Source organism: Carex rostrata, chromosome 9 (assembly GCF_964058835.1).
Source record: "Carex rostrata chromosome 9, lpCarRost1.2, whole genome shotgun sequence".
Classification (NCBI taxonomy): Eukaryota; Viridiplantae; Streptophyta; class Magnoliopsida; order Poales; family Cyperaceae; genus Carex; species Carex rostrata.
In genome coordinates, this window is record NC_135926.1 from 10,058,144 (window position 1) to 10,130,232 (window position 72,089).

The 72,089-nt window shown below is 34.1% G+C and overlaps 2 protein-coding genes across 2 annotated transcripts; both read left to right on the forward strand.

The window, feature by feature from the left end:
- The first annotated feature begins 847 nt into the window (after positions 1-847).
- On the forward strand, positions 848-1,412 carry LOC144559206 (uncharacterized). The gene has a single exon (XM_078308199.1). The coding sequence runs from the start codon at positions 898-900 to the stop codon at positions 1,240-1,242; it is 345 nt and encodes a 114-aa protein (XP_078164325.1). The 5' UTR covers positions 848-897; the 3' UTR covers positions 1,243-1,412.
- Positions 1,413-26,249: 24,837 nt separating this feature from the next.
- On the forward strand, positions 26,250-31,050 carry LOC144559126 (microtubule-associated protein 70-4-like). Its single transcript, XM_078308080.1, has 10 exons — positions 26,250-26,550; positions 27,229-27,314; positions 27,433-27,498; positions 27,718-27,888; positions 28,080-28,250; positions 29,172-29,327; positions 29,722-29,868; positions 30,152-30,223; positions 30,310-30,589; positions 30,813-31,050. The coding sequence occupies exons 1-9, from the start codon at positions 26,454-26,456 to the stop codon at positions 30,547-30,549; spliced, it is 1,206 nt and encodes a 401-aa protein (XP_078164206.1). The 5' UTR covers positions 26,250-26,453; the 3' UTR covers positions 30,550-30,589; positions 30,813-31,050.
- Positions 31,051-72,089: the final 41,039 nt, after the last annotated feature.

A 72,089-nucleotide genomic window follows, 5' to 3' on the forward strand; every position in this document is an offset into this window, starting at 1 on the left:
GAGTCAGATATTGTTTGAAAGACAAAAGATTAAAAAAAAATCCCACTCTGAAATTTTTTTTATTAGCTTTTTTTATTCTTTATACTCTGCAGTCATCGAATTAAATTTGAATACCAAACCTATCTGAATTATTGAACTATCGTGACATTTGTATGGACTCAACTAGAGTAATTAATTAATTGTATGATTATGTTGGTTGAAAATACTTGATTTTGATATTATTCATTTTGGACCATCAGTTGATAAATGATTAGTAAATCGATATTAATGCACCAATTATGTGGCTACCTTAGTAAATACAAGTCCTTTTCTCTCATCAAAGATTGTTATGTCATAACACTTTAGAACCATGTTCGGCACGCAACTGTTTTCGTGTGAAAAAAAATCACTCAAAGTGAATTTTTTTTTTCCCGCGTGCAATATATTTCGGCCATTCAAATTGATTCCGAACTCAAATTCATTTTCGTTTCCGCCTGATAGCTGAACAGGCCTTTATGATATTTCAATATACTAGAAGGTTCTATATGGAAAAAAAAATCTAACTTTCCATCCCAGCCCAGTGATTGCTAAGAGCGGAACCTTCTAGTTTTGCTAGTTGGGTCATTTGAGTGAATTTTTTTTTTCCACGTGCACAATATTTCGGCCATTTAAATTGAATCCAAACTCCAATTCATTTCTGTTCCTGCCTGGCAGCTGAACAGACCCTTATGATATTTCAATATACTAGAAGGTTCTATAAGGAAAAAAAAAAATCTAACTTTCCATCCCAGCCCATTGATTGCTAGAAGCGGAACCTTCTAGTTTTGCTAGTTGGGTCATGCTTCTTTCCCTCGTACCGTTCCTATAAAACCCTCTGTTCTCATTTCTCAACCTCAGCACAGAAACAGAGAGCCTAAAATGGCATTGGGATGGTTCCTTCAAGCAATCCTCAGCCAAATAGTCGATACAATAAGTGACAACACTTCCAAAGATGAAAAACCAAGAAATTTTAATCAAGATGCAAATTGTTCCAAAACAGAGCGCGCCAATTTCGTTGTCATCCCTAAGAAAAGCTTGAATTCATCCTATGAGGGGTTTCAGATGCCGCTTCATTACCCGCGGTACAAAAAGGGGGATTATGAAAAGATGGAAGAATGGAGAATCGATCAGCTGCTAAGAGAGTACAGTCTAGTTGTTAACGGTTCGCTCGAGGAGAAGAGAGACTTTGCCATGGGTGCCTTCTTGTGGCCTGACCAAATGTAGGAGTACTGACATTGGTTTGGAATTTTGATTTCAGTAATTTATGTATTAGAAATTAATTGTTGGGTTAACTTTTATTAAAGAATAAATGCTACAGAGACAGTAATAGTTTTAGTATAATAGTTAGCGCATAGTAAGATTTATAGTTTGTTTGTGGCGTATTTTTTGTTTTTTTTCCTGTTGGTATTTTTACCTATCTTTAATTATTTATAAGTTTAGAAAATTGGAAAGGGAGCTCTATCACCTGGTTGCTGTTAACAAAAGCAAAATTTACAGACATTTACAAGCAAAACCAAAATAAACCATTAAAACCGACCTTAGCATTAAGCAACTGTGGTAATCTAAAATCAACTGACCATCTAAGATTTCATTGAATGATCTCAGCCAAGTGCTCATTAGGGGCCGAGAATAAGATCAAACAGGCAATTTAAGTATCATCATCTTGTATTATTCCATCTGAAATTTCTACAAAAAGGGTCTACCAACAAAATTATTTTGTGCTTGGATTTCGTCAACTTTAGATGGACAGCATTTAATTACAAGAAAAATAGAAAGAAATTTACAATTTAAAGAACTTCTGGCGATCCAACTTGGTCCATATTTCCAAATCTAAACCTGACCCACAATCAGTCCGGCCTGGATGTTGTCATTTGCTATTTTGATTGCTAATCTTAAAATGGGCCTGGGCTCAACATAGCAATTTGATTTAACTATGACAATCCGCCTTAATTCAGAGAGATTATTTGAATGAAATATGGATACACGAGTAGAACTAGGGTGTTCTTAAGTTCACCAAGGGGGCTTGGTGAACTCAAGTCTAAAATCTGTCAAATTGGCTTCAAATGATAAATCCGAATCATTGATACCTGTCTATCTTACGAGTGATGCGTTTATATGTGAAAATTTCAAACATTTGAATTAATTTAGTATGAAGTCAAGCGGTCAAAAAACGTTCAAAACATGAATGCATTAAAATTAATTTATTAATCTTATAATTTTGACCGATTGACTTTATACTAAATTAATTCAAATATTTAAAATTTTTCATGTAGACGCATCACTCGTAAGGTAGGCGGATTTCAACGGTTCAAATTCGTCATTTGAAACCGATTTGATGGGTTTTAGACTTGAATTCATCAAGAAGCTTAATGAACTTAAGAACACCCTAGTTCTCCTCATGGATACACTTCATTTTCTTCATTTCACCAACCTCATGATATTGATCTCTGTTCCACAAAAGAGGTCAATATCAGGTCATATCATATACCCACTTATGCATAATTTAGCTTTGTAAATTCTGATTCCATATAAGATTATTCTTCCACTCACCCTTCATTGTATTCTTGTTCCATACTCTGTTTTAGTGTGCCTGTCTCCATAACAAATTTTGAGTATTATAGCCACTTTTTATTATGTTTTCACTTTAACTTTCTATATGATTGTAATGTTTTGAGAAATTAACCGTCAAAACAAAACAAAAAAGTGTTTCGAGCAATTATTCTTGATTATATGATAAATGAATTGAACAATCTTCTAACAATTCATCAAGAGTTGTTATTATTTCTAAACCAAGATCAACACTATTTTCATTTCATGTAGTGTCATACATGTATCATGCATCTAGAAGACATCCACAGTTTTAGGTCTCACATTTAGAATTTGCATGGTATGTACAGAAATGTAAAAATTATTAAAAATACTGATACAAAAAAAATCCAACTATTTAAAATTGGTAAACCAACATGCTTTACACAATGATCGGAATTCGGAAAGCAAATCTTGCAATATTTCACTTCAATTCACTGGCACAAAGCAGTGTTGTAAATAACAGTATGAGTTTGTCAGACGAACATGATACCGCCAAGTGATTACTTGAGAATAATCGGCCATAATCGGAAAAAATCAGCCGATTGATCAAGAATTCCTTAACAGTTTGATCACCGCCAACGACTAATCGGACGATTAAACAAACTTTTTTACAACACTGACACAGTTTTTATGATGATCTTAAGCACTCTAGTTTCTTGTAAAACAATGCTTAATCTGTGGTTATGTTAATGCTTACCTCGTAATGATATCACATTTTCTACTAGTGTTATCATTAGAAGTTTAGAATTTAGTTAAAGAAACAAATACCAAGTGGAATCTCCACTTCATTAGATTGTCAAAGAAACCACTTACTAAGCTCTTATCTCTAATCATATCAAAATATTCGAAAAGTGGTACTTTCTGTATGATTCCAATATTGTTGAAGGCTCAACAAATCCACCAAAATAAAACAATTTCATAAGGAAAAATAATTTGTTCCTTAAAGTACTCTCAAACTGCTGCCATTATGCTTTAGTTGATTTAATTATTTACTTTTATTTTTTTAAGAGGCGACAGTTACCTATTTTGTTTCTATGGTTGATTTATTGAACCAATTTAATTCAGTATATTAATTCCAGAGAACAAGTAGGGAACTGTGGCCATGACAACAGGTAGGGGTGTTTATTGGGTCCGGTTTAGTCGGTTTTGAACCAAATCAAATTAGTTTGGATCAAACGGTTTGATTTTTTTCGGTTTAGTGGTTCGGTTCAGTTTGTTTTTTAAAACTAAATTATAACTTCGGTTTGGCTCGGTTTGAAATTTTTTAAGACCGAAATAACCTAACTTTTATATATTATGAAATTGGTCCGGATTGCCCCGGTTTATTTCTTAATACCCCAATTTATTTCTTAATCAATATTTTAAATACTTCGATTTATTTCTTAATATCCTGGTTTATTTCTTAATTCTCTGGTTTATTTCTTAACACTCTGGTTTATTTCTTAATATATTTCGGTTTATTATAAATCAATTGTCTTAAATAAAAAAAATTAATATATTTCGGTTTGAACCGAACAAACCGAAATAAAACTTCGATTCGGTTCGGTTCTACTTTTGAAACCGAATTATAACTTTGGTTTGCACCGAACCGAACCGATGAGCATCCCAAACCAGCAGGGACTAATTATTAAGAATCGGATATTAAATGCAGTTTCAAGAAAGTTCAGGTACTTACCCGAAAAATACCTAGTTTAGGCTAAATGCGGTTATGTTATGTATCACCCAAATCCAACGCATGTTTTAATGTTTTATGGATGAGGGAGTCTTACATTTGTTGTTACGTGTGCCAGGAACAAACACAATTTAAAGCGTCTCATCAGTGTTTCTTTTTCGTATCTTATTGTTTGGATAATCACTTCTTCCACGGCACTGAAGCATTTTCTTCACCGTGGGTATCAGGATAAGTGGATAATTAACAATAAATGCTTTTAAACTTTACTTTCAATTCACTAATTTATAGTAAGAGACGCATTACTAGAGATAGGTACCACGAAGCAAGGTGGATTTCTTTCCTCCTGAGTCACCTTGTGGGTAAAATGGTTGGTAAAATGGATAACAAATTGATAACGGATGTGTAAATTTTAAGTATTAGTTTTATTTTTACCTTATTTTTACCATTGAAGTCATCGGATAATAAATTAATAACGGATCATTACCGAATAATTTATATGATAATCCGATTCCAAAATATAACATAAAATTATAATTACCAGTATGTTATTTTTCATGAATATAAATCTATCTGGTCGTCGTTCTCGTCATCGTCGTTGTCATTATCATCATCATCATCATCATCATCATCATCATAATAATAATAATAATTTATTATATAATTAAATATACGAATGTAAAATTATAATTTTTTTCTTATCCATACTCTTATCAAATAAGCTTATATAAAATTTATTTACTCATATCCACATTATCAAATATGATGCAAATAAAATAAACTGAAAAAAAAAATCATTGACACAAACAATATTTTTCCTCCATTGTACTTTTTAATGTACCCCAAAAATCCTTTAAAATAGCACATGAGATTGCATTTTGGACGAGTAATCAACAACATTAGTAAATGATCTGCATAGAAGAAAAAATCGTTAATTAAATTACAAAATACGGGAAGGCAAACTATCAACGAGAAGAAAGAAAATGGGAAATTAAGTCCGGATCTGACTGTCAAAATATTGGACTTAGAGTCAATTAAATTTCGAATTTTTTTAATTCAATTTTCCCCTATATAATTACGAGTGTCAATAGCACCCTTTTATCCGTTTATCTGATCCGTATTGTATTCGAAAATATGAGTAAGGGTAGGATTTTTTTTTCCGTTAACTTGTCAGGTACGGGGAAGAGTAACAATATTTTCCGTTATCTTACCCGTTTTTGTATAAAATAATTTTTAGAAATAAAATTATATATATAGATATATATTTGTATGAAGCTGATACATGATACAATAAAATTTTGTATTTTATTAAATTTTCATAATACAAATTAATTGTATTTATTATTTTTTTCTTGTTTTAAAAAATATTTTATCAAAAGCACAAATTGAAATGTCACTGACACTTTTTTATCTGTTTACCCAACTGGTATCTTATTTGAAAAGACAGATAATGGTAAAGATTTTTTTTCGTTATCATAACGGGTACGGATATGAAATTGTCTTCACCCGACCCGTATCGTACCCACTGCCACCCCTGTATATAATTATATATTTTTTTTCCAATCATATTTTCCTAATAAAGTAATGACGCCGGTACATGTGGTACTTACAACTTTACAAGTGATGTCATGTTTTGAATGTGGTCGAATGTTGCATTAACATGGTACTTAATTACCTATAGTTCAATGTTGGCATGGCTTCATATCATTCTCAATGATATGATGCTAATGTTGTATCAAACCATGTGGTACACCATATTAACTTGTTAAATGTTGGTTTGGTCGCCTACCTATTCAATAATTAAAAAAAAAAAACTCCTGCTAATAAATAAAGCAATGTCCAAATTTAGGAAATAAAGGAATTGTTCGAATTTTGCTATCTGTAGCTACCCTATATATTTTATTTTTATTTGAGAGATATGTAATCATTGAAGTAAAAGGAATAAAATTTGAAATTAATTTTTTTCAGGGATGAAAGTTCTCTCTCATTTTCAAATTCTATTTTTATCGACAAACAAATTATAAACTCAGCATAGTGGCTAACAGTATCATGTGGTACAACTAGATAATATGCTTGAAACTTAAAATACATAATTTTTTTTTTGTGTGTGAAAGTTTAAAATACATAATTTATAGTCACAGGAATTTGACCTCAAGTTCTCATAATAACAAAAAAAAAAGTTTCACCTACTAGATTAGATGCATATATATAGTATTTTATGAGGGGCTAAAATATATAAAAACTTTAAAAAAAAATAATTAAATTTAAATATACATGATTAAAATTTTAAAATTATGGGAATGACTTAGCATTTTTGGGCTAATACTAATATAGATCCACCCATGTTAAAAGATCTATAATGAATATTAAATAGTTGGATGGCTTAACCTCCAACCTTTACTAAAAAAAAAAAAGTTCAATACAATCATAATAACATTTTATTTTTTTAACACCTCGAATTATTTCTAAATTTGTTGAATTATGTACACAACACGCTATTTATCCAGTATAATTTTTTAATAGAATATGCCAAAAATTATTTAATTCATAAAAATATCAATATTTTGATATATTATTTTATCATAAACAACGGATTATTCCAAACTATACTTGAATAACGAACTTTAATCTTTGTCGAATTATTTTAAATTACGAATTTGTTACAATGACTACAACTAATAGGGAGAACCTCTGTAAAATTAAAATAGGGAGAATATATAATATAATTCAAAAACTTCATATTCCATTCTCTTTATATTTTAGTATTATCAAAATTAATGAAGCGTAACTTGTACTTTAATATTAATATTCATGAAATCATGCATTTCAATTGTGGAAAATATATATTACCAAAAATGGGATCGCAAGGCTTATTTCATATGATAATGAGCCTCGTCTCTATACAAAGATATACATGGCTGATTTTTGCAAGAGATATTTAATAAGAAATAGATGTTTTGGTTCACATGATATCTTTATTTTGAGAAAAAAAAGACAATTAAAATACAGTAATGAGTGGTCCGTCACAGAGTTGGGCTCAGTTTGAACTTGTTATGAGTTGGCTCGTCCGAGTTACGAGAAAGTTGATTTTAAGAATCTGAGTTAAAATTTCAACTTGACTAGATCACAAGCTGACGAATTGTCTCATAGGATTTGACTGGATCTTGTTTTAAGAAGAAAATAAATTGTACACTTTTTGGACTGAGCTTGACAGTATAAAATGTACACACATTCATACAAATTCACAAATTGATGACTAGCCGAGTCAGCTGATGAGCAAGTTAGACCCAGCATCATGTGAAATATAAGTTAACTAATTAGATTGAATAATGAGATAATACAATCAACGATTAAGAACACGGATGATATGGCATGAATAATAAGTTTGAACTCAATTCTCTTATGTATTTTTCATCAAATATTACATTTAACATCTTGTGAGTGAATGCTCTGTAAAATTATATTTGTCAATAGTAATTTCCATATAAAGACGCAGATACTCCTTTTAAACAATTTACCATCTATTTTATTGTTCTCATTAAAATTTTCCTTTATAAAAAAAGTTAAAAAAAAAAAAACAATTTGAAAGTTTTAACCCTTAGTATAACTGTGAAAAAAAGTTTGTGTGCACACAATGTTTAAAATTGAGCTCTCAGAATAGGAGCGCCTTTTTTTTTCCTTTTTCTGTAACTATACCCTTTACCCTTGGAACCGAATCGTCTGCCCCCAGAGTCACTACAGAGTGGGTTCCCATATAACTTTAAACCCAAAACCACTTTAACCCTAAACCCTTTAACAGTAACTCTGGGGGCAGAAATTTCTGCCCCCAGAGTCACTGCCGAGTGGGTCCCCACCCCGCAGTGACTCTGGGAGCAAGAATTTCCTGCACCCCAGGCGGCAGGAGATCTGGTTCCTTTACCCTTCCGTCTTTTTTCTTTTGGCGTTATTTTTTTTCCTGCATTTTATCTTTCTTCTTTTGACAAAGTTTTCTTTAACACTAATTATTTCTTACTATTTTTCGATGGTTTTTTAAATATTCCGTAACATTTATGAGATGCAATTAATTTTTTTTGACATTACATGTTTAAAGGTAAAAATATCAGTTTGCATAAGTACAAAATTGTAATCACAAATCAGTGTTTATGAACTGCTTAAGTCTCAATATCAGTTTATTTCAAGTTTAAATAAAAACAATCTAATATTAACACTTAATAAAAATAAAATCACTAAAAAAAGTTGGTCTTGTTATAAAATAAATATAAACAAGCATAAGAAGAATAAACAAAATAGAGAGGAAAAAGATGACAATCTCTTTATTCATATATTTCTCATATGTGTACAATACAATATTACAAAGCCTCTATTTATAGGCTACAAATTGTAAATGAAAAATTTCATCTAAATAAATGGAGAAATAAATTTCAATAGTAGTGGCCATCAATTCCAATTGTAGTGCATGGAGTAGTGGGGATAGTGGAGAATGAATATTGGGAGTTATGGACATCCACATTAATATTTTATTCATAACACTCCCCCTTGGATGTCCATTACATAAGAATATGCCTCATTAAAACCTTACTAGGAAAAACCATATGGGATAAAAACCTAGTGAAGGAAAAAGAGTACAATATTCTTCTAAATACGCAACTACAACCTTACCAGGAAAACCCAGTGGAAAAAACCATGGTTAAGGAAAATATAGTGCATATTAACTCCCCCTCATGACAGCATCAATCAAGATCTTTAAGTCGGCGAACTCCAATATTACGAACTAGCTTTTTGAATATTGCAATAGGGAGTGCCTTAGTGAATAAATCTGCTGGATTTTTCACTTGAACGGATTTGCTGAACATTAATAACATTATTCTTTTGGAAATCATATGTGAAAAATAATTTTGGTGAAATATGTTTTGTTATATCTCCTTTAATGTATCATTTCTTTCATTAAGCAATACATATAATATTATATTCATATATGATCTTCGGGATCATTTCTCTAAAAGACAATCTATATGTCTGACAAATGTGTTAAATCATAGATCTTAACCAAACACATACTTGACTTGCTTTTGTGTATTGCTAAATTTTCTCATAGGTAGTGAAATATATGTTTAATTATATGTCAATATCTTCGCGTGAGAGAAGAACTATATCTTGTTAATAAATTTACTATAAATAATATATCATGTATTGTATGCTCATCAAGATAAGTGCTCATATTGCACTAAGATATGGTACTTCAGGACCAAATAGTTTTTCATCATTTTCTCGAGGTCTAAATGATCTTTATTCACATCTAATGATCTTACAACCATCGGATTGCTTAATGAATGTTATTTATCCATATAAAATTATTTCAGCACTCTTGCAATATAATTTTCTTGATGCATAAAAATATCATTTTTAAATGTTCAATTTGCAATACAATGCAAAACTTTGTTCTTCCAAGATCTTTCATTTCAAATTCTTCCTTTAAATTTTATTCTTTTGGAAGCTCTTCAGGAGTTCCAATGATACTTAGATCGTCAACATAAACTGCAATTAATATAAAATTATTTCTATATCTTTTCATGAAAATACATGGACAGGTCATATCATTCTTATATCCATGTTTCAATAAATATTCACTTAAACGATTATAGCATATGCGTCCATATTGCTTTAATCGATATAAAAATTTATTCAATTTAACTGAATAATGTTCTCGAGAACCTAAATTACATGCTTCAGGCATCTTAAATCTTTCAGAGATTTTCATATAAATATCATTATCAAGCGAGCCATAGGCTGTAATAATATCCATTAGGTGCAAATTAAGTCCTTCATGGACTGCCAGACTAATTATATATCAAAAAGTTGTTGCATCCACCACATATGAGTATATCTCAAAATTTCACCTTTCTCATTTTATTTTCTCATAAATATTCATTTATATCATACTGGTTTTATACCTTGAGGTACAAAGACTACAGGTCCAAAAACTTCTCATTTTTCAAGAGAGTTTACCTCTACCTCAATTGCACCTTTCTATTTTGGCCAATCATTCTTTTGTCGACATTCTTTAATAGACTTCTAGTCATGATCCTCAATATTTATTATGTTTAGCGCTATATTATATACAAAAATATTATTGATATCAATTTCATCTCGGTTCCATTTTATTTCATTCATGATATAATTTATCAAGATCTCATTATTTTCATGAATTTTAGATACTTGAGTTTCTACTGGAAATCCAATATTACTTATAATTTTATTCTCTTCTGGAGTTTTATCTGAAATTATCATATCCTCGACTTGACCATTTTCATTCTTTGCTCCTTTTGTTTATCGAGGACTTTTATATTTTTAATCTTTGGAACCGATTGCTTTTCTACGCTTCATGCGTGTTATAATTAGTTTGTCCAACAGGGACACCGACTTTAATTGGAGCATTAGCAGCTGGTACATGTGAATTGGTCACTTTTTTTGAGTCTGTGAATGTGTCTGGCAATTGATTCACTAACTTTTTCAAATGAATTATCTTTTGAACATTTAGTTCACATTCTTTAGTACGAGGATCAAAATAAGACAATAATAATTCATACTAATATATTTTTTTTCCAGCTGATAGTTTTCTCCCCCTAAGGTTGGGAATTTTTTATTCATCTAAATCACAACCGGCAAAATTAGCCATGAATAAATCTCCCATCAATGGTTCTAGATACTATATTATATATGGAGATTCAAATTCAGTATAAATTCCCAACTTTCTTTGATATCCCATTTTAGTGCGTTGTGGTGGAGCAATTATAACATATACCGCACATTCAAAAATTCTTATATGGGAAATATTAGGTATGTGACCAAAAACTAATTATAAGGGAAAACTTTACAATAGCTAGTTGGCATGATGCGAATTAGTTTTGTTGTATGTAAAATATCATATCTTCTTTTTATATACGAACATCTACAGAATGTTTAACATTAATTTTGATATTGTCTAGACGTATTTTCATAATTAGATTATGCTCTTTAATCAAATCTATTGAGCAAGTAATTTCGCAAACGCCAGGTTGCGATTTGATAATAAACATACATGTGACCATCTTATTGATGCATCAATTAAAATCATAAAATACTCAAATGCTTCACATGTTGGATATATTGTTTTACAAATATCATATTGTATACGTTCTAGAAATAAAACCAACAAAAAAAATTCATCAGATTAAAGAATCTTCTAGTTCTTTGATGAATGTTCATAATAATTATCTATTATTTTTCGCATCACTATTGATCCGGAATGGTCCAACCGGTCATGCCAAACTATAAACATATTCTTGTATGTAAACTTCTGATTTACAATAACATGTGTTTCAATTGCACTAATATATGTGTAATACAAGTCAGAGAAAAAACATATGCAATTTATTTTCAATATGCATTGTTTTTCATATATTCAATATTTTTTTTTCATTAGTTGTCTCAATATGATATTCATTTCGGCGGATATTCTTAAAACTTAACAAATTTATTTGAGACTTACAAGAATATAATACATCATCATCAATATAAATTTATATTCCTCCATGTAACAACAAAATAACTCTTCTGGAGCTTTCAATCAATATAAACACCATTTCAATAATAATCAATAATAAAAAAAAAAAATAAGTAGTATTAAAAAAATAAACATAAATAAGCAAATTTTATCTTACATTTACATTTTTTATGCACTACAATCAATATAAATAATAAATAAGTATTAATTCATTTTTCAAAATAAAGAATGAACAACTATTCATTTTTTTTTTATCTAACAATTTTCCGTAACAACATAAAAGATAAAAAAATAAAATTCCACCTTATAATGTAATACCTCTAATGAAATAGATAAGCTTCTTTAAGGTATTGTATTAATAGAAACGAACAAACTTCTTTTAGGACATTGTATTAATAGAAAATTAAATGATTTATGAAAGTAAATCATCTTTTTTCAAATAATTTTGTATAAGTTTGATATACTATTTTTTTTTTCAAACAGTGAGGGCTCAATTTTTCATAAATGTCACCTATTTATATATCTCTTTTTCATCATTCAAATAATGTTAAATTATTTGACTAAATTGAGTTTGTCCATAATAGTTCAATATAATGTTTTGACATACTACAGGTACATTGGTGTACGACATGTACATGACTAATAATAGCATGAATTTTCTTATTTGTCATTCTCTTCACTTTCTAATTATTTGTCCACTTCTAGTGGTAATTCTTTTTGTTCATTTATTTTTCCACTTCTAGTGGAATGATGCACTTTTTCTTCATTATCACGTTCATATCTAATAGTTTGTCCATCATATTATTTTCCACTTCATGTGTAACTATTATTTTGTTCAACCAGAACAAGACATGTGGCTTCAATAATTTATTATAATTGAACTTCAGGTCAATTGATAAAATTGATGAAATAGCTTCAGGCCAATTTCATTAATATAATTTATATTCATATGGCTTCGGGCCATTTCATTAACATAATATAATGTAAAAGATAATGTATAAACTCGGAATATTTCTTGAATCTTCTTCGGGAAGAGTACATCAAAAAATTCCACATCATATAAATCTTATTGAAATCTTCTTCAAGAAGATATATTGAAATATTATCATATTAATTTTTGTGAGCCACATAAATCTTCTTCAAGAAGATTAAATTATTAAAAAGAAATATGAACATCACATTAATTTTTGCACATTATTTAATTTTTTTTCATTAAATTTCCACTTCAGGTGAAAATATGTGTTTTTGTAATAATCACCATGATAATAAACTCATTCTCGTACGTCCATGTCCACAAGTTTTTTTTTTTTCAAATTTATTATTATATATTGCTACATTTACTTCAAGAAATGAAGCAGAACAAATTGAATTATTTTGTCCAACAACTCATTATAATCTCTTCAACCATAAAGAGATAATAAATCAACTTAGAATATCTTTTAACTTCTTCAAGAAGATTAAATTATTGAAAAAAAAATATATAAACATCATGATAAATTTGCGTATCATATAATTTTTCTTTATATCTTCTTCAGGAAGATCTTCTTAATATCTTTTGAAATCTTCTTCAAGTTGATAAAATGGCTACAATGGCTTCGGGCCAATTGCTCGGTGCATTTTATAAAATTGAGAATTTTCGTAATATCTCTTGAAATCCTCTTCAAGAAGATTCAATTATTGAAGAAAAAAAATATTGACCACTATACAATATTTATACATCATATAAATCTTCTTCAAGAAGATTTTTCTTTTAAATCTTCTTCGGGAATATTAAATTAAAAAATGCACTTCATATAAAATTCTATGAATCATACTAAACATCTCAAAATAAATATAAATAAATTGATAACTTATTTCATTTAGCAATTACTAGGAAGTATTATTTATATAAATGAAATTAAAATAAAAGTTATTAAAATTACCTCGAATCTTCAACTAGTAGAGCTCTCGTGCTGATAACGTGTTATAAAATAAATATAAACAAGCATAAGAAGAATAAACAAAATAGAGAGGAAAAAGATGACAATCTCTTTATTCATATATTTCTCATATGTGTACAATACAAGATTACAAAGCCTCTATTTATAGGCTACAAATTGTAAATGAAAAATTCCATCTAAATAAATAGAGAAATAAATTTCAATAGTAGTGGCCATCAATTCCAATTGTAGTGCATGGAGTAGTGGGAGATAGTGAAGAATGAATATTGGGAGTTATGGACATCCACATTAATATTTTATTCATAACAGGTCTCAACACCTCTGTTGGGCTCGTGAGCGTAGGCGTAAGAGGCGGAAGATAATCCTCTCAGATTCCGCATGAACCTGAATTAATCCCAGCTGAGTAATATTTTTCAGTTATCTTAGATTCAAGGATAATCTTTAAGATTCGTGTCAAATTAGAATAAACAATATGAATCTCCCTCTCAGACAGACAGACTTTTTGTCCCTAGATAGACTAAAGACTATTTTTTTATAATAATTAATAAAAACAGTTAATATCACGAAAACGAGGAGCGGAAGGTGGGATACTGCCATCACTTCTGAAAAGAATAATGCAATTAAAAAAAAGGTTGACATTGATTTATCAAAAAAAAAAATATCAAATGTTTGATATTGATTTGTCAGAGAACAAAAAGGAGGTAATTTTATATTATATTTGTAATGTTCTAGCAGAATACAGAGGCTGTTAGCATTTTTTTTTTTTTTTTTACCTACCGACTTCTTATCATTTGTAATTAATTATCACCAGAGCAGAGGAAAAAAATTCAAATGAATTGTAACTTTTGGATTACTTTTTGAGACACTTGATCTGAATTTTATTGATCGAAAAAATGATGGCTCGTTTTTGTCAAAAAAAAAAAGAAGACGACCAAAATACTCTTCATGTACATGCGAGTTTGTACCAGTGTTGTAAAAAAAATCCGTTTAAGCCAATTAATTGGCCGATTAGTCGTTGGCGGTAACCAAACTGTTATGAATTTTACCGACTAGCCGGCTGATTATTTTCAATTATAACCAACTATTTCTAATTAATCACTTAATAGTACTCTGTCTGTCCAGCGACCGCATACCGTTATTTACGACACTGAGTTATACATTATGTCACTTTTCTAAGTTTACATCATGTCCAAGATATATTAAAATCTTGGAATTTGCTCAACATTCAAGCAACATTCCATGAAAATATCTCAAGCAGTTCCAAACTGGAATTACTTCAGACACTAAACCTTTTAGGTCAATTACTCGTTCACTTTTACGGGAATGATTAGGCAAAATATCTCCCCTTGCGCCTCCAGATTGGTCAAGAAGCTAACTCAAAAGCTATGAATAACAAAGTTGTCTATTTTTTTTATATATATAATTTATCAATGTCAGTTGTTGATTACAAATGACGATCTATTAAACAAAATAAGATTTTTATAATAAAGTATAAAATTGCAACCGAGAAAATTAAATTTTACAGTAAAATCTTATTAAGCATCCAATTATATTTTGCTTTGCATTTAGTATCTGTAAATTCGTAAAAACAAAAGGAATTGGATAAACATTATCATTTTTTTTTACTATTTTACAATTTTAAAATTAGAGAAAATCAAGAATTAATTTTTGATCTATTGACAAAAGATAAAGCTCTATGAGTGGAAGAGACGCAAGTTGAAAACCCGAATAAGATGTCTTTCGTGGACATTAAAATTTGAAAGACTAGATTTCCGGCCATTTTTATTAATACCCTAAAAAAGATTTTTACAAATCTACCCCCAATTTCATTTTTTTTAAAAATGTCCAAACCGCCCAGCAGAGGTCCATACTTAGAGCTGACCGCCCAGAGAAGGGGTGGTCCTCTATTTTTTTTTTATTTTTTAGAGATCTGATCTTAATATATTTATTTGTGAAGTTTTAGTTTTTAGTTTTTGGTTTATGGCGTATGCCAAAAAAAAAAAAGACATTTGATATATTTATAAGTGAGATGTCGTAACTCTTTATAATTTTGATTTGATTTGTCAGTTGGATATCACAAGTCTAAAGGTAACACTAATTAAGAATTTGGCCTTGATTCAAATATACACTAGGAAATATGGTTAGATTGCATCAATGATGTCAACTTTTTTTTTTAGAGAGCGAGAGAGAATAATTGGATTTTTTTATTATTGTCAACATATATCATTTGCTCGGAGATAGGCAAATGAACACAATAAATAGTAAATGCATTTTAAAATAATTATATGGATAATTCTTGAATAATCACTTAGGCTTTTGACTAAACAAAATACCGATCGTTGCATGTCTACCGTTGAAAGAAAACTTAAACTGAATTTTTGAGGGACTAAACGACGTTTTTTTGCAATTCTGATACTTCAAATACCCAGAGATTTTCCCCTGGGCAAAATTTGGATCCGTCTCGTCACCCCCTTTCCGAAAATTGGTCGTATGCGTAAATCCGACTTTTCATAGAACAATAAATAATATCAAATTGATTAAAAAATTATAAGATTCATATTGAAACCAATACAAAGTCCAAATTGCGACTCAAAATATCCATAGTAATACTAATATCATAAACTATCAATCTTTTTCTATTCAAAATATATTCAGCATCATGACATAATCTATCTTTTTTCTATTTAAATTTCAAAATAATCTAGACATCATGGCATAATTAACTATCTTAATATATTCAAAATATTCAAACTACTGTATAGTAAGTATCATTTTGTTACTTCAAGAAATATCTTAATATATTCAATCTAAGCCTTTATTTAAAACTCATATAAATTGAAAAGAAAGAAAGAAAAAAAAACAGCTCATGTTGCATAGCGCGTTGTAGCTTCCTTATTTTGATTTCGTTTGATGGATCTCTCATTAAATATTTAATAGTTTAATATAAAGCTTAGTACGTCAATTGCAAAAAAAATTACAGTTAAAATCCAATATGAGCCTTTATTTAAAGCTCATATAAATTGAAAAAGAAACAAATATTGCATAGTGGGCGCAATTTGCGCTACATGCTATGCGCTATAGCGGACCGTTATAGCATCTGTAGCTCAAATAGCGCGTTATTATGCCATATCTTAGTGTTTAGGGTCCAAAAATGTTATAGCGCGTTATTTAGAACACTGATATTATCAAATATCTCTATATTTTTTTCAAAAAAAAAAAAGACCGTAGCATGATATTTCAGGTATGAGAATAAATTTTAAATTAAAAAGTATAAATGGTAGTTTAATAAGAAAAAAATAAATGGTAGTTAAACCAAACCATTCTAGAAACTAATCTGAGTCTGGCAATTCTACCAAAGTATCTAACATAGAAAAATATTTAAGTAGCTGCACCTTGATAACTAAAGAGATTAAAGAATGCTACATAGAAAAATATTTAAGTATCTACCAAAGTTTCGATGAAAATATCTGGAGTTGTTGGAGCACCAAGCAAAAAAAAAAAGTTGTTGGAGCAAAAAAGTAAAAGTAAGCAATTTTCTAATTATATGTTCATGCCTAGCTAGCAAGTAGACTTGTGTCACGTTGAAGAAATAATACGTGTCTTTGAATATAATATTATGTCACTCCAAAAAGGTACGCTGTAAATAAATTGAACTTAACTCAGTTGGAGTTCAAGTTTGAACTAATTTTGAATTGAATTGATTCGAAATTAAAGTAGGGTTTCGAACTGAAAAGAAGAGTTTGAATTTAATTTGGTGTGATTCAAATCAGTTTTGAACTTAACTAGTTTGAAATTGAAGCAAAGTTTAAAACTAAAAGAAAGTGTTTCCAATCAAGCCACATTCAATTCGAACCAATTTTGAGCCAAATTGGATTTGATTCGTTTTGAACCAAATTTTTTTCCAAATCGAATTACTAGCCACGAAATTTTTGTGCACCCCTAAGTCTGTTATTAGGAAGTGGGTACTTCGATTTAAAACAATTGAGAATGATGCTGATAATATATATACTTTGGGTAATATAATATGTAATTTTTTTTATCTGAGTATGAAATAACAAATACAATTTATATGATGTTTTATATCATTTTACTTACATCTATATAAGGAAATATGAAACTATTTTATTTCTTTTTCATTGGTAAACTCTAAATGTAAAAATAGAAATTTTTTGTTGCTATGATTTTTTTTAACAATTAGAGCACCACTACATATTGAAGCAAATTAAGTCAAATGATATATTCACCTCAAAAAAAAAAAAAAAGTCAAATGATATAATATTTTGAACGCGACCATTAATAATATTATTGTAAACCACCTTTATTTGTTTCTTTTTAGGAAAAAAAAACTTTGTTTTGCTATTTGAAAATTTCAGTGTGATGAGTATTTTGAAGATAGGGAATTGTGATTATTTTTATACTCTTTAGACTTTTAAATTTATAAATCTAGATACCTAAAAAAATGTTAGTTGCAAGCGCACAATCTATCATTGTAGTACTTTGGGTGTCGAACTACAGAGAATATGGTAAATACTTAGTTTAAACTTTAATAATTAATTTCAGAAAATAAAATAAAGTAAAGTAAATAAAGTAAATGGGGGGGGGGGGGGGGGGGGGAGTTTGTTCTAATTAATCATAAGTTTGGGTTCAATATCCGAAAGAGATGAGTTTTAAATAATTAAAGTAAATAAAGGAAAGAAAGATTGGTTTGCTTTCAAGTAAAGGAGATCTAGGGGTATTCGGTTTACAATTCCTTGCTAATTATATCTATTCGGTATTTGTTCAAATTCATGTATGATTTGATGAGGTTTCTAACCTAAAGTGTTAAAAGGGTCACGGTTGTGAATTAATAACGTGCCTAGATAATTTCGGACTTCACGGTCGTTCTTCACCCTAGTTATCTAGACCCATTGAGCTCTTGTTAGCCTATATTGACTAATTATTGACACAAGTATTTTGGTAGGTTGGGTTAATCTTTCTCGAATTTTAGGTGTTGTCACCATCCTAAAGGTATTTAACAATCACATTTACACAAAATACATATCAATACTTAATCAATCTAGGTGTCCTAAGTAGGGGTTTGACTTCACGGTCGTTCTTCACCAAACCCTAACCCTTAATTTCTATAGTTCCGGTTATGGATATCAAAGTACGGTCGCTTCTAACCCAAAACCTAAGATATTTGTGTTCATAATTTGATACTCTCCTCTTATCCTAACTTCTTTGGATCATTTGCATAACAAAGAGATTCCAAAGCGAAACTATGTAATCAACACAAATTATAAATCACAGAAATTAACAATCAAATTCCATAAAACAATAATAATAAAAATAAATAACCGAATAAGATACAATTAAACAAGTTCATGTATTTACCTAAACCTCTAGAGAGAGATCTACTCCCTCATGGAGAGATCCATTACAAAAATTGGCAAAAATAAGAAGAAATGAAATAAAGAAATGATTACACCTTTTCTTGGATCAAAACCCTCAATCTTGCTGACTTTTTGCTCGAATCTCATTCTTCTCCCTCCTTGAAAAGCTTTTCTTGGCTGCAGAATTTTACGCTAAGTGTGTATTGCCTTGAATGAGAATTAACCCCCCTTTTATAGCCAAAGACTATCTCCAATCAAGAGACATAGTTGTGGGGTTAGTGAGTGTTATTTTTGGATTGTTTCCCAGGCTGTCTTGTCCAAGTTTAGCTGTAAAAATGCATCCTTGGTGTGCCAGAAATAGAGAAACTGTCAAAAACACATTTTTTTGGCTGTCTGCGGGTCCAGTGCGGATGCCCCGAGCCGCACTAGAGGTGAGTGCGTCCGCACTAGGCTCAGACTTTTTTTTTCTGTGAAGTGCTGAGATGCTGAAAATTCGTCTAAGTACTGAGTGCGTCCGCACTGGTGTGAGTGCGCCCGTACTGGATCCCAAATTTCTTTTTTTAGTTCCTCATGTTGTAGATCTTCTCGCTAGCTTTCTGAAACGTGGTCATATGCCCAAAACGGAGTTACGAGTCAAAAGTTATGGCCGTTTTAAGTTCAGGCTCCATTTTTGGCTGACTCCGCACTGGGTTCGGACTTTTCCTGTATGACCAAATTTCGGTCGCATCGAAATCTGTGTGTTCACACGGATTTTGATGCATAGCTTATTATACATTTTTAAAATTGGTGCGCGTCCAGAAATCCATGTAAGTACTTAGTGCGGCCATATTGCAAACCGTGCGTCCGCACTAAGTATTTTTCTTCGGTTTTCTTCATTTTTCTTCATTTCCTACAAGTTAAAACCAGACAAACGCAGTAACTTGATCCTATATATATTTTATTCACTTTATATTCAAAATACAAGATATTTTATGTTATTTTGTGATAAAAATTAGATCGAATATGTATATAATTTAGGTCTATCACAGTGTCTCTTTTGTATATTATATATATATTATCGGAATAACTTTGCCATAAATGTTTGAAATTAATTGTATGTCCTCTCAAACCTTATGTGGTTGCTAACTCTTAAGTACTAATTAAGAGCGTTTTGTTTTATTATTTTTATGTGTCCGCTTTAATTTTTGTGTGTACAGATTTAAAGCGGATCGGACGGTCTGCTGTCCATCAGACATACTCTGCTCAATATCATATATGATAAATTTTAATTCGAGTATTGAAAGTCAAATATTGTTTTTTTTTTCTTTTCGGGGAACATGATGTTTTGATAAATTGTTTTTGTTGGAACCTTTAAATCATCAAGAACTTTGCCAGGAGAAATAACCGAGTATCATTGATATCAGGAATCATCTAAAATAACTGAAAAGTTGGTGTCAACTTAAGTAAGAAGTTATTCAAAAATATCTAAAATTGTTGAAAGCTTGAATCACATAAAGTACAGAAAAAAACAAGAGGTTTTGTTCTATCTTGACAACATGTACCTATCTTAACCAAAGGTTAAAAACAAAAGTTGAAAATGAACTTACAATGTGATAATTAAGCTGGTCTTTTGTCCAATCAACGAAAATATCTAGCAAAGTAGCAGAGTGCAAGTGAATTAACTCATATTGAGAACCAGTGTACCGGTGTTGCTAGACTCTGAAAAATGGCATGATGGAGTCGATTCTGTCACGAAACAGTATGGTTACGGCACGACATACGTGTCGGTTATGTGTCGTGATCTGTATGTTCCGTATTATGACTATTCACGTGCCGTTATTATTTTTTGAAAATTTGGCACGGCACGTCACGTCATGTCACACGAAATATTTATTCACGGCATGATATGTGGTCACGCGAGTCATGTGTAATTAGGAACGTTAGATCTTGATCAAATGATGAATATTGAATAAATTAACTTAAATTATGATAAAATGATTACGCGAGTCACGTTTGGTTACGGCACATTTGGACACGACGTGACTCATGTAATGTGATTAACTTGATCACAGCACAGTACAGCACGATACGAAAATCACAACGTGTTAATCATTGTATGGCACAGCACGTTTTTTCCATTGTTGCACGTAATATCGATCTTGATTTTGGCCCATGATTAAAAGAAAAGAAGTAGAACTCAATCAAAATAGATTAATTTGATAAATTTAATAATAGTTGAAAAAAATATTTTACTTTAAAATACAACAGTTGAAAAATAATTTAAATGCATGTAGAAAAATGACTCAACTTTTTTTTTTAAGTAAATGTTGGAAGTCAAGTTATCCAACTATTTAATACCTTTGTTATTACAACAAATGATTTCTCTCATCCGAGTTTCGAACCCATGACCTCTCATACAAGGACCATGTGTCTTTGCCACTAGACCAAATACTAATTCTGACTCAACTTTTATTGTTTATCAAATAATTTAAAAGTTTACAACGATTTATCCATAATATTAGTATAAAATAAAATTTAATTCACATAGAATTGATTAAGACTAAAATTTTTTTTTTCTATCTTTAAAAGTTGGTTTGGTTTGACTAGAAAAGTATTAAAATCGTCAAATCTATTTATCACTGACACTCATAAAGGTTATTGAATTTCACCGATTTTTTTTATTTATATCCAAAAATTAAATCAAATTACAAAAAATAACCACTTCGGCGTTGAATTTCGAAAACTACCCAATCCGGTTACCTAGTAACCGGATTTTTTTTTTCCGGTTACCCAATTCCCGGATTAGTGAAATGGGTCCGGTTATTGGTTAACCGGAAATGAGCAAAATGTTTGGTATGCTATATGTCCGGTTAATGGTGCACTGGTTTTGTGTTTTTTTTTTTTTTAAACATAAATTTTTTTTTTGGTATTAAAATATTAGAAATGTTGAATACATTTCTTTGAAAATATATGAAATACAATATAATTTGATTTATTAGAAAGACTGCAACAAATAACCCGGATCAATATTTTTCAGGTCGGATTTTTCGCGGCTGTAAGAAAAATTAATATATTTCTTTATGTGTTATTGGAAAAAAATAAAAATGCTTAGATTCCGAGTTATTGATCCCGGTTCAAAAGTCACTTCTAGGTAATCCATAAAATATTATTATCTTTCTAGTACATTTAATTTATTAAAAGTTGTATCTATTTTGAAAAAAAAAACAAAAACTTTAATTTATTTAATGATTGTTATTCAAAAATAATTCTCAAAATAGATACAACTTTTAATAAATTAAATGTACTATAAAGATCATAATATTTTCTAGATTACCTAGAAGTGACTTTTGAACCGGGATCAATAACTCGGAATCTAAGCATTTTTATTTTTTTTCAATAACACATAAAGAAATATATTAATTTTTCTTACAGCCGCGAAAAATCCGACCTGAAAAATATTGATCCGGGTTATTTGTTGCAGTCTTTCTAATAAATCAAATTATATTGTATTCCATCTATTTTCAAAGAAATATATTCAACATTTCTAATATGTGGTTATTTTTTGTAATTTGATTTATTTTTTTGGATATAAATAAAAAAATCGGTGAATTTCAAGGCATCTAAACCATGTCAAGTCATCAATCATTTTCAATTATTAATTGTCAAATTTAATCATATGACTGAAAATTATTTAAGTTTTTACCTGTAAATGTTCAACAATGTGAGATTCTTACTTTATTGTAGAAAATGACCACTTTCTGTTTTTTAATTTTTATGTTATTGCTATACAGATTGCTATTTTCTTACGAGTTGGGGATAATTGTGCTCTATGAAATAATGATTATATTTTACTACATGTTCATATTTTTATTTAAAGTGTAAATAGTTGATTCAAATCATTTAACGTAATTCTCCAAATAATAATGTGCTTGAAAAACAAAATTATTTTAGATTTTTTTTTAGATAAGCAGAAAATTATTGTTGTTTGATATTTATAATTTTTTGAATGAATTGTTTTTTTAGACAATCAAATATGTATTGATCAGAAAAGGTTCATATTTAGTTTTGAAGTAAAGTTAATAAGGATTTAATTACTTATTTCATCTTACTTTTTATTTTTTAAATCAGATTTAGTAGCTTAAGTTATATCTTAAATCTATTTGTCTAGAAAAGTAAGATGTTGAGAACTAAACTCCTATACTCAAAATCAAATTAGTTCACATCGACAGTTGTAAGATTTTGACAAATTTGCAATACGCATACTTTTATGTCTTTGAATTTGAATATAAAATGACTTGGAATAAATTATATATATTTCATGTCCTTATGTGTATTTAACGATTTGAGGGTTCGGTGACTTGAACAGTTGAACCTCGGTACATTGCAACAGGAAAAAAAAAACAAAATCCGAGACCGAGACCCCACCGAACCGACTAAATTCCGAGAAAACACGTGTGTGCAAGAAAGAGATTCCGTGGCAGATCAAAAGCACTTTGATATGTGCACACCTGTGTAACGAGTCGCCATGGATTCCAAATTTCCAACATTCCACATGAACTTGCGAATCAGTACAAGTTTAGGCTAACAAAAATATTTGCGACTTCAGCATTAGCAATTATCATATTTTGTCAATTATTAATTCATATAGTTGCAGCAAGAGTCAAATTTTCAAACTATGAGATAAAGTGAATTAACTTAATTGCATAAAATTTTATAATGTGAATGGAATAATTATAAGGAACCCCCACTCCCATTCCCCCATTTTCCCCGCACTCTCTCTCTTCTTTAACTGTCATATATCTCCCCACTAATTTTCCTAAAATTTTTCTTTTATCCCCGCATTAAATTAGACTGTCATTTAATACCAATCCCCGCATTAATTATGTCTTTCTCTAATAACAATTCTCGCATTAATTATTCCTTTAAAAACAATCTCTGCATTAATTATACTGTTATCTAATAACAATTCCCGTTAATAAATGCTTATCTATTAATTGATGTTCAAAAAAGTATTTATCATTATTTCTAAGAAGTATTTACTCTTGTAACATAGAGTATTTATCCATGTAACATAGAGTATTTATCATTATGTCTGACAGTATTTATCATTGATATTTTACTGTAAGTTGCAATTATATCTAAGAAGTATTTATCTATGTAATACAAAGTATTTATCCATGTAACATAAAGTATTTATCATTATGCATGAGAGTATTTATCATTGATATTTTACTGAAAGTTGCAAGTATGCATGAGAAGTATTTATTCATGTAACATAAAGTATTTATTCATATAATGCAAATTATTTATCCATGTAACATAAAATATTTATCATTGGGTGAGGGAATTGTTTATTTAATGGTCTCAAGTTGTGCGGCGACGATTCAAAAAAAAAGAAAATTTTGTGCGGGGACAATTAATGGATTGATTTATTCCTTCATAAATAGAGATCATTGCATAGGGTTTAATACCTGACAAATTCAAGTTAAATACTTTGATGTTTTAAGTTAAATACTAACAGTTTTTTAAACGCTCATTAATGATTGAGCGGTCCCCCCATATTTAATGGTCCCCAGTTGTGCGGGGACGATTCAAAAAAAAGGAAATTTTGTGCGGGGACAATTAATGGATTGATTTATTCTTTCATAAATAGATATCACTGTAGAGGGTTTAATACCTGACAAATTCAAGGTAAATAGTTTGATGCTTCAAGTTAAATACCCGTAATTTTTTAAACGCTCATTAATGATTGAGCGGTCCCCCCCATGTTTTTTTTGGCAGTATCTGCGGGGATAAATGCGGGGATAGACCTGCGGGGATTGTTATCATGATCCAATGTGAATGTGAATTAATTTACAGTATTTATAATATTTTACTTAAAACTATAAATAAGATCATGTATAAATATAAAAAAATTAAAAATAAATGAGAGTGAATTTGACCACCATACATTGTTACCGGCTTTGTCTCTAGATTGTTGAGTTTGGATTATTAACTTGTAAATTACATGATTATGTTCTGAGCTTCCATTTTCTGAAATTTATTTTGTATAAAATTAAAAAATTGAAAATAAAATATTTTGTTGCTCTCATTTTTTTTGGATTTCTGATATTTTATACAAAATATAGTTGAAAATTAAAATAATTTTAAATGCACATCTTTAACTGGTCAAAGAAATAAAAATAAAAAACAATTGTTTAAACTCAATTTTCAAATTAAACCTTTAAAAAGTTAATCTCACGACCTTGGTTTAGAAACTTGAAGTTTGCTAGTTGCTACTATAGTCACAAAATTCGTGAATAATTTGTTTTTTTGGTGATGACGAATCGGACGCAGAATTATTCGGTGGACCAAACTTTGACCGAATTATTCCTAAATAATTCGCGAATTTTATGAATTTTCCCAAATTTCCCAAATTATTCATGAATTTTTCCTAGAATATATTTTTTTTTGCCTCTTTGTAGGACTGAGATCCATAGTGAGTAGTGACAAACAAATAGTTTGAGATTCGGGTATAATTTGAGAATGATTCGATACAATAAGGAAGCAAAAAAAAAACTAGGCAAAGAAAAAAAGAAAAAAAAATTGGCGTTTTTTCTCGTGAATAATTCGTGATTCGCGTTTTATACACGTTTTATTCGTGAATAAAACATATTATACGTTTTTTTTTCATTTTATTCGGAGATCGGTTCGAAAATGTAAAAAACGAATAGAACACAAATAAAACACAAATATATCGCAAGTCTTGTTACTATGCTGAGATCTCTGATCCGAATAATTCCGAATCATTTCCGAATTATACCTGAATTATTCTCGAATCACGAACTTTTGATCTCGCCATACTGAACTCAAATAATTCATTTGTGATTATGGTTGCTAGTAGTACAAACATTCGGCTCCCCAGAAACATCTTATAATGTGTGGAGCCCACAGATTTTGCCTCCGTTACTCAATTTGCTATGGAGCCCACAGATCAAAACTGAAATCACACACAATACGGTTGCTTTCTAAAATGTGCAAATAAAAAAAAAATTGTTGTTTTCTTAACTACCCCAACTACCCGGCCCAAATTCGGCCCAAATACAATAAAAAGAGATTTCAATCACTGTCAAGTGCCACCACTGTCGCTTCTGTTTCTCTACTCTACTGTCTATTGCTCTCTACTCTTTTCTCTACACGCGCCTCCTCTCTTCTCTTCCCTCTCACACTTCTCTTCCTTTCTTCGATAATGGTATCTCCTTTACGATTCCACTCACTTCTTAAATTTCCCTCCAACCCCCTCTACTTCCTCATGCCCTTCTTCCCTCATTTCAAATTAGAATCTATCTTTTTGTCTATACGAAATGGGCAGTTTGGGAGAGCTGAATGAGAAGGAGATGCAACTGAGCCCTTCTGATCCTATTATTATTGAGTTGAATAGATTGGAGAACCATTTACGAGGTATTGTTTGTCAGTAAAGATTTCACCTCTTTTGTTACTTCCAAGTTTCAATTGGCCTGCTAATTGTTTCTCTTGTTGGTAATATTTGACCTAGAATATCCTTTGATGGACCAAAACCTTCAGATACCTGGTTATTAAGGCTTATAATCATAGTGCTTAGGTCCAAGCTATGTATGAAATTATACGGCTCATACATATTTTTCTACATAAATACTTTCATATTTGGACTAATTTGTTACTTTCTAGCAAATTAATTATATGGTTACAGTAATTCTGTTTACGAAAATTCAATTAGAAGAAGTACTGAATTTTGATTTTTCAACTTGTAAAAAATGCAAAGAAAGCAAAGTTGGATCATTCACTATTATTTAGTTATTTATTTGTTTTTTGCTTGGGAGGGGAACGGGATGTTTGAAATCAGAATTTTGCAAAGCTGAGGTACTTTCTGTACTTCTTGCATCCCCTTTAACAGTTACAGTTCTGCTGAGGAGCTGAGTAAACATATGCATGTTTTAACAAAGTATTATATCTTTAGCTGGCTTAAACTGTGCTATTCTACAGAAAATTAGATTCTTTTTTCACTTGCATGAACTCTATCATATCCTTTTAGCATTATAATTTTGAATTTGAAATTTGAATCCTCTCTCTGCATGAATATGTTTTTGGAAACTAAAACAGAAAAGGAAAGAGAGCTAGAACATGCCTGCCGTGAAATTAAGGCACTTAAAACTGCTGAAGTTCTCAAGGACAGAGCCCTTATTGAGGTATTTTCTTAATCAAATAATAAATTGACAATATTAGGGAAGCGACAATTGGTTTCTCCATATTTTTTATTTTAATTGCTACTATATTCACAACTTCTTTCTTACTGTTTTTATTCAGATAAGTAACGAACTGAATAACCAGGATGAAAAGCTCAGGCTCTATGAAGAACAACTCGAGCAAAAGGTGATAGCATTTTTGGTTTGTAACTGAAATTCCATGTTTCCACCTTGAAAACACGAGATCATTTTACTTGTTGAAATATTGAAAGCCACACCTTTTTCTTTTATCTGATAGTGTATACTTTATCGATTATCTAGTGTCACTGTGTAATTTTTTTGAAGTAATAGGAGTCAACTTCTAAAATTCTTCCTTAAAAGTAATTTTTTTCATAAATGATGGCAGAATTTGGAGATACAAAGACTATTTAATGAGAAGAGAGAGGCTCTTGCAGCTCAATTTGCAGCAGAAGCAACATTAAGAAGAGTTTATGCTGCTCAAGAGGATGAGGAATTCGTACCAGTTGAGGCAGTAATTGCACCTCTTGAGTCAGACATTAAGCGTTACAAAAATGAGGTGGGATAAGCTAACCATATTCATTTTATAGAAAACATAAGAATGTATAAAGCCCAAGAAACGACATGAAAACAACCACAAGAGGAAATAAAACAAAAGACAAAGATAGCAACAAGTATGCAGACGTAACAAGCTTCATCAAGAACTGGTTAAATGTTTAATTTTGATAAATTGTTTGACTAAAATGCCAGATTGCAATTCTACGTGAAGATAAGAAGGCACTTGAAAGGATTACAAAGTCAAAAGAGGCAGCTCTAATCGAGGCTGGGAATATTCTTCGAAGTGCTCTTGAAAGAGCTCTTATTGTGGAGGATGTTCAAAACAAGAATTTTGAGTTAATGCGCCAAATCGAGATCTATCAGGTACGTTTTTGTTTATTGATTTTACTAATTTCACTTAGCGTATCAAATATTCATGACAGACTCTGCAGAAAACAAATATTTCTTGATTTTTTTGTAAATAAGACCTAGTTGTGAGATTATAGTGATAGAATAGCTATGTTTTATTTTAAAATTGTTCACTCTTCACCTAAGTTTTTGTTTCCTCGTTTGAAACTAAATTAATTTGAGGAAAGAGAATTTATATGAATGATGAATCTGTATGACCTAGTTATGAAAGCATATGATGCAGACAACAGGAGAATAGTTATCACAAATTTAGTCATCTTTTGCTTTACTTGAACCTTTCATTATATGTTTTGCTTGACTTAGACTAGGGTTTTCATGATTGAGTGTTATTTGTAAATATTGAGAGAAGTGTTTCATGACTTGGAAGTAGGGGTGAAAACGGTTTGGGTAATATCCAATTCGTATTCGATGCATATTTGAAAACTTAGATGTGGATATTCGATATCTGAATGTCCGTGTAGATAAGGATACTGATATGGTTTTACGTTTCAATTATCCGTATCCGAATAGTAGATATATACCATATATTTTCATATATATTATGAAAAAATTATGTTATTTACCATTATAATCAGATAAATATTATGAACTTTAATATTTTTTTAATATTATTTTAATAAATATCCAATTTGATCCGTATCCGTATCCGTCTAATATGTCTGATTTCCGCTCCGTATCCGTATCCGGAAAATGAAAAAAGGGATATGGATATGGTTTTACCACTATTCGCTCCGTATCCGCTTCGTTTTTACCCTTACTTGGAAGTGTGATATATGCGGTTGCTATTTCAAAAAAGAAAAAAAATATATTGAGTGTTTTGTGCAAAGAGCTCTTTGTCTTCCGGATTGATCTGATTTTGTTTTGATTGCATGACAGGATGAGAACAAAGTGCTAGAGAAAACCAACCGCCAGAAAACAATGGAGGTAGAAAAGCTCAGTCAAACTATCCATGAGCTGAAGGAATCTGTTCTGGCCAGCAATACATTTACCAATGCCGTACGTGATTACCAGCGCCAGATTTCTGAGCTCAAGGTACTACAGATTGCTATCAAGTTTCAATTTTTGTAGTGGTAAATGTAAAATGTTTCTAAAATATTTTCATGTTCTTATAGAGGAATGTCATTCAAATACCCTATAAGAACATGAAAAGATTTTTCCGTACATCTTATTCCTATCTAGTATTTACTGAATAAAAGCCTTAAAACTATCCTCACAATCTGTTTAAAGGTAGTAAAGAGGGGTGTCTGTATGTTAGAAATTAGGAATTTATGAGTATATGCGATATATACTTTTTCCTCTCTCCCTAAATTGGATTTCCACCATGTTTTAAAGTACTGTGAGCTGTCTCTCATTTTGAAGGTAGTAAAAAGGCATATATGAATATTCTAAGCTTCTAAGTTCACATTACTATTTGCATTTGATATAGGATGAAAAGAAGACACTGGAGAGAGAACATTCTAGAATAAAAGTGTTTGTAAACCGTGTGGCATCAATTGCTGCCAATGAATGGAAAGGTGAAGGTGACAAAGTAATGCCTGTCAAGAAATGGCTTGAAGAACGTCGATTCATGCAGGTATCAGAAACTAGTTCTAGAAAAAAAAAATATCATAACAGTGCAAGTTTGTTTGTCTGAAATAGAAATTTGAAGAAGAAGCTGCTCCTTTTATAAACCTAACAAGGATGCCAATGACATCACTGTCAATTGGTTCCAACCAAATTTTGTTTATTAGATGCTTGACTTTTTCCTGGAGCTATAATAAAGTACAGTGATGTATTTGAAAACAAAAACAAAATCAACTGTGCATCATAATTTCTACTTTTTTGAATATGACCAAGAAGAGTACATGCATTTTTAGGGGGAAATTCAGCGACTCCGTAATAAGATGGGTATGGCAGAGAAGACTGCCAAGGTGGAATCCCAGCTCAACGTAAGTTCACTTCCGAGCAACTACAGTTCCTTGTATGAAAGTTATATGTATCTCTGTTTTGAGAAGTAGACTTCCTATTATTTCAGGAGAAGTTAAGAATTAGACTGAAAACATTGGAGGATGGTTTGAGAAATGTTTCAAGGCGTTCTGTTTCCATTAAGGAGTCAAATTATTCGGAGAATGTAACAGAGAAGAGATCAAAATCTCAGCCAAGGCAATCTTTCTTGCCAAAAGTGACTCCAAAGCCTACTTTGTTACTTTTTGAAGGGGCTGAAAGAAAAGAGGTGAAAACTCCAAAGGCATTTGAATATCGCAATTCCGTCTAAAATTGACGGGCTTTCAATTTTAAAGAATACTGAAACCCAGGTAAATTCTAATGTTTTTTTGGTGTACAATTGGCACCAAACGAATATCAACCACAATATTTTAGCAAGGAAATTAGTAAAAAGCACCCAAAGAGATTTGATACATCAAGCTGGTACTGATCTAATTGGCTTTCTTATATTACTTGAAATTTGATGCTGGATACTTGATATTCATTCATATTGCTTGTTTTTTATTATTCTCAAGGTGAATTTGATTTTTACAGGTATGAAAAACTAGAACATCATGAAGAATGTTGGATTAAGTTGAAGATCTCGTGTTTGTTGTTGTAGGTTATCCTTTTGCAACTGTTGATGTCTCTACTGAGAGCTTTGTAATAGTAGAATAATATGTGCATCTGCACTTATTTGTTTTCCTATTATAATTATCTGTATGTGCATTTAATCTACAAGTTGGAGCAAATAATTGTTCACATGAACTGAATATCAGTTTATTCAATTTAATACGTATTTTTTTTATTTGTTATGCCGTATTGGGTAGTAGCCAAAGTCAGCAATATATATTACAAATTTGTCAAACTTGAATTATTACTATTGTAATAATACAGAAATAATACATTTGAAGGTACCAATACACCCACAACATTTTCATGATCCTCTTGTTTCTCTAATTTCAAATAGTCCAGCAAGCCGAACATATTAGACTCTGAATGTAATTGAAGGCGGTAAAGAAACAATATCATTCCATAATTCAACAAGGGATGACAATTTTACACTAATAGCATTAGAATTACATCTATCAAAATTATCCTATAATTGAAACAATATAGGAGAAAAGATAAACAAATGATTTATAGATTCTAAATGTCCACATATGACATAATACTCAAGTAACAGAACCGAGATCCCTTCTCCATAAACCTTTAGTGTGAATTTTGCCCCTCAAGGCCAATCACGTAAATAAATATATTTTGAAGGATACAACTTCCATACCGTATCATTAAAAGGGCAAATAAATCTGCTGTGATCCAACGGGATTGCAGGGACCCTGTTATTCCAAATCCAACCTTTTATTTGTATTGAGATTTGCGCACAAAAAACAATTTTATTGAGATTCGTGTATTTCAAAATATGAAAGGTTGGATTTGAAATAATAGGGTCCCTGCAATCCCGTTGGATCGCAGCGGATTTATTTCCCATTCAAAGGAACTTTCACCCCACTAAAAATTGAAAAATAGAGAGCCTCAGGAATTCAATCAGAAGTAAGAAAGTGAGTTGGGCTAGAAATAAAATGAACTGAAAAAAAATCAATTGGGCTTAGAGCAACCAAACTTGTTCATCATATATAAGCAATGGTCCAAAAATACATGGGCTAACATTTTGTTTTTCAAAATTTGAGACTCAGAGTCAGATGATATATTTGATTTAGGAATCCTAAATTCTAAAACTGTGCATTACAAATGCTTTTCCAGATATTTTTCTATCTTAGTCCTAGTAAAATTTAATTAACCAAAATGGCCATGCAAAAGTCGATCAAAAGAATTGAAATTAAAAACTAATTTTATTTGTGTTGGTATTTGTATCTAGTTTAGGCACCTATTCGTGAAATAGGAATATAGAGAAAGTTGAAGGACTAGATTATAAGATGTAATCTCTATATAAGTCCAAAGGGCTCTCCAATAAAATAACAATTCATTTTTGGCTGAAATTCAAGTTGGTATTAGAGCTAGGGTTAGCTACTCCAAGCCGCCACTGGCCTCCTCTTTCCCGCCGTTGTCCTCCACTGCCCTTTGCCCTTCTCCCGCGCAGCTCAGTCGTCGCTCTTCGCCCTTTCCCCTCTCGACTCAGCCACCCAACCCCTCTCGGTTCCGCCCTTCTCTCTTCGGTCGAAGCCGCAACCCGTCTTCCGCCGCTCCTTCATCTCCTCCCAACTGGTTCTCCTCTCTCTCTTCTCTTCCTAACTGCCGAGTTTTCTCTCTTTAGGTCGGTCGGCTACTAAGGTTGTTTTTGTGTGTTGATTAGGCCGGCGTGGGGGGCCAATACCCCACGATACCCGAGGGAGGATTGATTGGGTTTGAATCTCGATCTTTGATGAGTTGATAGATCAAGATCGGGTCAAGAAATGGAAGAAGAGGATTGAGATGAAGTGGATCTAGATCTTGAGGGTGCAAGATCGGGTCTAAGGGAGAAGAAAGGAGAATCTAGACTTAGATTGGTGTAAGAGGATCAGATCTGAGTTGGATCGATGGAGGAAGAGGGTTCAAGCAAGGGTAAGAATCCACTGGTGTAGGCCTTATCAAAGCTGAGTGGCTTAGAGTTCACGATGCTAACGTGAGCATTTAGTGTGGCAGCTAGTGAGAGCTCATATTTGAGCTGGATCTTCCACATGTGGAGCTAAAACTTGATGTACCAGCCACGTATTTGAGCTGGTCGCATCGGGTTAAGAGGGCTTTATCGGGAAGGAAAATGGAGGGGTATCTCACAAGTGAGAAGGAGGAGCCAGCAAAGGACTTGGCTGGGTACTACGAGTGGAAGACTACACATAGTCTGTTGCACACTTGGCTCCTGAACTCGATGATTGCATCTATTGCTGTCACAATGGATGGCATGAGGCTGTGAGTGATGTCTGGGGGAAGTTGATGAGGATCTATGCAGGGGTTGACAATAATATGAGGGTGTTTCAGATTGAGAGGGAGATAGAGGCAGTGGTGCAGAGAGGTAGATCGATTCCGGAGTATGCCGCAGATTTGGAGCGACTGTGGGTAGATTATGATCACTTCTCTCTTGTGAAGTGTTGTATGGATCCCAAATGCCAAAAAGGAGATGAGAGAGTATAGAGGATGACTATGCACTTTCTGAGAGGGTTAGACCCGGTATTTGAGCAGATGAGCGCAGTGTTGCTGGCTCAGTCAAAGATCCCCTCACTGGATGAGTCGATCTCTATGATGATATAGGAGGAGAGTCGTATATGATTATAGGCTAGGGCAGGAGGACTTCCAGGAGTGAAGTCAGCACTAGCGGTCTCCAACTCAGGTAACACATGGTCTAGGGGTGAGACTTGACAATGCTATAACTGTGGTGAGTTAGGCCACCTGAAATAGACTTTCTCTAAGCCACCAAAGGAGAGAGATGCAGGTGGAAGGGGCAGTCTGCAAGTCGTGGACGCGGCCATGGGGGTCGAAGAGGTGGAAGAAGAGGCAACCGGGTAAACCTGATGGTTGTAGAGGAAGAGGAAGAAGCTGGTGCGGGCTTTACAGAAGATGATCTCATGATCTTTGAAGCTTGCTCGCAGATACTTAGGAGGAAGCAGAAAGAAGAAGGTGATGGGAAGAGTGTGGTCGATGATGCATCAACCTCATTTCATTCAGGAGTAACTTTGCTTCTTTTGCTCACTCAGCCAAAGATACTTGTGATACACTTACTCTTGCCTATATATCCAGCACTAGATCACTAGAATTGATAGTCGATTCTGGTGCATCTCGACATGTGACAGGTACTGTTGGGGAGTTCTCTTCCTATACTCACCTAGTAGTCCCAGAGAGCATTCAGACTGCTAATGGTATGTAACTGGAACCCGAAGCCAACACACTACCGAGAGAGCTCTCAGACTACCTGTCACTCCATTGATAAAGTACTCCAATTAAAGGTCTTTACAGTACACTAGTAGTGAAGAGAAGATGGTGGCTGCAACTTTAATACAACACACCAATTGAAGGTGTTTGCAGCACTCTAGTAGTGTCTCCATAATACAACACTCCAATTAAAGGTCTATGCAACACACTAGTAGTGTCTCCATATGGCAAAAGAAGAAGGTAGTTGCAACCCTAATACAACACTCAAATTAAAGGCTTTTGTAGCACTCAAGTAGTTTCTCCATATGGCAAGAAAAGATGATAGTTGCAACCCAAATACAACACTCCAATTGAAAGTCTTTGCAGCACTGCTGTAGTGTTTCCAGATGGCAACAGAAGATGGTAGTTGTAAACCTAATATAACACTCCAATTGAAGGTCTACGCATCACACTAGTAGTGTCTCCAGATAGCAAAAGACAAGGGTGGTTGCAAGCCCAATACAACACTCCAATTGAAGGTCTTTGCAGTACTCTAGTAGTGTCTCCATATGACAAGAGAAGAGAGTAGTTGCAACCCTAATACAACACTCCAATAGAAGGTCTTTGTAGCACTCTAGTAGTGTTTCCATATGACAAGAGAAGAGGGTATTTGCAACCCTAATACAACACTCTAATAGAAGGTCTTTGTAGCACTCTAGTAGTGTTTACATGTAGTAAGAGAAGAGGGTACTTCCAACCCTAATGCAACACTCCATTGAAGGTCTTGGCAGTGTCCGTAGATAGCAACAAAAGAGCGTAGTTGTAATCCCAATACAACACTCCAATTGAAGGTCTTTGCAACACACAAGTAGTATCCCCAGTTTGCAAGAGAAGAGATTGGTTGCAACCCTAATACAACACTCCAATTGAATATATTTGCAGTACTCTAGTAGTGTCTCAATATGGCAAGAGAAGAGGGTAGTTGCAACCATAATACACTCTAATTGAAGGTCTTTATAGTACTTTAGTAGTACCTCTATATATCAAGAGAAGAGGGTAGTTGTAAACCCTAATACAACACTCCAATTGAAGGTTTTTGTAGTACTTTAGTAGTGTCTTCATATGATAAGAGAAGAGAGTAGTCGCAATCCAAATACAATACTCCAATTGAAGGTGTTTGCAGCACTCTAGTAGTGTCTCCATATGACAAGATAAGAGGGTAGTTGCAGCCCTAATACAAAACTCTAAGGGTACGTTTGGATGCACTTTAGAATAGCTAGAATAGCTACTATTTGAGAATAGTAGATGAGAATAGTGATTTTTGGAAGAGTGTGAGAATAGTGTTGATGTGGTGCTATTCAGAATAGCGAAAATATTGTTTGGATTGAACATTTAGAATAACAATGGAGGGATTGAACATTTAAGAGAGCACCAATTGCTATTCTGACTTTTTGTAGGAATAACGGAACATCGCTATTCTTGCTGTTCCGAATAGCAATTGAGTATGTTTGGATGGTTGCGACCCTAATACAACACTCCAATTGAAGTTGTTTGCAGCACACTAGTAGTGCCTCAAGATATCAAAAGGTGGTTGCAACCCTAATACAACACTCCAATTGAAGGCCTTTGCAACAAACTAGTAGTATCTCTAGATAAAAAGAGAAGAGAGTATTGTAAACCGAACACGACCCTCCAATTGAAGTTCTTTGCAGCACACTAGTAGTGTCTCTAGATAGTAAGATAAAAGGGTGGTTGCAACCCCAATACAACACTCCAATTGAAGGTCATCACAACACTATAGTAGTGTCTCCATATGAAAAGAGAAGAGGGTACTTGCAACTCAAATACAACACTCCAATTGAAGATTTTTGTAGCCCTCTAGTAGTATTTTCATATGGCAAGAGAAGAGGGTAGTCGCAACCATAATATAATAATCTAATTAAAGGCCTTTACAGCACTCTAGTAGTGTCTCCAGATGGAAACAAAAAAGCGTAATTATAACCGTAATACGACACTCCAATCAAAGGTCTTTGTGGCACTCTAGTAGTGTTTCCGTATGGCAAGAGAAGATGGTAGTTGGGAGCCTAATACAACACTTAACTTGAAGGTCTTTCCAGCACTCTATAGTGTCTCTAGATGGTAAGAGAAGAGGATAGTTGAAACTCTAACACAACACTTCAATTAAAGGTCTTTGCAGCACATTAGTAGTGTCTCCATATGGAAAGAGAAGAGGGTAGTTTCAACCCAAATACAACACTGCAATTGAAGGTGTTTGCAGCACTCTAGTAGTGTCTCCATATGACTAGGGAAGAGGGTAGTTGCAACCCTAATACAACACTCCAATAGAAGGTGTTTGTAGCAATCTAATAGTGTCTCGAGATAGCAAAACAAGAGGGTAGTTGCGACCATAATACAACACTCTAATTGAAGTTGTTTGCTGCACACTAGTAGTGTCACCAGATAATAAAAGAAAAGATGGTTGCAACCCTAATACAACACTCTAATTGAAGGCCTTGGCAACACACTAGTAGTTTCTCCAGATGGCAACAAAAGAGGATAGTTGTAAACCAAATACAACCCTCCAATTGAAGTTCTTTGTAGCAGCACACTAGTAGTGTCTCTAGGTAGAAAGAGAAGAAGCTGGTGGCAACCCCAATACAACACTCCAATTGAAGGTATTTGCAGCACTATAGTAGTGGCTCCATATGATAAGAGAAGTGAGTACTTGCAACCCTAATACAAAACTTAAATGGAAAGTTTTTGCAACACTCTAGTAGTGTTTCCATATGGCAACAAAAGAGGATGGTCGCAGCTCTATAGATGGTCTTTGGAGCACTCTAGTAGTGTCTCCATATGGCAAGATAAGAGGGTAGTTGCAAACCTAATACACCACTCCAATAGAAGATATTTGCAGCACTCTAATAGTGTCTCTATATGACAAGAAAAGAGGGTACTTGCAACCCTAATAGAAAACTCCAACTAAAGATTTTTGTAGCACTCTAGTTGTGTCTCTAGATTACAACTATTCAGTGTAGTTGTAACCCTAATACAACACTCCAATTGAAGGTCCTTGTAGCACTCTAGTAGTGTCTCCATATGACAAGAGAAGAGGTTAGTCGGAATCCTAATACAACACTCCAATTAAAGGTCTTTCTAGCACTATACTAGTATCTCCAGATGGCAAGAAGATGGTAATTGCAACTCTAATACAACACTTCAATTGAAGGTCTTTGCAGCACACTAGTAGTGTCTCCATAATGAAAGAGAAGAGGGTAGTTGCAACCCTAATACAACACTCCAATTGAAGGTCTTTACAGTACACTACTAGTGTTTCTAAATAGCAAGAAAAAAGGTTAGTTGCAACTCTAATACAACACTCCAATTAATGACCTTTGTGGAATAGTAGTGTTTCCATATGTCAAGAGAAGAGGATTGTTGCAACCCTAATACAACACTCCAATTGAAGGTCTTTGCAACTTGCAAGTCTAGTTGTATGGAAATATGGTAGTTATGACCCTAATACAATCCTCCAATTGAAGTTGTTTGCAGCACACTAGTGCCTCTAGATAGCAAGATAAGATGATAATTGCAACCCTAATACAACACTCCAATTGAAGGTCTTTGCAGCACTATAGTAGTGTCTCCACATGGAAAGAGAAGAGTGTACTTGTAACCCTTATTCAACACTCCAATTGAAAGATTTTGCAATGCTCTAGAAGTGATTCCATTTGGAAAGAGAAGAGGGTAGTCTAGTCGCAACCTAATAGAACACTCCAATTGAAGGTCATTGCAGCACTGTAGTAGTGTCTCCAGATGACAATCGAAGAGTGTTGTTGTAACCCAAATACAACACTCCAATTGAAGGTCTTTGCAACACTCTATTAGTGTCTCCAAATAGCAAGAGAAGAGGGTAGTTGAAACCCTAATACAACACTCCAATTGAAGGTCTTTGTAGTACTATAGTAGTGTCTTTATATGGCAAGAGAAGAGGGTAGTTCCACGTCTAATACAACAATCCAATTGAAGGTCTTTACAGCACTCTACTAGTGTCTCCAGATGGCAAGAGAAGATGGTAATTGCAAGCCTAATACAACACTCCAATTGAAGGTCTTTGTAGCACTCTACTAGTGTCTCCAAATTGCAAGGGAAGAGGGTAGTTGCAACCCTAATACAACTCTCCAATTGTAAGTCTTTGTGGAACTCAAGTAGTGTCTCAAGATGACAAGAGAAGAGCGTAGTTGTAAGCCGAATACAACCCTTCAATTGAAGTACTTTGCATCACACTAGTAGTGAATCTAGATTGCAAGAGAAGAGGGTGGTTCCAACCCCAATACAACACTCTAATTGAAGATCTTTGTAGCACTCTAGTAGTGTCTTTATATGACACGAGAAGAGGGTAGCTGCAACCATAATACAACACTCCAATTGAAGCTTTTTGTAGCACTCTAGTAGTGTCTTCATATGGAAAAAGAAGAGATGAATTGTAAGTCGAATACAACTTTTCAATTGAAGGTTCTTGTAGCACTCTAGTAGTGTCTCCATATTGCAAGAGAAGATGGTAGTTGAAAGCTGAATACAACGCTCCAATTGAAGGTATTAGCAGCACTCTATTAGTGTCTCCATATGACAAGAAAAATAAGGTTGTTGAAAGCCGAATACAATCCTCCAGTTGAAGGTTGTTTGCAGCACTCTACTAGTGTTTTCAGATAGCAAGGGAAGATGGTAGTTGCAATCCTAATACAACACTCTAATTGAAGGCCATTGTAGAGTTTAGCTAATACCCTAAACGGGTTACCCGAACCCGGTTTGCCCGTACTCGTTACCCGAGGTACCCGTACCCGTGCTTGGGTATAAGCGGGTAAATGGGTAAACAGGTATGGGTTTGAGACGGACTGGACACCAATATTTGGGAAAAAAAACCCGCCCAACCCGTACCCGCCTTACCCGTACCCTAAACCTGCCCACCCGGACCCATTGTACCCATACCCGCACCCATTTACCCGAATACTTTACCCGTTCTACCCGCATACTTTACCCGTTCTACCCGCACCCTTTACCCGTTTACCCTTTACCCGTTACCCGTTTACTTTTAAAATTCAAATTTTGAAAAAAAATTGCCGCCGGTTCACTGTAAAAAAAACAGAAAAAAAGAAAAAAAAACAGTAAAAAAAACAGTATTAAAAAACAGTATTAAAAAAACAGAAAAAAAGAAAAAAAAAACACAAAAAAGGAAAAAAAAAACACAAAAAACAGTATTAAAAACTGAAAAAAACCAGAAAAAAAAGAAAAAATACCCGTACCCTACCCGAGGTCCCGTTACCCGAGACGGGCACGGGTATGAAACAAGTAGGGTACAATTTTAAAAAAAAATTACCCGACCTACCCGTACCTGCCCTACCCGTTACCTGTTCCGGGTTTACCCGAGGTACCCGAGAGCACAACACTAGGCCTTTGTAGCACTCTAGTAGTGTCTCTATATAGCCAGAGAAGAAGGTAGTTGCAACACTAATACAACACTCCTATTGAAGGTGTTTGTAGCACTCTACTAGTGTCTTCATATGGCGTGAGAAGAGGGTAGTTGCAAGTTTAATACAACCCTCCAATTGAAAGTCTTTGAAGCACTCTAGTAGTGTCTCCAGATGGAAAGAGAAGAGGGTAGTGGCAATCCAAATACAACTCTCCAATTGAAGGTTCTTGTAGCACATTAGTAGTGTCTCCATATGGCAAGAGAAGAGGGTAGTTGAAAGCCTAATACAACCCTCCATTTGAAGGTTCTTGTAGCACTCTACTAATGTCTCCAAATAGCAAGAGAAAAGGGTAGTTGCAACTCTAATACAACACGTCAATTGAAGGTCTTTGCAGCACTCCGTAAGTGTCTCCATTGAGCAAGAGAAAAGGGTAGTTCAACCCTAATACAATACTCCAATTCAAGGTCTTTATAGCACTCTAGTAGTGTCTTTATATGACAAGAGAAGAGGGTAGCTGCAAGCCTAATACAACACTCCAATTGAAGGTCTTTGTAGCACTCTAGTAGCGTCTCCATATGGCAAGAGAAGACAGTAGTTGAAAGCCTATTACAACACTCCAATTGAAGGACTTTGTAGTACTCTACCAGTATCTCCAAATAGCAAGAGAAAAAGGTAGTTGCAACCCTAATACAACACTCCAATTGAAGGTCTTTGTAGCACTCTAGTAGTGTCTTTAGATGGTAAGAGAAGATAGTAGTTGCAAGCCTAATACAACACTCTAATTTAAGGTTCTTGTAGCACTCTAGAAGTGTCTCCATATTGCAAGAGAATAGGGTAGGTAGTTGAAAGCCTAATACAATGCTCGAATTGAAAGTCTTTGAAGCACTATAGTAGTGTTTCCAGATGACAAGAGAAGAGGGTTGTTGCAACCCAAATACAACCCTCCAATTGAAGGTTCTTGTAGCACTGTAATAGTGTCTCTATGGCAGGAGAAGATGGTAGTTTAAAGCCTAATACAACACTCTAATTGAAGGTTCTGGTAGCACTCTACTAGTATCTCCAAATTGCAAGAGAAAAGGGTAGTTGGAACCCTAATACAACACTTCAATTGAAGGTCTCTGTAGCACTCTAGTAGTGTCCTTGTATGGCAAGAGAAGATGATAGTTGCAACCCTAATACAACACTCCTATTGAAGGTCATTGTAGCACTCTACTAGTGTCTTCATATGGCAAGGGAAGAAGGTAGTGCAACCATACAACACTTCAATTGAAGGTCTTTGTACTACTCTAGTAGTGTCTCCAGATGATAAGAGGAGAGGGTAGTTGTAAGTCGAATGCAACACTCCAATTGAAGGTCTTTGCAGCACTCTACTAGTGTCTCCAAATAGCACTCACAAGATAATATGACATTTACAACACTAATACAATACTCCAAATTGCAAGTGTTTGGAGTACTTAGGTAGTGTCTCTATATGTCAAGATAATAGGGCATTTGCAACTCTAATATGACACTCCTATTGAAGTTGTTTCGGGCACTCTTGTAGTGTCTCCAGATTGCAAGATAATATGGCATTTACATCCCTAACAAAACACTCCAATAGAAGGTGTTTGGAGCACTCTTATAGTGTCCTTATTTGGGAAGATAATATGGTATTTACAACCCTAATACAACACTCCAATAGAAGGTGTTTGGAGCACTCTTTTAGTGTCTGCATATGGCAAGATAATATAGAGAATTTACAAGACTAATAGAAGGTGTTTGGAGGACTCTTGTAGTGTCTCTATATGGCAAGATAATAGGGCACTTGCAACCCTAATATGACACTCCTATTGAAGTTGTTTTGGGCACTCTTGTAGTGTCTCCAGAATGCAAGATAATAAGGCGTTTACAACCCTCCTATAACACTCCAATAGAAGGTGTTTGGAGGACTCTTGTAGTGTTTCTATATGGCAAGATAATAGGGCATTTACAACCTTAATACAACAATCCAACTGAAGGTTTTTGGAGCACTCTTGTAGTGTCTCTATATGGTAACATAATAGGGCATTTACAACGCTCATATAACACTCCATATGAAGGTGTTTGGAGCACTCTAGTAGTGTCTTTATATGGCAATATAATAGGGTTTTAAAAACTCTAATACAACACTTCAATTGAAGGTGTTTGAAGCACTCTAGTAGTGTCCCTATATGGCATGATAATAAGGCATTTACAACCCTCATACAACACTCCAAATTGAAGGTGTTTGGAGCACCCTTGTAGGGCATTTACAACGCTCATATAACACTCCATATGAAGGTGTTTGGAGCACTCTAGTAGTGTCTTTATATGGCAATATAATAGGGTTTTAAAAACCCTAATACAACACTTCAATTGAAGGTGTTTGAAGCACTCTAGTAGTGTCCCTATATGGCATGATAATAAGGCATTTACAACCCTCATACAACACTCCAAATTGAAGGTGTTTGGAGCACCCTTGTAGTGTCTCCATATGTCAAGATAGCAAAGAATATCCAGTCCTTATACAACACTCCAATTGAAGGTGTTTGGAGCACTCTAATAAATATGGGAAGATAATAAAGAATTTCCAACCCTAATACAACACTCCAATTGAAGGTGTTTGGAGCACTCTTGTAGTGTCTCTACATGGCAAGATAATAGGGCTTTTACAACCCTAATACAACACTCCAATTGAAGTTGTTTGGAGCACTCTTGTACTGTCTCTATATGGCAAGATAATAGGGCATTTACAACCCTAATATGACACTCCTATCGAAGTTGTTTCGAGCACTATTGTGTCTCCAGATTGCAAGAGAATAGGGTATTAACAAACCTAACACAACACTCCAATTAAAGGTGTTTGGAGCACTATTGTGTCTCTATATGGCAAGATTTACAACCCTAATATAACACTCTAATTGAAGGTGTTTGGAGCACTCTTGTAGTGTCTCTATATGGTAGCGTAATAGGGCATTTACAACTCTCGTATATCACTCCATATGAACGTGTTTGGTGCACTCTAGTAGTGTCTCTATATGGCAATATATTAGGTTTTTTAAAACCCTAATACAATACTCCAATTAAAGGTGTTTGAAGCACTCTAGTTGTGTCCCTATATGGCATGATAATAAGGCATTTACAACCCTCATACAACACTCCAAATTGAAGGTGTTTGGAGCACTCTTGTAGTGTCTCCATATGGCAAGATAACAAATAATATCCAATCCTAATACAACACTCCAATTGAAGGTGTTTGGAGCACTCTAATAGTGTTCCAATATTACAAGATAATAAAGAATTTCCAACCCTAATACAACACTCCAATTGAAGGTCTTTGGAGCACTCTTGTAGTGTCTCTATATTACAAGATAATAAAGAATTTCCAACCCTAATACAACACTCCAATTGAAGGTCTTTGGAGCACTCTTGTAGTGTCTCTATATGGCAAGATAATAGGGCATTTACAACCCTAATATGACACTCCTATCGAAGTTGTTTCGAGCACTCTTGTAGTGTCTCCAGATTGCAAGATAATAGGGCATTAATAACTCTAACACAACACTCCAATTAAAGGTGTTTGGAGCACTTTTGTAGTGTCTCTATATGGCAAGATAAAAGGGCATTTACAACCCGAATACAACACTCTAATTGAAAGTTATTTGGAGCACTCTTGGAGTGTCTCTATATGGCAAGATAATAGGGCTTTTACAACCCTAATACAACACTCCAACTGAAGCTGTTGGGAGCGCTATTGTAGTGTTTCTATATGGCAAGATAATACATGATTTACAACCCAAATATGACACTCCTATTGAAGTTGTTTGGAGTACTCTTGTAGTGTCTCCAGATTGCAAGATAATAAGGCGTTTACAACCCTGCAATAACACTCCAATAGAGCACTCTTGTAGTGTCTCTATATGGCAAGATAATAGGGCATTTACAACCTTAATACAACACTCCAATTGAAGGTGTTCGGAGCACCCTTGTAGTGTCTATATATGGTAACATAATAGGGCATTTACAACCCTCATATAACACTCCATATGAAGGTGTTTGGAGCATTTTAATAATGTCCCTATATGGCAAGATAATAGAGAATTTCCAACCGTAATACAACACTTCATTTGAAGGTGTTTGGAGCACCCTTGTAGTGTCTCTATATGGCAAAATAATATGGCTTTTACAACCCTAATACAACACTCCAATTGAAGGTGTTTGGAGCACTCTTGTGCTGTCTCTATATGGCTAGATAATAGGGCATTTACATCCCTAATATGACACTCCTACCGAAGTTGTTTCGAACAATCTTGTAGTGTCTCCAGATTGCAAGATAATAGGGCATTAACAACCCTAATACAACACTCCAATTGAAGGTATTTGGAGCACATTTGTAGTGTCTCTGTATGGCAAGAAAATTGGGATTTTACAACGCTAATACAACACTCCAATTGAAGGTGTTTGGAGCACTGTTGCAGTGTCTCTGTATGCTAACATAATAGGGCTTTTACAATCCTAATACAACACTCCAAATGAAGGTGTTTGGAGCACTCTTGTAGTGTGTCGGTATGGCATGATAATAAGGCATTTACAACCTTAATACAACACTCAAAATTGAAGGTGTTTGGAACACTCTTGTAGTGTTTTCATATGGCAAGATAATAAAGAATTTACAACCCTAATACAATACTCCAATTGTAGGCGTTTGGAGCACTCTTGTAGTGTCTCTATATGGCAAGATAATAGGGCATTTACAACCCTAATACAACACTCCAATTGAAGGTGTTTTGAGCAATCTTTTAGGGTCTCTATATGGCAAGATATTATGGCATTTACAAACCAAATATGACAATCCTTGTGATGTTGTTTCGAGCATTCTTGTAGTGTCTCCAGATTGCAAGATAATAGGGCATTTACAACCCTAATACAACACTCCAATTGAAGGTGTTTGGAGCACTCTTGTAGTGTCTCTACATGACAAGATAATAAGGCTTTTACGACCCTAATACAACACTCCAATTGAAAGTGTTTGGAGCACTCTTGTACTGTCTCTATATGACAAGATAATAGGGAATTTACAACCCTAATATGACACTCCTATCAAAGTTGTTTCGAGCACGCTTGTAGTGTCTCCAGATTGCAAGATAATAGGGCATTAACAACCCTAACACAACACTCCAATTAAAGGTGTTTGGAGCACTTTTCTAGTGTCTCTGTATGGCTACATAAAAGGACATTTACAACCCTAATGCAACACTCTAATGGAAGGTGTTTGGAGCATTCTTGTAGTGTCTCCATAGGTCAAGATAATAGAGAATTCCAATCCTAATACAACACTCCAATTGAAATTGTTTGGAGAACTTTAATAGTGTCCCTATATGGCAAGATAATAGAGAATTTACAACCCTAATACAACACTCCAATTGAAAGGCGTTTGGAGCACTCTTGTAGTGTCTCTATATGGCAAGATAATAGGGCTTTTACAACCCTAATACAATACTATAATTTGAAGCTGTTGGGAGCACTCTTGTAGTGTTTCTATATAGCAAGATAATGCATCATTTACAACCCAAATATGACACTCCTGTTGAAGTTGTTTGGAGTACTCTTGTAGTGTCTCCATATTGCAAGATAATAAGGCGTTTACAACCCTACAATAACACTCCAATAGAAGATGCTTGGAGCACTCTTGTAGTGTCTCTATATAGCAAGATAATAGGGCATTTACAACCTTAATACAACACTCCAATTGAAGGTGTTTGAAGCACTCTTGTAGTGTCTCTATATGGTAACATAATAGGGCATTTACAACCCTCATATAACAGTCCATATGAAGGTGTTTGGAGCATTTTAATAGTGTTCCTATATGGCAAGATAATAGAGAATTTCCAACCCTAATACAACACTCCATTTGAAGGTGTTTGGAGCACCCTTGTAGTGTCTCTATATGGCCAGATAATAAGGCTTTTACAACCCTAATACAACACTCCAATTGAAGGTGTTTGGAGCACTCTTGTACTGTCTCTATATGGCAAGATAATAGGGCAATACAACCCTAATATGACAGTCCTACCGAAGTTGTTTCGAACAATCTTGTAGCGTTTCCAGATTGCAAGATAATAGGGCATTAACAACCCTAATACAACACTCCTATTGAAGGTATTTGGAGCACTTTTGTAGTGTCTCTGTATGCTAACATAATAGGGCATTTACAATCCTAATACAACACTCCAAATGAAGGTGTTTGGAGCACTCTTGTAGTGTGTCGGTATGGCATGATAATAAGGCATTTACAACCTTAATACAACACTCAAAATTGAAGGTGTTTGGAACACTCTTGTAGTGTCTTCATATGGCAAGATAATAGAGAATTTACAACCCTAATACAACACTGCAATTGTAGGCGTTTGGAGCACTCTTGTAGTGTCTCTATATGGCAAGATAATAGGGCATTTACAACCCTAATACAACACTCCAATTGAAGGTGTTTTGAGCACTCTTTTAGGGTCTCTATATGGCAAGATATTATGGCATTTACATACCGAATATGACAATCCTTGTGATGTTGTTTCGAGCATTCTTGTAGTGTCTCCAGATTGCAAGATGATAGGGCATTTACAACCCTAATACAATACTCCAATCGAAGGTGTTTGGAGCACTCCTCTAGTGTCTCTATATGGTAACATAATAGGGCATTTACAACCCTAATACAATAATTCAATTGAAGGCGTTTGGGCACCCTTGTAGTGTCTCTATTTGGCAAGATAATAGGGCATTTACAGTCTTAACAAAACACTTCAATTGAAGGTGTTTGGAGCACTCTTGTAGTGTCTCTATCTGGCAAGATAATATGGCATTTACAACCTTAATATGACTCTCCTATTGAAGTTGTTTGGCGGACTCTTTTAATGTCTCAAGATTGCCAGATAATAAGGCATTTACAACCCTAAGACAACACTCCAATAGAAGGTGTCTGGATCACTCTTGTAGTGTCTTTAGACGGCAAAATAATAGGGTTTTTACGACCCTTATTTAACACACCAATTGAACGTGTTTAGAGCAATCTTGTAGTGTATCTATATGGCAAGATAATACGACATTTACAACCCTAATATGATTCTCCTATTGAAATTGTTTGGTGCACTCTTGTAGTGAATCCAGATTGCAAGATAATAAGACATTTACAACCCTAAGACAACACTCCAATAGAAGGTGTTTGGGGCACTCTTGTCGTGTCTCTCTATATAGCAACATAATTGGGTTTGTACAACATTAATACAACACTCCAATTGAACGTGTTTGGAGCACTCTAATTGTGTCCTTATATGGAAGGATAATAAGGCATTTACAACCCTAATACAACAGTCTAAATTGAAGGTGTTTGGTGCACTCTTGTAGTGTCTCCATAGGGTAAGATAATAGAGAATTTCCAACCATAATACAACACTCCAATTGAAGGTATTTGGAGCACTTTTGTAGTGTCTCTGTATGGCAAGAAAATTGGGCTTTTACAACGCTAATACAACACTCCAATTGAAGGTGTTTGGAGCACTGTTGCAGTGTCTCTATATGCTAACATAATAGGGCATTTACAACCCTCATATAACACTCCATATGGTGTTTGGAGCATTTTAATAGTGTCCATATATGGCAAGATAATAGAGAATTTCCAACCCTAATACAACACTCCATTTGAAGGTGTTTGGAGCACCCTTGTAGTGTCTCTATATGGCAAGATAATAGGGTTTTTACAATCCTAATACAACACTCCAATTGAAGGTGTCTGGAGCACTCTTGTACTGTCTCTATATGGCAAGATAATATGGCATTTACAACCCTAATATGACACTCCTACCGAAGTTGTTTCGAACAATCTTGTAGTCTCCAGATTGCAAGATAATAGGGCATTAACAACCCTAATACAACACTCCAATTGAAGGTATTTGGAGCACTTTTGTAGTGTTTCTATATGGCAAGATAATAGGGCATTTACAACCCTAATACAAACACTCCAATTGAAGGTGTTTAGTGCAGTCTTGTTGTGTCTCTATATGGCAAGATAATAGGGCATTTACAATCCATATATCGCACTCCATTTGAAGGTGTTTGGAGCACTCTTGTAGTGTCTCTATATGGCAAGATAATAGGGCATTTATAACCCTTTTATAACACTCCAATTGAAGGTGTTTGAAGCACTCTAGTAGTGTCCCTATATGGCATGATAATAAGGCATTTACAACCCTCATACAACACTCCAAATTGAAGGTGATTAGAGCACTCTTGTAGCGTCTCCATAGGTCAAGTTAATAGAGAATTTCCAATCCTAATACAACACTCCAATTGAAGGTGTTTGGAGCACTCTTGTAGTGTCTCTATATGACATGATAACTATCTTTTATAACCCTAATAGAACACTCCAATTGAACGTGTTTGGAGCACTCTAATAGTGTCCCTATATGGCATGATAATAGGGCATTTACAACCCGAATTCAACATTCCAATTGAAGGTGTTTGGAGCACTCTTGTAGTGTGTCCAGATTGCAAGATAATAGGGCATTTACAACTCTAATACAATACTCCAATTGAAGGTGTTTAGTGCAGTCTTGTTGTGTCTCTATATGGTAAGATAATAGGGCATTTACAACCCATATATCACACTCCATTTGAAGGTGTTTGGAGCACTCTTGTAGTGTCTCTATATGGCAAGATAACAGGGCATTTATAACCCTTATATAACACTCCAATTGAAGGTGTTTGAAGCACTCTAGTAGTGGCCCTATATGGCATGATATTAAGGCATTTATAATCCTCACACAACACTCCAAATTGAAGGTGTTTAGAGCACTCTTGTAGTGTCTCCATAGGTCAAGTTAATAGAGAATTTCCAATCCTAATACAACACTTCAATTGAAGGTGTTTGGAGCACTTTTATAGTGTCTCTATATGGCAAGATAATAGAGAATTTTCAACCCTAATACAACACTCCAATTGAAGGTGTTTGGAGCCACCCTTTTAGTGTCTCTATATGGCAAGATAATAGAGCATTTACAACCCTAATGCAACACTCCAATTGAAGGTGTTTAGTGCAGTCTTGTTGTGTCTCTATATGGCAAGATAATAGGGCATTTACAACCCATATATCACATTCCATTTGAAGGTGTTCGGAGCACTCTTGTAGTGTCTCTATATGGCATCATAATATAATTTTTACAACCCTAATATAACACTCCAATTGAAGGTGTTTGAAGCACTCTAATAGTGTCCCTATATGGCATGATAATAAGTCATTGACAACCATAATACAACACTAAAAATTGAAGGTGTATGGATCACTTTTGTAGTGTCTCCATATGGAAAGATAATAGAGAATTTCCAACCCTAATACAACACTCTAATTGAAGGTGTTTGAAGCACTCTTGTAGTGTCTCTATATGACAAGATAACTGGCTTTTATAACCGTAATACAACACTCCAATTGAAGGTGTTTGGAGCACTCTAATAGTGTCCCTATATGGTGTTGTGGATTTTAGGGGTATTTATTTTGGACTAAATCTTACATAATATGCTTTAAATTTATAAACCTAAAAACACAAAGTAGATCAATTGCAAGCGCACAATTTATCCTTGTAGTAATGAGGTATCGATCCAAAGACTAAGGCAATTGTAATTTTTATATTAAACTAAATTAAAACTAAATAGATTGCAAGTAATTAAAAGGGGGGGTTTTGTTGCAAGTAACTAAAGGTGGGTTCAATACCCAAAGCAGTTGGTTTGTAACAAGAAGTTAAATTAAATGCAAATAAAAAGGGTGTTTGTGAATCAAGATAACGAGGTCTAAGGGCTTTGGTCTACAATCACTTGGTCAATCTATTTACTTTTGGAGTTCTTCTAAATTCATGTCTTGTCTTGATGGGAAATTCCAACTAGGTTGGTCTATTTCTAGTTCCTACAATACCTTTCACAATTCATGATCCTCCTGCTAATGTACCTCTTAATTAGGGCTCTCATCCACCTAATTGGGTTATTTAACATGAATCATCTACTACTATTACTTGGTACAATATTTGGTTCTATGATTCCGGGAATAGATCTGAACCCAGTAAACCTTATCTAAACCCTAAGATTATTTGTGTACAATGAAAGTGTTTCTTCTTTATCATACACCCTTAATGCTAAAGTACTGTCACTACCCTAACAAGGTTCGATTACCAAAACACAAATCATGCATGACTCACAAATATATAAAATAAAACCAAACATCAAGCCAAAACAATCATCATAAAGAGAACATCCGAGTAAATAAACTAACACAAGTTCATGCTACAACCTGAGCCCTTAGAGAGGAAATTAGCCTCTCATGGGTGCAATCACAAAAATAACATCCATGATAGAAAACAAGAAATCAAAGAAAATAACAAGAGAAATAGAATACACCAATTCCCAAGTTATGCCTCAGTTCTTCCTTGCAATCTCCTCGAGATCCGCCAAGTCCTTCAATCCTTCGCGCCTTTGATTCACTTGAGAGATGAGATGGATGGAGGAGAATTGTGGTAAAGGTGGCTTCCCCAAAGGGGAGATGAGATGGCTTCCCCCAAAGGAGAGATCCCCTTCCTCCTGCTACCTCCCCTTCATTTATAGCTAATTTGTGACTTAGGGAAGAAGCAAACAATGATGGAAGGTGAATCCATCAAGATCTCATTAGATATGGCAATAGATATCAGCTGATGGCTTACTAAAAGGGTTCCTGCGACCTGGGCATTACAAATTCTGATTTTTAACCTTCCTAAAATTGTAGATCTCGTTGTCCTCTTTCCAGCAAGCTTTTATTTGCCTAAAACGGAGTTCGTATGACCAAGATATGGCCAAAATACGAAAAGATGTCGCAAGCTGGAATTTCCAGATTTGGACTGTGCGTCCAATGGTGCGGCCAGGGATGGCAGCACGGATTTCTGCGCTGTGAACAGTGCGGGCTGGTTGGGCCGCATCTTCACCCGCACGGAGCCTCTGTCTGGGCTGTGAACTGAACTTCAAATGAGCATAACTCCTTATCCGTAGCTTCATTTTCAGCGTTCTTTGACTTTTCAGAAAGCTTGCGAGAAGATCTATATTTTGCTCCATTTTCTATAATTAAAATAGACTTCGGCAGTAACTTGAATCTTGGTGTATTTCTAAGCTAAATTAAACTAAACTAAACTAAATGTATGGAAATTGGTCAAGTTATTGACACAAAACCCTAGGTAAAAATATAACTAATTCACACTCATCATATGGCATGATAATAGGGCATTTACAACCCCAATTCAACATTCCAATTGAAGGTGTTTGGAGCACTCTTGTAGTGTCTCCAGATTGCAAGATAATAGAGTATTTCCAAACCTAATACAACACTCCAATTGAAGGTGTTTGGAGCACTCTTGTAGTGTCTCTATATGGTAAGATAATAGGGCATTTATAACCCTAATATGACACTCCTATTGAAGTTGTTTCGAGCACTCTTGTAGTGTCTCAAGATTGCAAGATTATAGGGCATTTACAACCCAAATATGACACTCCAGTCGTAGTTGTTTCAAGCACTCTTGGAGTGTCTCCAGATTGCAAGATAATAGGACATTTACAACCCTAATACAACACTTCAATTGAAGGTGTTTGGAGCACTCTTGTAGTGTCTCTAACCTACTACAACATTCTAATTGATGTTTTTTGTAGTGCACTAGTAGTGTCTCTAGATATAAAGAAAAGATGTTGTTTGCAACTGCAATACAACACTCCAATTGAAGGTCTTTGCAGCACTATAGTAGTGTCTTCATATAACTAGAGAAGATGGTACTTGCAACCCTAATGCAAAACTCCAAATGAATATTTTTGCAGCACTCTAGAAATGTTCCATATGGCAAAAGAAAAGGGTAGTTGCAAGTCTAATACAACACTCCAATTAAAGGTGTTTGTAGCACTCTAGTAGTGTCTCCATATGACAAGATAAGAGGTAGTTGCAACCCTAATAGAACACTCCAATTGAAAGTCTTTGTAGCACTCTAGTATTTTCTTTATATGGAAAGAGATGAGAGTAGTTGTAACCCTAATACAACACTCGAATTAAAGATCTTTGTAGAACTCTGCTACTGTCTCCAGATAGCAAGAGAAGATTGTAGTTCCAAGCCTAATACAACACTCCATTTGACGGTCTTTGCAGCACTTTATTAATGTCTATAGATGGCTAGAGAAGAGGGTAGTTGCAACAATAATACAACACTCCAATTGATGGTGTTTGCAACACTATAATAATGTGTCCAGATGGCAATTGAAAAAGGGTAGTTACGACCCTAATATGACATTTCTATTGAAGTTGTTTGCAACACACTATTAGTGTCTCCAGATAGAAAAAGAAAAGGCTTGTTGCAACTCTTATACAACACTCCAATTAAAGGCATTTGCAGCACACTAGTAGTGTCTCCAGATGGCAAGAGAAGAGGGTAGTTGTAAACCAAAATATAACCCTCCAATTGAAGTTCTATAGTAGTGTCTCCATATGACAGGAAAAGAGAATACTTGCAACCCTAATACAAAACTCTAATTGAAGGTTTTTGTAGCACTCTAATAGTGTTTCTGTATGGCAAGAGAAGAGGGTTGTTGCAAGCCTAATACAACACTCCAATTGAAGGTCTTTGCAGACTCTAGTAGTGTTTTCATATGCCAACATAAGAGGGTAGTCAAAAAATGTTCAAAAAATGAATGCTTTAAAATTAATTTATTAACCTTCTAATTTTGACCGATTGACTTTATACTAAATTAATTCGAATGTTTAAAATTTTCACATGTAGATTCATCACTCGTAAAGTACACGAGTTTCATTGATTCACCCGAATTTTTTTAATTGCGACCATAATAATTCTGAATTAAATAATTACCACCCTATTAGTCAGAATTCACATTATACCACAGACACATACTGGGTATGCGCACCAATTCGATGCGCGGACTGGGTATAGGAACCGATTGGTGCGCATACTGAGCAGGTGCACCTATCCGTGCGCATACTGGGTAGGCGCACCTATTCGTGCGCGTACTGGGTATGCAAACTAATTAAGGTTAATAAATCCCCTCGCGCATTGAATTTTCAGTCATTCTCTATCCGTCCCAGCAGCCAAACACGCACCTATAGCGGTAAAAAGGTAATTTTTTTTTAATTTGTTATTTAATTGTTTTATAAATTAATTGGTTGGGTATAGGTTACCAAAATAAACTAGAATTGTATTAAATAGTTTGACTAGTGTTCAAAAATGGTAATATATTATTACATTATTGTATTTAGACCGACATTGTGTAGAAGAATTGTACCAATTTAAATTGTAGATTTTTCAAATATATTCTAGATTGTACAAATTTTTTCTGATTTTTCTAAGAATGGTGATATATTACATTTAAAATGGTTTTATTATTATTAGACCAAAATTAAGTAAAAATGCACCAAATTATTATTGTATTGTTTGAAAGTAACCAAAATTGTACCATATATTTTCCGATTGTATCGAAAAATTACAAAATAAACCAACAATTTATTAAATAGTTCGACTAGTGTCCAAAAATAGTAATATATTATTACATGAGTAAAACTAGGGTGTTCGCAGGTTCACCAGGCTATATGGTGAACATAAGTTTGTTGTTGTTGGATATGTTATAATATTTGAGTAGGTTTGATCGTTTGATGAGCATGCGCACGAACGTAGGCGAAAAATTTATCTGTTATTTGGCTCCTCAAATTTCTCTGTTATTTTCTTTTTGGCTCCTCTCGCTCTGTTATCTTTTTTGCTAGGTGAGTCTATACTCTTCGTCTCCCTCTTCCTCTCCGCATCGTAAACCTTGAACCTCTCCTTCTTAGCTCACCTCACCCTCTTGCGAGGGAAAAGGAGGCCAGAGAGAACTTCTCTCTTCTCTAAGGCCTACCGTATTCTTCGCTCTTCTCCAAGGGCCTGAGAGAACTAGGCATGCAAACAGATCAGATATGGATCAGATAGTGGTAAAACCATAGCCGTATCTATTTTTAATTTTTGGATATGGATACGGATCGGATAACGGATATCCATAGATATATACATAAATATTTTCATAATTTATGGTAAACTATATGGTATATATCTACTATTCGGATACAGATAATTAAAATTCAAAACCATATCCGTATCTGTATCCATATCCGCACGGATATTCGGATATCAGATATTTGTATCTAATTTTTGGATACAGATGTGAATACATTCGGATAATACCCAACCCGTTTGAACCCCTAGAGACAACTCTCTCTCCCTCTCCATCTCTTGGACAACACAAGCTTAAGGTAAGATTTGTGCTTCACCTCCAAATGAATTTCAAAGTTCTTAACGATCAATTTATGAATTTCATTTTTATGGCTGCCTTGGCAACTCTTTCTCTTATTGCAGAAGGTTGCAATCTTCAGTTCTGATTCCAGGTAATTTTGACCTTAATTTAGTAGTCTATATATTCTCTCATCTTCACTCGAAGAATATTGAGGTATTTTTCCTATTTTGAAGATTTTTTGGAAACATTCCAAATCCAAGTTTCACATTTGTATCTGTAATATGCCCTGTCAAATTAGTGAAACAAATAACTAAAACAAGGAGTTCAAATAGTGATTTTCTACTAGTTAGTCAAACTTTACAAAAGTATTTTCATATGATTTTTTTTTCTATTTATGTTTTGCTTTTATTCCTTGAATTAGGTTCAATTTTTTTTTTTATAAATTGAACTCCTTCATGAGCAATTTATGTTGCATGCTCCTATTTTTGGGGTTTCTTATAATTTACTTTTTTTAGATGTGGTTTTTATCTTATTTTTTCTGAAATTTGAACTAAAATTTTCAGTTCTGGTAACATCAATAGTCCATAAGCTGCTAGAAGCTCTTAGTTTTACACTCTAGTTTTAATGTACACACATATATATTGAAATTAAGTTGGTAAATCTACATTAATTAATAAATAATCCAATTACTACAAATATGTTGAAATATGTTGGGCATTTAGTATCAAAGATGGTTATTGAAATATGTTTGCTACTTGGTATTATTGTGCTTGATTTGAACTTAAATTTATAATTTATAGTACATGTAAGGACTGTTGCTGCATCTATATAAAGAGGATGGATGTCGCACGAGTTTTGTTTTTTGATGTTCCATCAAGTAGCGTTCTCTCTCGTCGTCTGACTTTCTTGCCTCTGTTTTTCTCTCTTTTGCCTTCTCCCCGTGCAATTTGGTCACCTTATCTTTCTCCTCTGCTCTTTCCCTCTCTAACCGTCTCGTCTCAGCTTCGACCCTCGTTGCCATCTCTTTCTCTTCTTCAAGCTTCTTCTCCATCTCTTTCTGCTCCCTTTCTTTCACCATTCTCTCCCTCTTTTCTTGCTCTATTTTCTCCCTCTCTTTCCATTCCCTTTCTCTTTCTATCCTCTCATTCTCCCTTTCTTCTTCAAGTTTTCTAACTCGTTCTCTTTCTTCCTCTATCTCTTCTTCCAGCTTTCTACCTCTTTCCCTCTCTATCTCTATCTCCTCTGCAAGTTTTCTACCTCTTTCTCTCTCCTGTTCTCTCTCTTCTTCGAGCTTTCTTATCCTTTGTCCAATTTTTTCTAGTTCCTCTTCTAATTTTCTCTCCCTTTCCATTTCGTTCTCCAACTTGTGTGCCATCTCTCTTGGGGAAGGGGAGGGGAGGGACGGGGTGAGAAGAGAAGGGGACAGGAGGGAAGAACTTTACATGCTCCAGTATTTCATAGAAGGGGGAATTTCACGTATATCCCTCAAAAACTTCAAAATTAGAAAGAAAGAAGAGAGGGGACAGGCGCACTTAAATTGATCTGTCTTTTCAATTCCCATTTAAAAAATATAACCGATATATAATATAAAAGAATTACACACAAGTTGATCTCTGCAAACTCAATTTGAGTTGGGTGTTAAAAAATAGCTTAAGACACTAAGCTGCATCAAGATTACAATATCAATCACATTAATATCCAATCAATTATGATCAATTTTCTGAATTAAATAATTACGTGTATAGGAAAACCTAACAATTTGTAAAATAATTATGAAATATTTTAATGACTACTTAGATTATATAAACCCTTGTAAGCAATGAATGATCAATCAATCAATCTATAGAATTATTTTTATTTCAATTCAATCTCAAATTATAAACTTCATGTATATTAAACTTTACCCAATTTTGTTGATCAATTAAAATGATACGAAAAAGAGTAAAACCAGAAAAAAGAAATGTCAATTTGGTCACCTGCTCTTTCCCTCAAGAAATGTCCTTGATCCCTGCTGGAGATGTAGACGAAGATATAGAGGTCAGGGTAATGAACAACTTAATCTGATGTGATAAATGTTGTTTGATTTTAAATTGTTAAATTTTTCTAATTTGATTCTACCTTTTTGTATGATTCGAGTAGGAGCTGATTACTGATCCTTATCTTGAACAAGAAAAAGAAACCCTTAGAGAAATGTTTTGAGCCCTATGTTGGCATGGAGCTCGATAATATCGATGTTGCTTATCAGTTCTACAACTCATACGGGTTCAGTTAGTATTCAATGAGCACGACAATATCATTCTTAGAAAGGGGATAAAAAAGTGCCTAGCCAAATATTTGTTTGTTCTAAAGAAGTCATGTCAAAGCGTCAGAAACAAGAGAATGGTGTGGTTGGTAATTCACCAAACACGACACCACAAAAACCGATCTCAATTACAAGGACTAATTGTAAGGCATCTATAAGCATACATTTAGAATTGAATGAAAAATGGTCGGTTACCACTTTCAATAAAGAACATAATCATAAGTTGGTCCAAAGTCCTTCGAAGAAGAGGTATTTTAAGTCCCACATGCATATTAGAGATGATAAAAAAGAATCCATTAGTATTTTAAACAATCAAATTGTGGCCCTCGCAAATATTTTTGAGGCAATTGTAGAGAAGGAAGGTGGTCGACACAATGTACTTTTTTCGAAGAAGTTTTTGAGTAATAAGATTTCCAAAGAAAATTAAAAACTTGTCGTGGTAGATGTTAAGAAAGTGCTCGAATATTTCAAAATGTTGGAAGCAAAAGATCCAGATTTCTTCTTTGAAGTAGAGCTCGATGATAACCAAACGGTAAAAATCATATTTTGGATCGACAAGAGGTCAAGGAGATCATATTAGGTTTTTGGTGATGTTTTAGTATTTGATACGACTTACAATACCAACCGATATTACATGCCATGCAACCCCTTTATTGGATTGAACCACCATTGGATATCTATCTTTTTTGGTTGTGCACTTATTAGGTCTGAGGGGGTGGACAATTTTAAGTGGTTGTTTCAAACATTTTTGAAGGCAATGAATGGGAAACACCCGAAAGCTATCATCATTGACTAAGACCTGGCAATGAGAGTTGCGATAGCGAATGTTTTTCCAAATACAAAGCACTGATGTTGTCAGTGGCATATTATGAGGAAAGCAAGAATGAATGATTGGAAGTTGATTTACAAACATGTATAAATTTAAGCTTGACGATCAAAGAGTTTGAAAAGGGGTGGGAAGATATACTTGAGAAGTATAATTTGCAAGATAATCATCATTTGGACCTAATGTTTATTACTCTCCATAGGTGGGTTCCCGTTTATTTTCGAATACTTTACTGATATGTCAACTTCACAACGAAGTGAGAGTGCTTATCCAGTTTTGAAGATATTGACTCACACACACACATCAATCTAGAAGTTTTGTCATGCAATTTAACAAGATGGTTGAGGGGGTCTTTACTAAAAAATCTCATCAAAGTGATGTGAGATCTGTCGAAGCCCTACAATTTGATGCTAATAGGTAAAATATGTGGTACATACAATTTATGTTTATTTTGGACAAACTTTTATGTTCAGGTTTGTCACAAGTTAAATTTGATTTCATATTTATAAGTATGCACATCTTCACATGAAGGTTATGAAGATGGTTGATGATTTCTGAAAGCTTTTTGAATTGTACACCATTGTTAGCACAAAACTTGAAAAAGGGCACAATTAATTAGAATGAAATTTCAAAGAGTATGCAGTTTGATATATCAGTCAAGCATGTTGGTGCCTCTATTGTCAAGCAATCATTGCAAAGTGATGAAGCTGTTGAGGAGATTAACTATCAAGACCTCCTTAATCACAATACAAGGGAAAGAGAAGACCTGAAAGATTTAAACATTCAATTGAGAAAAAATTAAGGACTTGCAAAATTTGTCACTTGAAAGTAGGCCATAATGCTCGAAGTTGTCCTCAGGTTCATTATATACATTTAATTTGTTTTGTTGTATATGCTGTTGATATGTATAATTATTTTTCAGGCACACTAACACATCTTAATTTTTTTCTTATATGGTTTCTCCAAGGAAGAACTAAAAGTGGAGTTGGAATCAACTTCAGTTGAGATGCTTAGTTGATTAGGTCATAGTTTAGATGATGGAGTCAAAATCAATGCTAATAATATTTATACCCTAATGTTCTACTTTATTGTCGATTCACAAGCGCATGAATCTAGTGTATAGTATAGATCGGGGTGTCGATCTGCAGGGATGGTGAATTAAGATATCTCAATGTAAACTAAGTCTAGGTTATCGGTTCATTTAGGTTGATTGATTGTGTTTGGTTGATTGGTTGTTTGGTTGTAATGTTGAGTTACAATAGAGAAGTAGTAGTAGGTTAAGTGTTTAGAAGATGAGTTTCTAGGGAATCAAACATTCTATTCTTCAAACTTGTTTAATCTAGGTTACGGTTAACATAACAGTTGCGTGCAGTTCTGTCATCATCCGCATGCTACTGCCAATACCTGTCAATGTAAAGTAATTCAATCGCATGCGGTTTTGTCACCATCCGCATGCTATTGCACAAACTGTACAAAGATTGGTTACCACACCAATCGAGATTGCACACGGTTTGATCAGAACCATACATGGTCGGTACTGGTATCAATTGCAATCTGAGAGTTTTTAATCATGTTCTAGTGTTGATTACTGGCCAGTCTCACAACACCCTAATTGAGTAAGTCCTGGTTCGGATACTTAGTACAACTACATGAAGATTAATGATAAGTCATAATTATTAATACTACAAAAGGGTCAAGTTCACTTGGTCGGTCCTTTCTCTAACCTTTCATAATAACAACAATTAAGAATACTCCACTATTAGTCATAGAATGCGACGTTCGTCTACTATACCATAGCCTAATAGGTTCCTTATTGTATTTTGAATACAAGCGGTCAACCATTTAATTTATTCTACTTGTATGTAAGATACTTATATTCTTTAGTTATTGGTTAACCCCACAATGGTATGGCATTGAGTGTACATCTCAATGCATATGAGGTCTCTTTAAGCACACAATAAGTAAGAACATAAGGAATAAATCTTAATAAGAATTCATATCATAGTGCAATGACAATTTAAATAAACAACTAGATTAAACTCATAAGAATTCAAGATTACATATCTTCACCCTAGAAAATGGTTGCTTAGCCGCTCATGGCAGGTTCAACAACAAAAGAGATAAAAGACATAAAAAAAGAGAGCAATAGAGAGAGAGATGGAAGGAGGACACCTATGCTATCTCGTCTCTCATGCACGCCGTCTTCAAGTCTTGTCTCTTCCTTCTCTTCCAATGGAGACCTTGTTATTCTATTGATTTCTCCTTTGCATGGCCTCTATAAGAGAAAAATTCTAATTCTAAGTGCTCTCTAATGTATATGTGTCTTTAGATATTCAGAGATTCGAGTAAGAGATCTTTCTCTGGGCGTCCATATGCTTATATAGGCCTTAATTGGAAAGTTAGATCTGTAACCGCTATTCTGACAGTTTCTGCGTGCGGATGACTGAGTTGCATGCGATTTTGATGTAAACCGCACGGAGGGCATAACTGTCTATGGTAGTACTTTTGGGTCGCATGCGGATGATGGCATTCGTACAGCTGAGGCTGAATGTCAGAATTGCTTTGTTTTATACCTATTTTAGCTCTAATATCATTGAAAATCTGCAATTATCTAAAATCAAGTGAAATAACAAAAATGAATCTGATTCTTTATAAAATAAGCAACTGCAACTCAATAAATGACAATAATCTAGGTCAAATGATAGGGAAAATAACGACTTATTTCACCCCTATCATTAGGTCATTTTGTAAAGCTAACTATGGGTTATATTTGGTATATGTAAGATACATGGTTATATTTTATTATAGATAAGACAGGGTTATATTTTGGTATTAGTAAGATACAGGGTTATATTTTGAAATACCTTAAATGTGGGGTCATATTTTGTAAAGTCTTCAAGTAATATTTAAATGCAATATGAATGCTCTAGCTAAATAAAATTTCTTGTCTTTCATCTTGCTGCAATTCGTTGAATTAGAACTTCAGGTGCTTTCTAGTATGCATTGCCAACTATATCCTTGAATGTATTTCTTGTTGGAAAATAATTTGAGTAAATCAAGTAACATGTTTTCATATTACAAAAGAAATGCATGCATTAGTTAGGCATATATATTGTGTTCTGATCAAGCTTCTAAATAGCTAGCTATAGCGGTTTTGGACCTAGAAAGCTAAGCTATGGGGTAAAACTGCGCTAATTGAGCTACGGCCGCTATAGCGTTAATAGTGGTCCGTTATAGTGTGTAGCGCGTAGCGGCAATAGCGGTCCGCTATGCTACATGGGCTTATGATTTTGCAATTTTAATGGGCGTTAATGTCCAGATGGGCTTTTTTTACTTTATCAAACTATATCAATATAATGGAATATGTGCGGGCTATACCGCTATATCAATTAAATTTTGTATTGTGCATTATTGTTGGGTTTTCCAAAAATGAAAAATTAAAACAATGCCTAAGGACCTTGTTCGTGAGAAATTGAACTTCAATATGAATATTATAACTTCTTAATCAATTTGGTATTTTTTTTTTCTCGATGAGACATGTTTACTATTAGTAGAAATATAAAATATAATTTTTGAAATAAGAAAACGCTATTTATGATAGCTTCCGTTATAGCTGCGCTATTCGCTAAAGCTTTTTTTTTTGTCTCCCCGCTATACCGCTATAAACGTTATTTAGAATCTTGGTTCTGATAGTAGCAATAATACACATAATGATCTAAAATATGCATAAAAGAACATGTTAGCAACAGTACTAATAAGTGTACTGGTACCGCACAACCAATTCATCAAAAATGACCCAAAAAAATACAAGGACATTAAAAGTCTACTTCAAACAAAAACAGATAACAAGGTACATACCCAACGTAAATTAAATAGAAAGTCCTCTGCGTCGCTACCTCTCCAAAGAGAGTCCTATGATACTAGTAATGGAATAAAAAAAAAGACAATGCACTTGGAAAAGCCCATACTTTCTTATTTCCTTTAAATTACACTCAATAACTGATCTGACATGTAGAGCATGTTAGACATTTGCATTTAGAATAAAATTATCATTTTGAAGCCAACATACTAATTAAAATGAATTCTATAAGTTTAGCTTTCAAAATAAAAGGAGTTCAACCTTGAGTTGACTGAGATATCAAATCAATATTACTACATGTTCTACCAAATCAATTTTACTTATTCAATTCCATTATTGTGAGTAGCTAGAGTACCGTACCAGTCCCAATGGTACCAGTTTTCAATTAATGTGCAATTGAGGGAAGCAGGCTATAATTTTTCTTTTAGTCAAGCGGCACCAGTTATGTAATTTAATTTTCAATTGAACTGCTATTGTAGGATGTAATTTTATTTCCAATTAATTAAAGCTTTGCCTACGGACTGTTACTAAAAAAAATTGATAGTACCTTTGGGCATCAACAAGAGAGCTGCTTTTTATGAGTGATATTTTTGCAATTGTTCTTGCAAAATAAATTATAATATTTAAATAAAACAAGGGTATAATGGGAAAATAACTTGTAATAATCAATAATTAACTCTAAGGATAAATAGAAAAATATAAATAAAATTAAGGGTTTTTTAAGATATGATAAAGAATACAATGGCAAATAAAAAATTAACGCATAAACTCATGACTTTATACTAAGTGCACCTCTAATTGAAAAAAAAGGAGGACAAATGTCATCTCTGTTATACTAAGTGCACCTCTAATTGAACAAAAACTGAAATTAAATTGCAATTGAAAGTAAATAGATGAGTTTAGAGAAATTTGACATGCGGGATATTAACGGAGTTCGGCAAAACAAAGGCCTACGTCTCCGGGGCTTCGCAACCTTGAGTGGTGCGCCTTTCTATTACCCAATACGAAAGAATTACAACTTGTGAACCGTTGAGCCCTTATACACCAAGTGGGAAGTCAAACAGCCAACTCAAAGAGATGAGAACAAGGTCTCTTAGTTCAAGCTACTCAAGAGAAACACTCAATAGATCACTCTAACCTAATCTAATTTGAGATTAGTGAAGTGTGTTTGAGGTTGTTTGAGGAATTTTGAAGTTTTAAGCTCTCACAACAATGGAGTATGCTAAGCTCTCAGAAAATTGCTTTTTAGAAGATTAGGGTCGGCTCAGATGATTTGGGAAGAAGGCCCAATCACCTATTTATAGAGTCAGCTCAAAAATGAGCTGTTTGACATAAAACGTTACCAACATTTTAGCCCAAAGTGCGATTTTAGGGTTTAAATTTTCTGACAGCTCAGCAAAACGTTATGTAACGTTTTCGCCTGTAAAAACTTGATCAAAATAGATGTTCTTTGAAACTAAAATTTAATTAAAACGTTATAACGTTTTGTGTAAACGTTGCAACGTTTCAGTTTGAATGTCATCTTTGATACAGCTGTACTTAACATTCTGCCATACATAAAATGTTACAACGTTTATATAACGTTATGACGTTTTTAAATCGTCACAACGTTTATAAAACGTTATAACGTTGTAACTTGTTTCTGATTTTGATCAGGTTGTTACTTCTGACATGTATAAAACGTTATAACGTTTTACAAACGTTACCAACATTTTATCCCTGTTTAGACAGCCTCACACATACTTTACCAAATTTCTGATTTTACAATTTGTATTCTTGATAAGTGTCTTCATGTCTTCTTTAGTCCAAGTATTCCATAATGCAATTTAATTCGACTTGAACCTACATATCTTTCAAAAAATAGAACAATCTTTTTATCCCTAGAAATACAAAAATATTTCTATGCATTGAAAGCCTACTTTAAATAAAAACATGTAACAAGGTACAAACTCAATGTAAATTAAATGACAATTTCTGATAAGTTTTTTTTTATGAAGGTCTGGGACCTTAGCTCACAAACAATTTTCATTAATAGAAGAAACAAAGTGTTTACAACTCCATTAATTACATGCATTAAAGATAAAAGATGAAATTACATCTTTATAGTCATATATATTCCTACTATATTCGCACAACACAATTTTTTTACAAAGCAAACAACATCGCCATCAGTGCACAAAAGCTTGAATTCCAATCTATAAAATCACTCCCCACCTGTGCTCTACAAGTTTGCATGCCACTGTTGGATTTGTGGTATTATTTCATTTACTAATATCCCAACTGATTTGCTCTCTGCCAAGGACAACCTCTTGTCTCTCTCCCCATAAAGCCCATCTCCCAGCTGTCCACACAGTGTCCCAAGATTGTCAATCTTGTTGACCATCTTTGTTACATAGCCATGCAATTTCTAACAAGTTACAACCAACAAATTACATATCAGACCCAAAATCATTTAAAATACTAATTACAATAGATCCTACATCTTCATAAAATTGCTACATCATTTATGTCTGTTTAACGAAAGCAAGGTCATCTTCTAGGATCTACAATGTGAGAAGCACACTCAATATAGATAACATGTAAATATGAACTTGAAAAAAAATCAAATTATATAATAGAAAGGAAATAATTAAAAGAAATAGTTGACCTATTGAATAGTCTTTTCCCTTGCAATTCTAATGCCAAAACAGGATGTGTGTGTATCGCATCTTGTTAAGTATATTTTGTCATGTCCCTCCCTACATAATGTGGTGATTCAGTAAAAAAAAAACAGTACCAATTATTTGCCTCATAATGCAACCCCTCAAATTCAAACTCAACAAATGTTAAAATGTCAAAAAAAAATAAAACCTCACTAATAGTACATTTTGATTTGTATCAGTATAATATTTCATTTATTTCAATAGTTAATATCATAATCCAATGTTTCTTGGATAGATTAGACAGTAGGAGAAAATATACTTCATAGTTATCATGCAGCTAGAGAATCATAAAAATATTCTTTAATTAGACAAATTATTCACATGAATTTTCAGCTTTCAAGCAGTTAAAGAATCATACCTATGGCTTTCTTCAAATAGGAAGGCTTATAATTTTTACTTGTATATTCCTCTTTTAGTTGGTACAAGAGCAAACTAAAATCATTTTAAGAGAAAGATGAACAAAATTATGAAGTCAATAATTTTCCAGTCAGTTCATATACCTTCAACATAAATAATTGAAATTGAGTATTTTTTATTTGGTTCGAATTATATATTGCATTTTTATGTAGTTATAAAAATATACATAATAATGTATTGAACATGAAGCTCGCTGAAAGGAATTACATAATCCTCTATAAAATTATTCAACAAACTTAGTCTGCTTTATGCCTTCTTTATTGAGGTCTGTAGACACCCTAAATTGTGTAATCTTGACAAAAAAAAAAAATGTGTGCTTGCACCAAGCGCAAGTTGGAAAATTCAAGACAAATGAAGAATGTTATCTCCATGCACTTGCAAAATGAGGTACGCTTTGCAATTAATTTTTTTTAAGCATCATTTTTACTGCTAAGTTTCGAGCTGAAGATGTGTACTATTGGTTGAACAAAATTCAGCACGAGAATAGTGTGAAAGATACTTCAAAAAATAATTATATCCACGTTAATGATGATTATTATCGATAGTTTCCTATCCACGATTTTAAGATAAATTCTAGTAGTATGTAGCACCTGGCAAAATTAAAATAAAATCCAAAAAAAAAAACAAATATATATATATATATATATATATATATATAGGGTGGGAAAAACACATTTCAAAAAACAATATTATCTCGCAAAATTAAGATAAGATATCAAAATTATGATATGAATTAGTTATTTAATTTGCTAATCTTAGCTTAAAATGTGAAATGCATCGTTCAAGCATGGACAAATATTCGATAGTCTGGAACACTAGTTCTGAGCAAGTGTCACCTTTTCTGTTATGACGGGAGCGAGTATTCAACCCTCGCTCTGATAATCTATCTAAACATATAGTACGATATTTCCTTCTTAACCTAAGATAAATACTAGCACTTGGGTAAAATGTGATAAGACATGACTAAGATTAAGAATTTTATAAAATATATTTCTTTCTTGCATCCTCTTCTAAAAGTTAAGCTAAATATGTCGAAAATAAGAATAATTAAGGATCAGCAAATTAATTTGTTTTGATAGTCTCAACGGGTTGCACTTGGCGAAACATAGGTGAAACTATTATGCATATTAATTGCCACGTGCCCAAAATTCTAGGCAATTACTTGTCGTAAAAAGAAATAAAGGTCATATCGTCAACGTGCTTGTTTTTCGAATATCACCCTCATTACTCGTTTTATATTATTGCCTCACGTATAAGATTAATGTTGTTCTGTATTCAAAGTCAGGCCATGTTTTATCTTTTAGCATATATAGCAAAAATCAAAAAGTCTTTTAATATATGTAACCATATCCTAGCAGTGTTATTTTCAAAAGAATTACGAACCATCAGAATAATTTTTTTAAATATGAGAATTCTTAGAACCCATGATTTATTTTGCAAGACATTACCATTTATATCAAGCATATGTTTCCGTCCCCAAAATAAAGCTTTTTAATATGGAAATGATAGTGTTTAGTGCACAAGTCACTTTACTTAAATGATTCTAGAATTAGCAAATATGTTTTAATGTCACAAAAATTCAGAAAAATATATCTTCATAAGCTTTGAGCATGATTACACTTAAAAAAAAAAAAAAAAAAATTTCAGAAAAGTTCCAAATGGATTTAGTAGCAACATAACAAGTCATGATTATAAAATTTATATTCACATCACTTGTGCAAGTGGCAAAATCAGCCAAAGAACAACTTGCAACTCATTTTCAGCTAGATTCTAGCTCTTCATGTCATTTCAAGTCAAAAGATCAAGTTGCACCTGAAATTTCAGCACAATCTTTGCCTATTTCACATGATGTTGTTCTTAGATATTAATTGAATTAATCTTCCTTGAAGGGGAACATATCTACTGAATTTTGTAGGTGTAAAACATGCTATCCATCTGCCCAAAAATATTATTTCACAAGAAGGAAATTGTTGATCATATGCTCCTAATAAATTAGATAATTGCAAATCAAAACACCAAAAACATATAAAAAATCATCATTTGGGACCTAAAATTTAAAATCCTACATTATTCACTTGTATTTACAAATATTAAGAATGTTTTATGACTTCATTTCAACTATAGGAAAAATTCCAGCAGCTAGAAAAATCAGCAGCAAAAAATTCAGCAACAGCACCATTTTTTCAGCAGCAAATTCAACAAAAAAAATTGAGATTTAAAGCAATAAAATTAACTCATTTATGCATATGGTCTAGTCATATCCTTGCTGCAAATTTTCAGCTTTTTATCCTCTTGGAATTGATCAAAGAACAAGGCAAATTTCTGAATTTCAGCAGCAAGAATCCTGCTGCTATGTTTCCTCTTGTTCTTGGTGATAAACATCATTAAGATGTGTAGAATGATCATTAAAATTAAGAAAAACCTTCTAAGTAACTGTAGGCATTGTTTGGATTTTGCTCCTGCATTATAATCATTATATTTCAGTGTTTTCACAGCCTTTTTCTAATTTTAGTCAAATATGTTCAAAACAGGAACAGCTGTGGGGCATGGCTTCTTGCAGCAGATTAAGCATGATTTTAAGCTTCAAATGGCTTCCAACTCCACCTATAAATAGCCCTTTACATCTTCACTTCATCTTCATGGTTGGTTAGAGCATCCAAAGCACCAAAAGAGAGCAAAACGTCCATAGTTCAGCCCACAGAAAAAAAAACAGCAAGGAAGAAAAACAGTTTTTTCCACAAATGTCCTCATAAAACCCTAACATAATGACCCTCAAAAATCATGAGTGACATCCTTGTTATGTTATTCCATTAACCAAGTTCTCAAAATACTGAAACCATCCATCCAAGCCATCGAAGAAATTATCATGACGTGCTAATAACGAGAATGAAGACCATTGTGGCTTGAAATATTTTTTTGATTAATTTTTATTCTCTCTTAGTTGCCTTATTTCTGTTTTTTTCTTTTTTTTTCCTTCTTTTTATTGTTGTTTGTCAAGCTTGCTTATCTCATTTTGTAATATACATTATCGTTGAAATAAATTTTTGAAAGCTAGAATTAGTAGAGACCAATTGACCGGGTGAGTGTGGTGCCTAACACCTTCCACATTCATAACCAAGACACGAACCTAGCTTATCCATGGGCATAAAAGAAATTAGATTGTGTATTTCCCGTTGCATTACGGGTGGCGACTCCAAATAAAATTTAAATCATATTTAAAAGGTTGAGTCGAGCGTTGGTTTCGTAGCACGGTAGCTACAGCTGGCGACTCCGCTGGGGAGTCTTGACTCGAAAGTTTCTAGCTTTCTTTTGTTTGATTTAATTTCTAATTTGTGATTTCTGTTTTCTTTTGTTTTTAAATTTGTTGCAGCAAAAAGAGAAAAAAACAAGGAGTAGAAGTTCACATTTGCGGTGTAGGAAGAGTTAGGCGAAGATTTGGAGCAATCGAGTGACCATCATTCTACCTCTACTCGAGAAAGAGGAAGTGAAATTTCATCGTACCGGTAACATTAATATCAACTGGATTTAAATTCTAAAAAGGTACGTAAGCCGAAAAGGTCTACGCACATTGTAAGGAGTCCTATCCTAACTAGGTCTCGAGCTAAAATGTCTCACAACACAAGCCTCGACGAAAGTCCTGAAAATGTTTTACCTCAACCTCAAGAAATCAACCAAAATGTCGAACACTCATTGAAAGACTTGTTAACGGAAACCATCAAAACAATGAATGCAATGATGACCCAATTTGCTAGTTTGCCGCAAATGAATCCCAATTTCATGAATGATCCCCGAAATTCAATCCCTACGAACCATGGACCTGAACATCATCTTGAAACTCAAATCTTTCCTAATCACGACCAAAATAGGTCCGCAAGTACCCCAAGATCTGAACAATCACCAATCTCTCTTGAATTTGATCCGTTAAAATCTCGCATTGACAAGGTAGAGGCTGAGTTAACCAAAATACGAGTAGGAGGTAATAGAAGTGTTTCATTCCGAGACCTATGCCCGTTTCCTGATGTAGTATTGCCCGAAAATTTCAAACTACCCGAATTTGAGAAATATAGTGGGGAGGGTTGTCCGGTATCGCATCTTAGAGCCTATTGTGGGGATATGGTTTCGTTGAAATCTAATGACCAATTGCTCATTCGTTACTTTCAAAAAAGCTTGAGCGGTCCAGCTTTAAAATGGTTCACCTCTCTTGATTTATCTGATATCGCATCATTTGATCACTTGTCAAATCTCTTTGTCGACCAATACTCATATAATCTTGACATGGAACCTAGGCGCGAAGACCTTGAATCTCTTAGACAAAATAAAGATGAACCATTTGTTGCATATGTTGGTAGGTGGCGTGCAATGGCCGCTAGAGTCAAACCCAAACCAACGAAGGAGGAATCCATAAACATGATAATTAAGTCCTCCTTGTCTACCATATCGGGTTACCTAGCTATTCAAGGGCATCCTGATTTCACAGCCTTAATTCAGTCCGGTTCTCGCGTAGAAACAGCCGTAAAACAAGGGTTAATGCCCGCCTTAGGACTACAATCACCACCACCAAACCAATTTAATGTAAAACGAACCAGAAATGACCAAAAGAATAACTTCTCATCAAATACTACAAAAAGTCAAGAGGATGTAAATGCTACCTTTGAGGTGTCCGGTACCAAACAAACTGTCTTTCCTCAAAATTCCTTTTCAACTGATAATCGTTTTGGAGGATTGCCAAAACCAGCACATACCAACGCAAGAAATGGACCAATCACACATATGAACCATACGAATTCTCAATTCTCTGCTACAAACCAATCACAGCAAACCAAGGTTTTTAGAAAATTCACACCAATTGGTGAACCACCAAGTTCTATACTCGTTAGACTTTTTCAAGAAGGAACCGTGACTCCATTAGGAAGGCAAGTAAATCCTGATTCTAGAGGTTATGACCCAACTGTTTTTTGCGAATATCATCAAAGTGCAGGTCACCATACTGATAAGTGTTACAATCTAAGGCACACCATACAAGATTTAATCGACAAAGGAGTGATTGCCGTCAAGGAACCTCCGACAGAAACCACTAACATAATGGCAAACCCACTACCTCAACACCGAAAAAATGATGAAGCAACGTGTTCTCAAACGGTAAATTCCATTGAATGTGAAAGGTATGATCCACTCTTTTTAAATGGTAGTGTCAATCACTTTGAACAAAAATTAACGCCAAGAACTATTGAAGTTTTAGGGGTAAGACCGAAGGACCAAATGACACCAATACATTCCAAAAGGCCTATCGAGGTTTTAGGAGTCAGAGAACCAATCCTCAAACCAATGGTAGTCATGGGTCCAAAAAGAATTGAGGTCTTAGGAAAACCAACCATGACCAATCTAAATCATGTTCCTTTTGATTACAACCGAACCCCTGTATGTGCTGAATTAAGTAACATGACTCGATCTGGAAGGGTTTATAAGCCATCGTACCTCACAACAGAACCCATACCTGAGGGCGGTAAGACCAAAGACCATCCTGAAATTCAAACAAAAAAAGATTCATCCAGTTATGATGTGGTGTCTCAACTAAAGAAAACTAAGGCCGAAATCTCTGTTTGGGAGCTACTTGTTAAGTCCCCAACCCACTACCAAGCTTTGCAAAAGGTCCTCCAATCTGTTAATGTGCCAACCAATGTAGAACCAAAGGACTTAGAAAAACTAGTTGGTCATATATACGAACAAAGCATAACATTTTCAGACAGTGAACTTCCTGATGAGAGAGAGAAACACAACCGACCACTGTACATAAAGGTTCAATGCAATGATTTCCATCTCCCATTTGTTTTAATTGACAATGGGTCTGCTCTTAATATTTGTCCCCTACGCACTGCCACAAAAATTGGAGTAGATCCAACAAATTTTCGTAAAGTCCTTGGGACGGTAAGAGCTTTTGATAGCACTAGTACAGAAATTTTGGGAGAGGTTGATTTAAAGGTAGTAATCGGTCCGGTAAAATTTGAGATAACCTTTCAAGTTGTTGATATCAAATCCAGTTTTAACTTGATTCTAGGAAGACCATGGTTGCATGCCCATAAGGTAATCCCGTCCAGCCTACATCAATGCCTTAAGTTTCCTTTTAATAACGAGATTATTGTGGTTATGGCTGAACCTGAAATGGTGGTACCTATTGAGGCTGGTTCTGTTAGCATCAACCAACAAGTTCCATTTATTGAGGCAAAGTCCCAACAGAATTATCCTAACCCAGAAAGGATGTTAGAAACTCTCCAAAAAAGATGGGACTATACCCCAGGACAAGGTTTAGGAAGATTGAACCAAGGAATGGTAGAACCACTGACGCTTGTGAAAAATAAAGGTACACAGGGTTTAGGATGTGAGTCTAATAAGCCAGTAACAACTGTAACCTCCAGCATGTCCATAAAAGATACATTTATAAAAGGTGAGGTTATTGCGCCAGAAAATGACAATTTTGGCGGGTTAAATGAATTGTTTAAATTAAATCTTGGGGAGGTCAATGTATTAGAGGGGATACATGTGCAAAACACAACCAACCAGCAAGATATTCCGTCCACCTCTAGGTCAAACCAGCCTAGAGTAAACAGTGACCCAACATTAGGTTCAGCAGAACAAACAAGAAGGTTGTTCTTTTTGCAGCTAGAGGCCTTTTACATGCTAATTCGCCTGGTGGTCCAGGGGCAGGCCGTTCCAAGCACATCCACCTCAATTCCACCTCCAATGTTGCGCATACCACATCCAGTAGAACCTTTATTCACTCAATTACAATCACTACTGGGAAGGATTGAGAGCTGCATGAGCGATCTCAGATCGAGATATGATGATCCACCCCTGAGCCGACGACCAGAGCGACCTGTTGAGCAACCACAAAATCGCCCATCAGAACGATATGCACAACCGCAACAAACCCAACCACTGAAGCGGTATGATGGTAAATACTGCCCAATAAAGCACATGATAACGTTCTGCAAGTTGTATGACCTATTCAGGTATGATGATGCGACTCTAATTTTACTCTTTGGTATAACCCTCCAAGATGATGCTTACGAATGGTACACAAACCTTGTTGGAAAAGACCGTATGACCTGGAGATCATTCTCTGCATGTTTTTTGCGTCGGTTTAATCGAATGTGGCATATACCATCCTTTTCTGATTTATTAAACCTGTTCCAAAATGAATCAGAACGTTTTTGTGACTATATAGATAGGTGGTTCGCTATGGCAAATGAAGTGCACCAAACCACACCTGCTCTAGATGAACTGATTAGGATAGCAATTCGGTCATCTCGACCACCACTTCGTGACTTACTGACATCTCACACTTTTAGGGACTTTAAAGAATTAAAAATAATCGGTGAGAGCTATGACCGAACAGGGTTAACCTTAGCGCCGCCCTCGAAAAGACCAAGGGAAGCCAATGATCCATTGCGGCTTGAATTAGGGACCCCCCGTATAATATCAAATCAAAATAACTTAGATTATCAACCAGAACAATATTGTGTGTACCATCGTACAGGGGGTCATCGTACTGAATTTTGTGCAGACCTTAGAAAGGTGTTAAGTGCTCCAATAAATGAGACGGTAACCCAGAATCCCTCCGCGAATAGAGAACCTCAAAAACCCCGATCCCCCGAGAGATCCCATAGTGTTAATGTAATTACCAATTTGGACACGGTATTTGATCCAATAACAACAATCCAACCGATTAATGGACCCGAACCAGATTTGACAAATGACCACCAAATGTCCAACCCAGTTCTAGATCTTAACCCTGATGATGATGAACTACCTGCTGACTATTTTGAAAATTATGACATGCATGGGAGGCTTTATATTAACAAGAAATTGCAGAAAAAAATCATTGCTCATAGAAGAATACAAGAAGTAAGACAGACACCTCTCGTTCCTACCCCGAGCAAGCCACAAATAGACTGGAAGCCTAAACGAAGGAAGCCAAAATATAAGGTGCTGAAGAAAGTCATGGCGGCCAGTGACATTCCCTCCTTTATCCAGAACACCACAGCCGAATTGACGGGTCTCAAGATTTCTGAACCTGTCAAGGTATGCCCCGACAAGGATTGGCCGATATC

Excerpts from the sequence above, each read along its gene's own strand:
- LOC144559206 (XM_078308199.1), top strand. The coding sequence starts at position 898 with ATGGCATTGGGATGGTTCCTTCAAGCAATCCTCAGCCAAATAGTCGAT.
- LOC144559126 (XM_078308080.1), top strand. The coding sequence starts at position 26,454 with ATGGGCAGTTTGGGAGAGCTGAATGAGAAGGAGATGCAACTGAGCCCT. Across the intron at positions 28,251-29,171 it reads GCCAAATCGAGATCTATCAG|GATGAGAACAAAGTGCTAGA; the intron begins GTACGTTTTTGT and ends ATTGCATGACAG. Across the intron at positions 30,224-30,309 it reads AGGTGGAATCCCAGCTCAAC|GAGAAGTTAAGAATTAGACT; the intron begins GTAAGTTCACTT and ends CTATTATTTCAG.